General features: G+C 44.0%; 2 protein-coding genes across 4 annotated transcripts in view; both read right to left on the reverse strand.

Moving 5' to 3' along the window:
* LOC117752183 (phosphatidylinositol-binding clathrin assembly protein-like) overlaps window positions 1-358 on the reverse strand; it is a 27,457-nt gene extending 27,099 nt beyond the window's left edge. Inside the window, exon 1 of the mRNA XM_034569378.1 lies at window positions 314-358. Within this exon, the coding sequence (XP_034425269.1) occupies window positions 314-358 (45 nt within the window). The remainder of the gene's footprint in view (window positions 1-313) is intronic.
* Window positions 359-14,740: 14,382 nt separating this feature from the next.
* Window positions 14,741-58,007, reverse strand: LOC117751769 (phosphatidylinositol-binding clathrin assembly protein-like). Of its 3 annotated transcripts, none has more exons than XM_034568675.1 (12): window positions 57,838-58,007; window positions 40,090-40,232; window positions 27,933-28,008; window positions 27,522-27,624; window positions 26,859-26,952; window positions 26,447-26,558; window positions 25,979-26,085; window positions 23,097-23,117; window positions 20,367-20,452; window positions 20,083-20,206; window positions 15,763-15,898; window positions 14,741-14,841 (listed from the first exon to the last, which is right to left on the reverse strand). In XM_034568675.1, exons 1-11 carry the CDS (start codon window positions 57,965-57,967, stop codon window positions 15,833-15,835), a joined length of 1,062 nt encoding a protein of 353 aa, XP_034424566.1. In that variant the 5' UTR covers window positions 57,968-58,007; the 3' UTR covers window positions 14,741-14,841; window positions 15,763-15,832. The 3 variants fall into 3 exon arrangements, with proteins under 3 accessions (XP_034424566.1, XP_034424565.1, XP_034424567.1); XM_034568674.1 differs by lacking the exon at window positions 23,097-23,117 and adding an exon at window positions 24,407-24,448; XM_034568676.1 differs by lacking the exon at window positions 23,097-23,117.
* Between the last annotated feature and the right edge of the window lie 4,493 nt (window positions 58,008-62,500).

Here is a 62,500-nt window from a genome sequence, read left to right on the forward strand (position 1 = left end):
ATTTGCTGAGGACCCATCACTTGTACCCCGCCCATCTGACCCATCTGGGGAGGGACCTGGAGACGGAGGGGAAGAGGAGGAGATCGATGGAGGGAAAGAAAAACAATAAGAACAGAGCAAGTCAAACACAGAGGTTTACTGTATATTCTCCACAAAAAAAGTGATCGTGTGCATTCATTTGATGCTTTTAAACTGAATCTTTTGGACTGTTACTATGACCAAACGATGTTTTCATCAAAAATAAACTGCACATTAATCGATAAGAAGAAGTGAGTTGCAGCCTGTTTGTACTGGGTTTTCTCGGTACACTCACCATTCCATACAGAGGCACTTGCGGTGAGGTCATGGGGAAAGCCATGGGAGCCGGAGCCTGGAGAAAAAAGCAGAAATCTACTTTGAGCAGGTGGAAAAAGCAGCGGTGGACAGAAAACACCCGACTCAGAAGCTTTATGGCTTTTTTCAGTCTGCACATGAAAACCTGTTGCACATTATTACCACAAAATCTCAGAAATAAACTCAGAATTTGAGTGTCGTCATCTCTGACAGACATCTCATCCGTCCCTATTAGAACTGTCTGGCTTGAACGCAATAAATAAACACACCGTCTGTACTGTAAGTGCAAGGAGAATATATTTAACGCTGATAAAGTGTGTGCACAGTAGGAGCACAACAACCCAGCATGCAGCAGAGGTACTTAGTGGAATCCTACTGGGAGCAATCATTACCAGAGCTTTAAGAGGGGTGGCTCAATAGGACGGCGTTTAGCCCTGCCCTCCTCACTTCACAAATCAAATACACTCCAGCTGAACGGGGCCTCAAACTCAGTTTGCTGTCGTCTACAACCCACGTGCGTCTGCGTCCATGCTGCCGACCCCCCGCTCGTCAAACTGTTAATTTATGCGAGGGGAGCGTCTGAGGTTTGTCACCGTTTCATATCAGCAAACGTCTCAGGGGGAAAATCATTTCACAAGATGAGACGTGAAGATGCACAAACCTGAAGTATATACACCAAGTATTAATATAACAGGTGTCGGATGAGTTATCTGAAGCCGGCGGTAATTTCACGGCAGAGTTACAGGCCCGGTGACAACCTCCCTCAAAGTTAACAAATGAGTATCTGCATTTTCTCCCAGTTGGGAATACCTGCAAGCATCTGCACATTACAGGATAAACACCAGTGTGACCCCCCCCCCCCTCCATCACATGTACAGTATTTGCTGCAGTCACAAGTTGAGACTGTTCTGCAGCACGTCAGCTCGCTCACCTGGAAGTCGCAGGTTTGCCACTATTTTTAAAAACTCATTAAAAGCAGCTTGCAGAAACACACGGCTGCCTTCACGGACCTAATCCATCATTGTGAACACGACTTTATAAAACGCTTCAATCACTAAGTACTTCCACTCGGCTGGAGAACGACGTTGCAGGTGAGAAGCACAGAAAACATCAGGTACATACTTTACACTAAACAGTCGTTAGCTGTGTGTTGACATCAGATATCACCTGGATTACAGAGAACAACATGTATAAGAAAGATAAAACTAACTTCTACTTATGCAACGACACCTTAATGAATGTTTTTAGGAACCAGCAGGATTTGTTGGTGGATCTTTACAAAGAGTCTAGTCTGTATTTGAACAAAACTGCTGTAATTATTCTCGTAAGTCGTGGGAAAAAAGGAAATAATTTATATTTTGTCCCTTGGCTGAGAATATTGTGTCATGTACTGTTACAGTTGGATTAAATGGGGTTTGACGTTTTGATCGTTGCTTTGTGTTTTAGATTATTGAAGGATCTTAAGTTTGGTTAATAAGGAGTCGCTGGGATGAACTAGACGGGAACTTTCTTTCTGCCGCACACCTCAGTGGGTCTGTTATATAATCGGTATGGGACTAAACACCATGTGACACGGGCAGCACAGACTACAACCCTAGTCCTTATATTATGAAAATGCATTGTTTCTGTAAAATACGTTTTCTTTACATACATTTTTATCAACCGACCGATAAACCGGTCACTGGGTCGATGAAAGACGTAAAGAAAAGAGTTTTTGTTGAGTCAGTCGACCTATTGAACGGATCTCAGGAGGAAACAATACGTCTGATCAGGTTTCAGCTTTGACTTCCAGCCTCCAGAGAGAACAAGCCTCTGAAATCTGATCATGACCATTGATCAGTGTGAACTCCCACAGCAGCTGCCTCACAGGCGAGAGATGAATCCCACCTGCACCTGAGGATCGAGGCTCCGCTCAACAAACCGTCTGTCTGAGCGTTTTGAGACCCGTCCGTCCGTCTCGCCTGTGGGCATCAGTCCTTTTTATTTTCTAAGAATGACAAGATGATGCCTGGGAGAAAAACGCAGCAGGTGTCGTGACATTTATGCAGCGCTACACCTTCTCTGTCAGTGTTTCAGTCCGTCTGTCTTTGAGCTCAGGCGCTTTAACATTCTTCCTCGTCTGTATCAGTCTTTTTATTCTGCCCTTTCCTTTCTCTCTAGTGTGTTGCCCCTAACTAGCGGTCTATATATCTATAATATTTTATAACATCTTTCATCCTGGTTTTAGAGATTCAGAGCTGAACTTTTGCAACTCCCTGTGCCATCTGCCTCTAAAGGCCACTTTGGTTCTTTTCCATCTGTAAAGTCAGACAAACGACCTGAAACGACCTGCACGTGCAACTGAAGGATAAATAAGTGAAAAGCTTTGCAGGATTTCCAACCGGCACTTTAAGTATCAAGCGAGCGGAGACCGTCACAACCTCACCGTGCTGGTGAGAATCTCAGATATGGATTTTATTTATGCCAGTGATGCACGACAGTCAGATTATGAGCCGCTGTGCTACCTGTGATGTTCTGCTCTGACTTGTTTATTGCGTTGTGGCGAATACAGGCTGGATTCGCCGCTTTTAGACTTTTACATCTGTCAGAGTTAATGGTTTATTTCTTCAGGACAATCATGTCTCCAACAAAATAAACTGTTCAGGGTCAAAGCTGCATTTGTTTTTATATTCTTGTTGAAGTTCACCGCTCACCACAGAAAGCAAAGAGTTTTATTTTATTTTGCTGAGGGAATAACTGACACATTTTTCTGTTTTGCCGAAGTTTCAAAAGTCTGTAAACCAGAAAGATCTTGACCTGTTTAATCTATTAGCACATGCTGATGGGTAACAAAATGCTGACAATGCTCCATATTCCCATAAAAACAGTCGTCACACGACATCAATTTTTCATAAAGCACTTTGAGCATTTCCTGCACGTACTGGAAGCCGTGGACCAATCACAACAGAGTGGTCCAGCTGGCCAATCGGAGCAGTTTATGCTTCTGCGACAAAGCCAACCCAAAAAACTCTTGAGTAAAAACTGCATCAACCCTGTATAAACATTTAATACATAGACTTGCACACAACTGTTCAATATCACAAGTTTTCAGACCTTGTTATTAAATATGTATTTGTTCTTTATTAACTAGTGCAGAACATGATGCCTGAAAAACAGAGGTGACGTCTTTTTGTGAACATTTTCTTCAAGGAATTCAATTAAAAAGACGGAAGGTGACAGGGAGAGATGAAGAGGAAGTTGGCAGGAGGAAGGATAGAAGCACATAATAGAAGGTATTTAGCAGGTCGTTAAGACCGAACAGGGATAAGTACTTACATAACTAGTATAGAACATTCCATTCTGCATCAGGACGCAACAGGGAAAAAGACAAAAGACAGAGAGAGAGAAAGAGAGGAGGAAGAGGAGAGAGCGACAGAGCGAGAGTTAAAGAGAACCCAAGAAGAGCGAGATGATGAAAATGAGTTTGAGATGATGAAAGAGGGAGGCAAAGAACGAGCATGATGAGATGGAGACGGAGAGAAGGAAAGAGGACGACAGAAAGAGTTAGAGAATGAAATAAGGGAGGTCGATGTCAGAAAGACGGGAAACGGGTTTGGAATATAAAAAAGGGAAAGATGAATAAAGAGAAGAGGTATATGAAAGATTTGAGAAAGTCAAACCGAAAAGGTAGAAAGACAACACGTAGGCAGAAAGAGACCAGGAGGAAGCAGACGAATACAATAAGACAGAAAAATAGACGAGGGGTCACAACACGGTCGGGCAGATGTCGAGGGCAGTGAAGCGAAAACAGGACGGAGGAGATGACAACGCAAAACACAAGTCGCGGTGAAACAGGAACACGAGCGAAGACGGGAAGGAAGACGAGTGGATGACAGTGCAAAACATGAGGTGGACGAGCGGGACAGGAAGGAGAGATTAGAGGAGATGACAGACGGGGGGGGGGGGGTGAAGGTGGAAGAAAGGAGCAGACCAATAGGAGAAGGAGAGAGAGGGGAAAAAGAGAAAATGATAGATATTGGAGAAAGAAAGAAAGGAAGAGTTAGTGACAGTTTGTCCTCGTCAGCCAGAAACTGCAGACAGACACACACACACACTGATGCACAGGCAGTTATATACTTGACTTTCATTTATACACACAAGGTACAACAGATACTCTCATGCACACAGATTCATTCAGTGTGTGAGCGCAAGGCAACAGTTTTACATTTTGATTTACAAATCAATGTGTCTGGAGGTTTTTTGTACGAGGGAGTTTCACTTATTATCACTTAACAAAACCAATAAGCAAATATATACAACTTGAATTAAGAAAATAAAAGTTTCTCATGTAAAATACTTTTTTTTTGCATCTTTTATTCTGTAAAATAAAAGTTAATCTGCAAACATATGTGAAAGGCTCATATCAGCTGATTTTTATCAGTCAACCGATAAATGGCTCAGGTTCGTAAACCTGGATGATGATTGGTTCATATAATGGTTTGTCACATTTCTCGTGTTTTGTCTTGTAACGACGCTGCAGCCCAAGATTTTAGATTCAAATTACTAATAGAAGTATATGTATATCTAATATATATATCCTTTCAGTAACATTCTCATAGTCTCCTTACCACGTGTTGTACAGGCATGGGCTGTGGGGCCACGGGCGCAGGGCCCCACTGTGTGGTCGACATGGTCTTGTTCTGCCAGTTGTGCCCCCCCGTCAGCTTCTTCTCTCCGGGATGGCTCCAATGCATCTCTGGCCTGGGAGAGGGAGGAGCAGGGCCACAAAACGAGCGCACCGTCAGGGTCACATTTTCAACCTCAGACACAAATCATGTCCTGGAAGCGTTTAATCGTTATATAAATTTCTCTTCCACGATGTACACGAGTAAAGAAAGAATGAGTTTGCACGTGCTGCAGGAATTTAAACGCCTTAAGCACATACGACCATTTAAACTGTTCAGAGCGAGAGGGTACAGCAGGAAGGCGTATTGGCTTTGCCGCTGTTTAAAGCCTCCCACCTAACAACATAAGATCAACTTAAAAACATCACAACTCAGGACACTCACTTCTTGGCTTGGGTCCCAACGAACTGCAGATCTGAGGAGGGACAGAAACCAGAGGAACTCAGTGATCATCATTTAAAAAGGGAGGTGTAACATTTAGTCTAATCCAGGAGGTGGCTACGGTTAGATTGGATTATTTATTGTTAAACAGGAGAGAATAAAGACATTTTCTGCCACGTGAAAGCAAAATGGCTCTCGGAAAGATTTCATTTAAGTTTTACCACCAAGTAAAAGGTATGTTTCTGGGAACTCACTGCCCACAAGGTTGGCCAGAGAGGAGTCGAGGTCGTTGGCTAGCATCTTTCCTCCATGATGGATGGTCATTTGAGGCGGAGGTGCGGTGTGCGCGTGAATCGTCGGCTTCATCAAGTCTCCGAGAGCATCGAACCCTGCAGGAGAAACATACTCAAACATGTGAATAAGATGGAAAACAGGATACATAGAGGGACACAGACAGGTTAGTGCAGCATAAAGTCCCAGAGGAAGGAAGTGCAGGCATATCCCATTAAATATACATCGATATACAAATAACATTTGATGAAACAGCTCAGAACCAGCAACCAAATCAAAGATGGAAACGAGGAGGCACAGCAGGTGAAGGTTTGGATGTTCACACACGTTTGAATCAAGCAGATGATCAGCATTTTAAGAGTTAGGTAGGCAAAAAAAGGAAAAGCACAAGAATGGATTGACAAAACAATTTTATTTCATGTCATGTAAGATGTAAAGGATTTTTTGAAAACCAACTCAGGTGATGTCATTAGAAGTTTCCTTTAAATTCAGTCAAGCTGCACCACATCACACATCAGTCCCCTAATTATCAGATTTCTTTAAGCAAGATCCACGAATTGGTCTTGACGAAAACATGAAAAACGTCAAAATAGTCCAAATCTCACAATCTTACGTAAAGTGTTTTAATGGGTTCTTTCCTGACCCACACAAGAACCTTCTGACAAGTTCTGTGGAAACTTGCTGACAAACAAACCAACACTGGTTTCCAGAAACCGGTTCCAATTAGCCAGTACATGCCAAACCAACCACAACGCAGACAATACCAAAACCACAGCAAAGCAAAGCAGGTGCATTCATATTCCACATTTCAACACAGAGGCAATTCAAAGCGCTTCACATTAAATATAAAAAGGTATGACTAAATGCAAAAGCGACAAAATAAGCAGTTAAACGATAAACAGTTGCATGAGGGATACTAAATTAAGAGATACACGTGTGAAAGTATCAAAGCAGTGTAAGAAATTAATATTTGATTTAAACATCAAAAAAGTGGCGACAAACATCGCAGCACGTGTCTAGTTCACCTCTGATGAGAACACGTGGTGCAGGTAGCAGCAATGCTAGCTAACAGTTAGCTAGCAGCTAAGTCTAACGAACACCACAACAAAACGGCTCAAGCTGTATTTCTGTATTTCACGTGAAACAAGTATAACGCATAGCGGGGAACCGGGAGCTAGCCCGAGAGGAGCTAACCCGAGAGGAGCTAGCGGTGTACACACCTTGTCGTACAGGATCCTGCGGTAAACCGAGAGGAAGCGACCGCGATGCAGCGACGCGACAAACTAAAGAAACACCTGGTGACGCACGGACAATCACGTGGTCGGAGTGGGCGTGCGCGTCCCACGTGTCGCGACACAGAAATTATCCCCCGACAGAAACTGTGCCCGCATTCACGGGAGCGCGCCTGCACTTAAACGCGTGACGTAACTACGATTTTATCACAGTCAATGAAAAACAACGTTAAATTCATTGTTATGAATGAGGAGTTGATCACATGACTCAGAAATCAAAACAGACGTTTCTCAAATGTGTATATTTCTCATTATAGATCCTGTAACTATAGAGAACAAGATAATTATTTCATGTTTTCCACATCGTTTCTAGGCTATAGAAATATATCTATAACTATAGCAAAAGTTAATGCAGTACATGTACGAACAATACCTCTGATAGTGAATATGGACTACATCTTTATTTCCGAGGAAAAGTTAAAGCTGGATACTCATTGAAAACAAATGTGTATCCAGCTTTAACTTTTCCTCGGAAATAAAGATCTAGAGAGCCGCCTCAACTTTCATCCTGATTCTACCACTTTCTCCAACATGTCCACTTCCACGTTAACCGCTGTAACGAAGCCGAGCTGAACGGTTTTCGTCTGAGAGTATTGCTGAGCTGAGCCTCCTTAACGTGAACCTAGATCTCGCCGCCTGCCTTTCCGTTAATTTAATTCTTCCTGACCTATTTCAGCGTTTTTTCCCCCCCGACACTGACGGAGGTTCCTGTTCAAAGCAGATCCACTTCACCCAGACACGCCTCTTTGTCTCCACGGAAACAAAGCACAGTGTATAATCCCTGACTCAGTAGCTTGCAGCCAGATGATTGATGTGTGTCAATCATCAATTGATGTTAGTTTTGAACTTGTGTGTGTGAGATATTGTTTGTCCATGTCTGGTGTAAATTAGTCATTTCCTGTGTGTGTAAGCACCTTTGTCAACAAGTTCCCATGTCAGCACTCATTCAGCTAATGGCTCAGCTGTGTGTGTTGCTTTTGGCGGCCGATATTGGCAAGTAAAATAAATTTGGCTGATTGAAAAATTCCAATAATTGCTACGATTGATGAATGAAAACGAAATGTAATCGAGGCTTGATATTTTACAGTTTAACAAAGATGCTGATGCCGATGTGTCGCCGAGGAGCTGATATTATCTGCCGATAAATCGGTCGGGCCCTCGTGTGTACGTGGTGGAGTACGGAGTCAACGAGGCAAAAATAAAAGGGGAAATTGACGGTAAAAGTGAAAACGTAACCTTGTGATATGCTTTTATCATTAACAACCGGGTTTGGGTTAGTTTTCTATTCCTGCCGAAAGGAAGCGTAAATAAAGACAGGAGCAAAGCTGGACAGAATTGTAGTTAGAATGAGAAAGATATGAATGAAAGAAGACTACTGTAAATGTACGTGGATCCTGCAGAAACCAGAGGAGGAGGAGGAGGAGGAGAGGGTTGGGGGGGGGAAAGAGAGGCAAAGGAGGGTGGAAAAAAAAGAGGCAGGAATAATATTTAGTTAGGAAGCGGTGTGTTGCTCTGACAGCGGTGCTGACACAAGAGGTTCAGAAAACACTTTTCCTGCTAGCTTAGCAGATGAGAGAGAAAGAGGGGGAAGCTCACACAGACGGAAAGAAGTGGAACGGAGAGGAAGAGGAAAGTTGGAGAGAGAAGAAAGATGAGGGGGGGGGACGAAGAAAGCAGCGGGAGAAAGAAACATAGTTTTGTTCCTCTATCTTTTTAATTCTCTCGACTCTAATTTCTCTCCCCACTGTCGGCATTTCCATTATTGTTGTCACGGAGATAAAACACTTTGGCAATGTGGGTGATTTTTATTTTTTTTTTGTTTCTTCAAGCTCGGTGTCAGTAAAGCCCAGTGAATTAAATTGAACCGAGGGAGCAAGAGAAGAGAGTCTGAGATAAGGGGTGGGGGGAAACAGAGTGAAACAAGCCCTTTCAGTACATCACACACCACGGGGCAGCGGCGGGGGGAGAACGGAGGGTGGGAGTCGGAGGGGGTGGAGGTGATGAAGCGAACGCTGAGCTGGATGCACTGATGTGGGGGGGGATAACGCTGCCCGTGTTAGTTTAGGTGTTTCAGCCACGGATTTGACAGTCGACTGCGTTGAAGATCAAAGTGAAGGAAGCAAATCCACGTCAAGGGTTCAATTCCGACACTGCGGAGGAAATCTGTTACTTGCAACTAGATGTGAGAGAAACTGAGAAAAGGTTGAATGATCTAAAAACCCTTTGCAGACGCCGAGCACGTGACACTGCTGGGTTCATCAGTAAAAGAGACGGAGGTGATCTGTATTGTTGTCTTTGGTTATATTTGGAATGTCAGTCGGCCGAAACGGCAAAAATACAGTGGATAAATTCACCACTTAAATAATATCTTCTTGTTTGAAACACGGTGGGTGGTGGATGTCACGCAGAGCAGCAGCCTTCTCCAATGACTGAATATAAAGACGGATGACACATCTCAATTTTCTCCCACTATCTGATCACGAGTTTGTCTGAGCTGCAAATCATGATGCATCACCACGTTTTTCATGGCATCAAATAAGTGATTAGAACCAAACTCATCAGCAACAGGAACACTTGAACATGCATCAGTGTGATAGGAAACAGCTAAAATGATGGGAAACATCTTCGAGAATAAATCTATTAGACGGGTAATTTGACTTTTTGGACTGTGCCAGTGTTTCTGAGTTTATTGTATGAAAGCAGGACTTTTACAGAGTTTTTCATTCATCGGAAGATTCACTTTTTAAAAATGGAGATGGTGTCATGTTTAGAATAAGAAATGCTCCTCACATATGGTGAACAAATAAAAAGATAAATCCGAGAGAATGGAGACGCATCGATACGAGCAGGGACGCAGAGGGGAGGAAAACTTTAAATGCTCATTAAAAATAATGCAATTATCAAATTCTGAAACCTGATTTTAGAAAAACAAACCAAGAATCCGAGTATTGGATTCTTCTCGGGGAGGATTCAGCGAATAACAAATGCAGCAAACACAACATTTGCTCAAAATCAAATAAACAAATTAAATAAAAACGAATGTGAATGGAAATAGAAGAAAAGAAGAAGAGGCCGCGAAGAAAAACAGGGAGAAAGATAATTGCAGGAACTGTCAAAGTAAACAGAAGACAGATATTAACGATGGGAAATGAGAATACAAAGTAAAGACCGCACAAACACACAAAAAGCTTCAACACTGTGCACAGCCATCCCCAAAAAATATGATCTCCACAACAATGCCTCCTTCTAATACAGTTTAAAGTGGACACAAAATTTCAAATAAAGACGATGCACTTTGCGGAGGAGACGGAGAAAAGAGTCTTGTTTTGTAAATGTAAAGAGGCAGAGAAAAGAGGAGGAGGAGGAGGAGGAGAGCAGATGGAAAGGAGTTGCCTGGGTGATTCTTGCCTTGTGAAGTGTGATGGGGAGACGATGAGGCAAAAACCGAGCGAGAGATGAAATAAATGGAGGGTGGAGGGAGGAGGAGGAGGTGGTGGTGGTGGTGGGTGAGGGACGATGTGAACAACAACAACAAAACAGAATGAGCAGAAGCAGACAGATGGGAAGGAAATGACAGACGACGCAAGAACAGACACAGACGTGGACGCACACACGGTTACAAACACTTAACAAATATACAGACACGTGGACGAGCACACACACACGGATACAGTAGCTACACACATGCAGGGGGTTTGTGTGAGAGGCTGCCAGTGGCCCAGATGGTGTACTGGTGGTTGTAGTGGCAGCTTCAACACAGGCTCTATTAATAGGAAGGAGTTAGTTTGTCTCAAGACAAAGGCAAACTGCACTGGAGCCTCCAGCTGGTTCTGCTGAGCGTCGCAGAACACACTGACGAGGTCCAACAGGAAATCAACAGCTCACGAACGGAACCTGAGGCTTCGACTCCTTAAATATTTACTGGAATACAGAAGACACTGATTTCTATTGGCTGCAGCTCAATGCATTCAACTAATCCAGATGATAATTGACTTAGAATGAAGATCTGGAGAACCGTTCATCTAATTGGCCACACGCTTGGCCTGGAAGTACCTTAATGAATTTGGTGCAATGTGGAAATGCAATACGTTCAATACAAGGAAAAAACAAGGACGCACAACTTCACTGAGGATAAACCAGGTAGGATGAACACAAGGTTTTCTAACTTCACTCTGCACCACAGAGTCCAGCACACGAACAGTAAAGAGTGACAGTTTATTGTAGAAGTGTTTGAGGACGACTCACTGATGACGAGGAGTAATTCTGAAGCGGCTCCGGAGCGTCAACACAGGCCAAAGCAATCAGCTCATTCTAAACAGACCATCCCTGCACTAGTTACACTAACTATAACAACAACGTGATTGTAATACATCAGATTTCATGGTTTAAGGAGGTTTTTCCAGACTTGTGGTTTGTGATCTGGCTGCGTTTGATGATCCTGTCAAACAAATCAGTCTCATCAGGATGAGGGGTAAGACGATGCCAGTTCTCAACGAGGCTCTCCTCTGAAGAATCTAATTCTACAACACCAACTCGTTCCTCCTCTGAAGTCTCACAGCTTCCGCCTGCTCCTCTTCCCTCCTTCATCTCATGATGAAAAGCGTCTGCAGATGACCTCTGCAGGGAGTCGCTCTTATCTGCTGTGCCTTTCTGGTTGTTTTTTTTTTTTTTTGTGGAGCCGTCGATAACTCACCGTGCCTTAAAATCATACACTCTGCCGGAGCTTCTCGGGACCAGAGCGGAGTCGAGAGGCAGCGAGATTGATTGTGTCAGTTGCTGAGAGGTTAAAAGAAAGTGAGCTAATAAGAAGGCCCGGAGCCAAAGTCTCCGACCGGCAACACTTAGAAGCCATCGGTCCAAAGCAGTCGCCATCACAGGCAGGACAGCACAACAAGGCAGGATTAAGCAGTTTGAGCAAAAGGTTTGGCACACATCGTCTGCTCCTATCGGGACTTTACGATGCTGCGTCTTTCACTGGACTCAAAGATTCTGGTTGGTGGTTAAATTATGTAGTTTTCCTATTAGAATAAATGAAAAAAAACCCTGTAGAAATACACACAAAGAGAAATTATCCTGTCGATCTGTTACAGAGCTGGGATCAGTTAACTTTTAATTCAGTCTAGTGAAAACAAAACTCTGACAAAGACTCTTGAAGATTCGTACTTTACTTAAAAAAAGACATTTTATATTCTCATTTAAACTGGGTGGAAAAGTTGATGACATAAATTTCCAATCAGGATTTAGCAAAATCAAGCAAAATCAAATCTGACATAGTCCTAAGGAAGTAGATTAGATTGGATGTTGAGTGTTTAACTTTATATTAATTATTGCTTATATCTAGCTTATCTACTGATAAAAACTAATCCTCGAGATCTGACACCAAGTTCTTCTTTCTTTACTTTAAAATCCAGCTGAAGTGTAAATTAACTGACCCCCGCTGACAGAGCTTGAGTTTTGTCGTCAGAAACTTAATAATAATTCAAGCAACAGGTTAAGTGACGAAGCCACGAACACCCGCCGAGTTTCAGAAACAGCCACAAGTTGCAGGGAACAAGTCAGAGGGTTAGTCAAAATGCTCGAGCCGCCAGCAAAGCCAAAAAGGTTTTAGTTTTCAGTTAAGGATCCGTCTGGACAGTCAGACAGAGCAGGCTTTTTTTTACCGGCTGCAGGTTGTGGGCCGTTGTTACTGGGTTCAGCTTTATTCCCAAACACGGCATCGAAATCTACGGTCATGGTCGGTGCAGTCTGCTGCAGAGGCTGGCTCTCCAGTCCTGAGGGATGCAGTTAAATATGACACATTAAAACCCTGGTTGTGCTTTGGAAGCTGCAGAATGGTCTTTATCGGGGGGGGGGGCCTTAAAGGGACAGGAGCTAAGACCAAGTGTTTCAGACAGAGGCTGAAAAGAGGAGCTGCAGCGATGGACAGCAATGGACATGAAGACCTTCTCAAGTAATAACACCAATTATTAACTATATAAGCATTTTCAACTGGAATACAAAAGAAAATATTTAACATCAAACTGTGATTTGTCTTTACAGGGACCAAAATAACAGCTTTGAAGTGGCAACGATTCCACCACCTCCTGCTAAACTAATCCTGTTAGATGAGGAACATGAACCTTACAGTCTCCAGCACACTGCCATTGTTGCTGCTTAGTAATTTGGGCGTCTGCGTGAAGGCAGCCGGGAGCGTCAGGAGAGTTAAGTCTGCGAACGAGGAAATCCACCGATGCACCTTTTGTTTTTTTTCGTCTTCATCCGCATCCCTGTCGGGGGATTAGGGTGCGGAGCCTCAGAGGGAGGCTGCCTTTGTGCGATGCACGAAACAAGAGCACACGACACGGTGCACCGCATCGGATATTAATAAACATGATGTCGGCGTTACAGCGACGCTTTCAGGGAACACAACGGGAATAAAGCCATTTCGACAACTGACAGACTAAACTAAACATGGGAGGCAGAAAATAGAATCGCAATAAATGTGGTGTCTGAGAAATAACCCTTTTCTCCCAGGACATACCCAACTAGCACATTGTCTTTTGTCTACATGTATATTGCTTTTAAATTCATAATCGATAATAAAAACCTACCTGCTAAAACACATTATCACTAAATTGGATGATTTAGGCAGTTAAACATTTCCAACACCAACTTATATGTTAAAATAAATTGGCAATGATTCCTAAGATGATATCGAACCCTTGTGACAATAAAATGTAACTGAGGTTTGATATTTTACAGTTTAACCAAAACCTTTATTATAAGTAAGTAAAAAAAGAAAGAAAACACAAATACAACTACAAAATATAAATGTAAATGAACTTTACTGTTTTTTTTTATTCTGTAAAATAAAAGCTTTCATAGCAGCAAACATAAAACTAGATACCGATGTTTATGACAGGCTCATATTTGATTTAATTCTCCACCACGAATTTATGTTTTTCCCCCCCCCCGAGATTCATTCCAACAGTTAATTTAAACAAGTGTGTCCTCTGCTGCCGCCTGACAGAGACGTCACCGGCGTCTGGTTTATTTACGGCCTCGGACGTTTACAGAGCAAAGTGTCCTTTGTGTTCTTTCTGACAGAAGCTCGGGGGATATTTATCTCAGCTCCCGTGTCAGAGCCGCTGATAGAGTTAAGGGATGATATCTCAGCTAAGACTCTGAAGTCTGGACCGAAACTCTTTATCAATGGCTTCAGTTTAATCCTCGGTCATAAAGCCTGTAATACTCTGCACCAACTGCTCCTCCGGACTCGTCTCTCCGCTCCCGTTTCATTTTGAGGAAAACTGATTCCGAGCTGAAATGTCGCAAATCAAGGTGTTTGAATCTTAGATGAAGTTTCCACACACTGTTTTACTGCTCAGGGCAAAGACTGTAAATAACGACGGAGCTAAAATATATATATATTTTTCATTTTATTGTATATTTTGGAGCCAGAGTCAGCGCAGGAAGCGATCGTGAAGTGGAGCCACGGCATCAAAGCCTGCGCTCGACAATCGTGGAGTCAGTCTCAGCTGTCAATCATGACGTTTCACCGCATTCTTACGTCATCAAGTAACTAATCAAACCAAACATACCACAGATGGATGGTGAGACGGGTACATGAGTGGCCAGTGGGAATATTTCAGAAAGAAATTCATTTATGTGTGTGTGCAGGCCTGTGTTTGTCTTATTTGCATGTCCGGGTCCCTGCTGGTGCCTTCATATATATGTAAATACAAGTGCGTGTGTGTGTCTGTGCGTGTGTGTGTCTGGTGTGTTGTGTAGGTAACGTACCTCCCCAGGCACTGTTGGCGGTGGAGATGGAAGGATTGCTATGCACAGCGGGGATGAAGGCCGGCTGAAGATCAAACAGGTCACTGTTCAGATTGGGCACGCTGACGAGTGAAGGAGGGATGATGAGAAAAGGGGGGGGGGGGGGGGGGGGGGGGGGAGGATGAGAGGGGAAGAAAGAGGAGAAGTGATTGAGAGTGAAACAAATCAACAGGTGAACAGGTCAGGACAAGAGAAAAGGAAGATAAGATAGACAAATGAGACAGAGCATAAATATTTAATCAATTCGCATAAATAGCTAAAGCCACAAGTAAGAACTGTTCATTTGTCACAGATAAAGATTAATTTCTCTCTCTCTGAAGGGCTGTAAACATTGGGACGAGAGCAGTAAAACAGGTAGGAGCAGTAAATTACAGAGCGTGTTGGAGTGTGAGCACGTGAGGGTAAAATCTGTTCAGATTATCAATGAATGGACTAGTTTCACTGTAACTCTGCTGGTCTGGGATGTGAGGACGACGGCACTGGGTTCTTCTGACTGGAGTGAATATCACGAAGCTTTCAAACTCCTGGTAGTGAAGGAGTTCTTCACCCATCATCTCAGAAATCCATAAAGTAGTTTATCAACCCTAAGTATTTTCTGGGTGTTTTTTTATTTGGTTGTTTGGCAACGTTGTGATTATTTCTGACTTCTAACACTCGAGAAAGTCTTGTGCATTGAATCATAAATTATGAAAGAACCAAAATATTCCGCTCTCAAATAATTTGTCCTCTTCTGCTGCTGCAATGACCTATTTTTTTTCCTGTCTGTCTGTCCCTCTTTGCACGTGTGTTAATTATTCACTAACTCAAAAATTAAAAGGACTTATTATAATTAATGGAGAGTGCAGACGTTCTTCTGTATATTTGTCACTGTGACTTGTTTGGTCAAACTAGTGTGCATGCGTGTGTGTGTGTGTGTGTGTGTGTGTGTGTGTGTTGTGTGTGTGTGGTGTGTGTGTGTGTGTGTGTGTGTGTTGTGTGTGTACCTGTTGGCGGACAGCGTGGAGGTGAACAACTCTGGGGTTTGTGTGATGTGGTGGTTGTTGTTGGCCATGCCTATCGAATGGCTGCTGGGGGAGGCAGAGGGCGGGTCTGCATGTTCATCTCCTTCAGGCGCTGGTCCTGAGGACATACACACACAAAACACACACACGTATACACATAAATACACAAAGAAAAAAAAGCACAGTGGGATCAGGACAATGGTTAAACAGTAATTTCCCCTTAGAGTTTTGTTTACAGTAAACCTTTGGCCTATTTAACAGCAGCTATCCTGTGAAGTCTTGAGTGGAGAATAGAATTTGAATAAAAATAGACTCAAGGTCCAGAAATTGAAGCCAAAGCGGACGTGTGAAACTGTATTCTCTCAAATGACCAGTAGAGGGCGACGCCACTAATTGAAAAAGGTTTCATAGAAGTCTATTAGAAAATGACTCTACTCCTAAATAGATTTATAATGTCAGTAAAACATTTTGCGGGTGAGATTAAGGTCTCAATCTGTAGTTTCAAGTCTTCGTCCAATTTAGAGTCAAGCATCGTACACATTGGGGCGTGGCTACCGTTTGATTGACAGCTAGTAATGTCCAGGTCGCAGCTGTAGGGGTGTGTCTTCATCAGTGAAAAGACAAAGGAGAAGTTTAAATGCGTTTGCTTCACTTTGGCAAAAGTTTCTGGCTTTCAGAGCTGAAGTCAGGCCGACATCCAAGTGAATTTCAAAACTCATTTGCTTGGTTTGTGCTGCCAAGGTTTCTTTTTAGTGCTGGATTCCTCGTGCACAATATAATGACGGACAATTAGCTTCAAGTGCTTTAAAACAGACCAGTTCTACTGGTTTTCAGTGAGAAATACAACCTAACACAACATTGTCTGAATTTCTTTGCCGTCACGTGTCTGAAACAGGATTTGACTGAGCTGCAGCCGGCTCTCAGCAGAACTCAGCCCTGATCTCTCCAGAGACAGAAACACAGACGTCAGCAGAGTCCGGCAGCAAAACACAAAAAGTGAAATGAAGCTGAAACTAAGGTTCGGAAGGTTTGTTTTTTGGTTTTCCATCGATTCAAAGTGATAAAAAAATAAAGACGTATGAAGCTGTGAGTGTTGTCTCCTTCATTCAGCAGCTACTGTGGAACCATGTATGAAAACAGATAAATCAATAAGATGCTTTACAGTTTCAAGTCTCAGAATGCTGCAGTTTTCTCCTAAGCAGTAGGTGTCGCTGCTGAGAAAAATACAACAAGACTGGCCGCTGAGCTGTTTCCCCAGATTTCCTGCAGAATGCGTCGTCTTTAACAACAACCTCTGGAATGTCAGCATCTGTATACACAATATTTCAGCTTTATTCTTGCACAGCAGGAGGAAGTAGAGACGTGTCGTCCATCTTTATCTACCATCTACAGTCAAGACGTATGAAGCTGTGAGTGTTGTGACTGAATCTTTTATTTCATTTCGACTGTGGCAAAAACACTGCTGATGTTTGCACGACCACAGACGAATCAAATCCTGCTTCACAGCGTTAAGTCTCTCAGGTCTGAAACACAACTGCACAACACAATGTAGAAATCCCCCAAATTATATCACCGCTGCTCCGAGACTCTGGGACTTTGAAGGTTTTTTCCACACACACACACGTTTGAAAATCTCCCTTCCTGCTCCAGACTTTTCATTTCATGCATGAATTTGAACGTTTCGCTTCAGGGTCAGTTTGAAGCTGGTAACAGCAGAGAAATCTGACTCTCGACATCCTTCTGACGCTCTGGGGTTTAAAACATCCCCGTGTGACAAGGTTTAATCATATATAAAATGACGAATCTAAATAAAACATGCGCAGTGTAGGGAATCCATAGTGTTTTCTACATGCAGTGAACATACTCAACCCACCAGGGCTGTTGGAGTTTTCCCATAAGTGACTACATTATATTTTATTGCTTTGTTGATTGATTTTGTCATCCTCGCTGCTCTATTGCTTATTTGTGGTGCTTATATCCCATCTGCCTATATTTCCCGCTGGATCTTATTACCTCTGCTGCTGCAAAGACCTAATTTCCCTGCAGGGATCGATACACTTGAGTCCCATCATGTACAGGGAAATAACACCTTTTTCTTTTTTTTTTAAAAACACACAGAAAGCAATTTACAGTACAACAAAAGAAAAGGTGTTAGGCAGGGACTGGCCAGGGAGTGGAAACGCTGCCACTCACAGAGATGTATTTTTATTTATTTACACGCGGCCGCCCAGATGTTTAATTCAGTTCAAATCCCAAACTTTAAGGTATGGAAATGATCTTATTCCCTTTACAGCCTCTTGAAATCTTTAAAGGAATTTTGGCAGATTAATAAACAGGATCTCCTGCTGAACGAGCCTCAGCCGAGCCGAGCCTTCATTTGTATTCTGACAGTGTAGCCAGGAACAAATGGGAACTGCTGTTATTGTTTGGGCTGAGGCCCCAGCTGGACAGTAGCTGACTGTGTAAGTGTCTTTCCATGAGTGTGTACGTGTGTGTTGAGTCCGTACGGACACCAGGGCACACGGACAGCTGGACGTGAGTATTTGGACGACCCCTGCTAACCCCGGCTCCCTCGCTGTGTTTCTTACCCTGTTATGTTCTCGCTCTCACTTTATCTCCCCTCTCCTCTCTCGCTAAACCCAAAGGTAATCAGTGGACCTCGGCAGAAACAGGGCAACCAAGGGCACGGCTAAAATCCAATCAGCCGTGCACACACAAACAAACACACCAAGACACACTGGCAGCACATACTGCGCCTAATCTGCCAGGATATACACACGCCTCACACACACAGATCGACAAGGCTCGCAGATACTGGCAACGTGACTCCACACATACTGGATCTCGTCTGCCAGGATGCAAGCATGATCAAAATGCACACGCACGCACATGCACGCACGCCGAGCCGACGTGTAGCCCGTTTTGTAGCTTCACTGCTCTTACTCAATTACAGTTCGCTGCGAGGCAGGACTCCCAAGGCTGGAGGAGGAAATGTCAACACATTTTACACTCGACTTTTCGACTGCTCAGCACTGAGGCTCTCGGCCTTTATCCTCAACAGGAGTTCAGCAAACTGCAAAGTTGCAGGGCGATCCGTCAGCCTGATTCATACGACAGCAGCAGTAGTGCGGTTATAGACGCACTGTGTGTATATTATATATATTACTTTTAATAACTGCTGGTGCCGTTTGTCGGGGCTCAAGTGTGATGTAGTCGCTTCAGACTTGCAGTTTACTCTCTGTGTGCGAGCACAGACGCAGCGTGGTTTTAAATCCAGCGGCTGCAGCAGCTCGCATCACTTTCAGACGATTCCTGTGATGTGGCGCTTTAGTTCAGGAGATCAAATTCCTCTACGGATCCTCAAAGTTCTGCTTCTGCACTTCCTGTTTGCAGCAGTAAATTATTCACATTATAGTCTTGACATTGTCACACTGTCCCTCAGCTTACGGAAGACGATTAAACTAGGGTCAGAATTAAACTATACGATCATAAAACATCAGAATCTGTTTTATTGACCTGATGTAACCAGGGAATTTGACCTTGGTTCTCAGCAGCATAAAGATATGTACAGATGCTGTTCTGTAGAAATATGAAATAATAAATTGGTTCAACCCCTAACCCATAAAAATAGAGTAAATACCCAAGAATTTCCTTATTTAATATTTAATGAGCCATAAAAATAGAAATTATGGAATCATTTTCCAATCAAATATTAATCTCTCAATAAGTAGTTTAAATTAAAAGAGGGTTTTGAGAAAATAACATAAAAAAGTCAGTAAGTAAATTATTATTGAATTCATAAATAAGTAATGGAATATAAAAATCTGTTTAAAAATGCAGCTTAAAAGAGGAATAAATAAACATTTTAATCAGGCGTTAGAAAGGGGCAGTTTCCTTTTCCCTGCTGCTTTTCCTATGAGACATTTGATTTGTTTAGACAGCTACAGACAAACAGGAAGTATGGAGGCTTTTGTTTCTGTTGATTTTTACATTTGAAGAATCGTCACCATTTACTTTAATTGTATTCGATTTGGCTGCAACGCTGTTTAAACTCCAAAAGTGTTTTATGGACTCAAACACTTCACCCACCAGAGGTGAGTAGGTAATGAGTGAACTATCCCTTTAATACCAGGTAATCTAATCCCATATAAACCCAGTAGCGTCCAGTTAAGACTGTGGCAGCAGAGAGACTTTCCCCAGTGAGTGGAAGGAGAAGGTGGCAGAACTATGGCAGCTGGTCTTTCTGCTTCTGCAGTGCTGAGCCTAATGTCTAATTTGCTTTACAAGTAGAAAGTCTGTTACCTTTAGAGCATGCAGTCTGGCCTGCTCCTCCTCCAAGGCCTGCTGCTTCTCCTTCTCGTCCATGCGGCTGAAGGACATGCCGGTGGAGGAGAGGGAGGAGACGGCGCTGGACAAGGTGGACGCTCTGCAACGGAGAAAACAGAGCATGAGCACATTGATGATAAGCTTTTAGATTTCTTAGTTTTTCCACACAGCTGATTTTTGGAATCTACTTTTTATAAATGCTTCTCTGGTGTCATATATTTAAAGAGAACTGGCTAACGGCAGGTAATCGAGATGTCTACCTGGTGTCTGCGTTCAGCTCCTTGGTCTTCTTGCCCTCCAGAGAGGCCAGGTGCTGCTCTAAAGCCTCCAGGAGGCTGCTGGGGGCCTGAGGGAGAACAATGACAATGAATGAGAAAACTATTCAGTAAACAGCTCAACTTCTTTGAAAAATCACTCACTTTCTGCACCTCTCATATGCACAAAAAACCCACCCACACATACAGTAACACACACACACACACACAAAGCACCCAGGAGTTAGTTGGTCTCACAGGAAGGTAGCAGAGTGCATCGGGTTCCAGGAATAGCCATGTCAACATGCAGCAAACACTAACAGCGTTAGCAGGAGACTCAACGGAGAGAGAGAACAAAGGAGGAGGTTGAAAGACAAAGAGCGAGGGAAAAGGTGGAGTGCGGAGGAGAGGTCGCACCGGTGTCTTCTCCTGAGAAGTCTCATGAGCAGGAGGCGATCATTTCTCATTCATCTTCCCCCTTGTTGTGTTTTCCCTCTTTGTCTCACTCACACTGCAGCTGAACAACAAGTGTCAGGATGAAATTTGGTTCGTCTTTCCCATGTGGAGAAGCAGCAGGAGATTGTCCAGGAAAATGTGGGGAACATTTAGACAAAGGGAGGCGTCTGAGTAGAGCAGCAGGACATGACACATTCGTTTAGCTGCGGAAAGCTCAGTGTTGTTGTTTACAGCACAACGACACTGCTATCGGCTCTTAGCGGAGATATTTGTATTTTCCAGTTTCACGTCCATCACGTGTTAGAAACGTCTTTAACACGCCCACTAGCTCGCTGAGAATTTTACTCAAATATTATATATCAGAGGCGAGCAGCGAATGGTCACATTTAAGAAGCAGGATCCTGAAAATATCTTTTTTTTTGGCTTGATAAATCCCTTAAATCAGGTGAAAGACTCGAATAAGCAGAAATGTCAAATATGATTCTATGATTCCAGATTGTCAGTTGTAAGGATTTGCAGATTTTCTCTGTTTTATATCTACGTAAATGACTAAAGTTGTTTTAAATGTGGCTTTAAAGGCTTTACGATATAATGACAAACAGTTTCTACAATGAAATTCCAGTTTCCTGTTTGTCACGTGTTAGGGTCCACGCCCACCCTAACACGCCCACTCGCTGTGAACTTTCCGAACATTTCCTTGCTGAATTCTCTCATGGGCTCAATCGAACATTTTACAAGGGGGCTGGCAGGAAAAGATACGGAAAATATCTGCAGCAACTAAATCTGTTCATGTTTATTCAGCTTTGGGGAAAGAGATTATTCTCTAAACTTTTTACCTTTTCTTAATTACTGGACGAGAAAATAAACGAGCGACTCCAAGAGTCTCTGAAATGAGCTTTGTTGTGAGATGACATAAGGAAGCAGCATTAAAATGTCAGCTCTAACGTTCTGGAGCACAAGTAAGAGAGACGGTTACTCTGGGATTCGTTGCTACGCTACTACAGCAGAAAACACAATCCAGCGTCAAATTCAAGATCAGCTCCGATTGTTCACGTTGCACAACACAAGGTCTTCAGCGCTCGTTAGGAGCCTCATTAATGCAGCGAAACCGAGGGAGAGAAGAGGGCAAGAAGTGAGGCCGACAGCTGCATTGTCAAGTGTAAGATCCGTGGTTCTCTCGCACTCATCTGCAGCTTAACACGGAGGAGGGAGAGAAACCGCTCCTCAGCCGAGGAGAGAGAGAGAGAGAGAGGGGAGAGGAAATTCTTCCACTGTGAAAATATGACAACGTCACGTCTGTCTCTCCATCCACAAGAATGTAACGTCAGTAGGGCTGCACACACACACACACACACACACACACACACACACACACACACACACACACACACACACACACACACACACACACACACACACACACACACACGGGAGTGTTTTGGCTTCAGAGCCCTCTGTGGCTGGCTAGACGGTGGGTTCTTGCCAAACTGTTGCCTGGTTGTTAAAGAAACAGACTCGCTGAGGAGAAAGAGACACTATTTAACTGTCAGTGGGTTTTTTTCAAAAGGTGGAGAATAAAGACCTTGTGTAAGTCCGGTCAATATTAGCTCTGACGCACAAACACACACACTTTGCAGGGGTGTCCGTGTTGTGGGCGAACATCTCATCTGAAGATATTTAGCTCTCACCGCCCTCTAATCCCCCCCCCCCCCCTTTTATGCTAACTCGTGTTTCCTTTTTATTAAACAGTAATCGCACTGCATTGCTCAGGGTTAGTCGCTATTAAAGCACCTCCACCATGCATGTTGAAGCAATGATGTCGTGCACGGCAAATGTGGAATAATCAACATCCAAGGAGGGGATGGAATTTAAATGAGAGTCCAGACCCAGTGCAGAGGTTTTTACATGCAGATGAAGACAGAGGGGCAGAGGGGCGAAGCCTCATTTTCTATTCATGAGGTTTCATGCCCTTTTGCTTGTTGTGTCAGAGCTCTCTGTGTGTGTCTGTGTGCGTGTGTGTGTGCGCACAACCCGGGGCCAACACATACATATTCTACTGAGTCAACATCATGTCGCTCCACTCTGACAAGAAATGAAAAACAGAAAAGGCATGCCTCTGAGTGCGTCAGGTAGAAGTGTGTATGGCTACACACACACGTACGTGACCACAAGGATGTTCATGCAGGGGGGGTTGGGGTTGGGGTTTGGGGGTTGGGGGGGGTTGGGGGGGGTAAGCAGGCTGCAGGGGGTAAGCAGTACAGTACGCAACCCACCACCTACAATGTATGATCCTTTAGTTTTCTGCGACAGAGGAGGGAGAAGAAAAGAAAACGTCTATTTAGCGACTGTGAGTGAACGGAGACGAGTTCGACAAGCACACGGTCACAATTCACACGCCGTTAATGACCACGGTCGAGTTCCACCAGGGGGCGGAGAAGCTCCACAGCTGCCAAATCCACAACGTTACTACCTGTGGTCTAGTAAACTCCAGGGTTACACATACCCTAACCCTTGCCAACACACACACACACACACACATATATATATATATATATAAGGAAATTGTAAGAACCTTTGTCAGTACAATGCTAACAAAACTAAGCAGTACCAGTGGAAACCATAGGGGGCAATGTAGCCAGTAATTCAAGCAAGACAAAGAAATTTAAACAAAGTTAGGAAGGTGAGAATTCAGGAGTTTATAAGATAGAGCGTTTACAGCGTAGCCACCGCCTCTTTCTTCAGACGCACATTATCACTTTCACCATGTTTGTTGTCAGAAACCCTCGATTCTGCGCCGCCCTCCATTGGACGTTTTTGCTTAACTATCGGATTCAAACCATCCCACGGACGATAAAACAAACAAACCTACAAATGAGAGTTCACGGTGTCAGGTTGAATTCTAAACGGCTCTTTGTGTGGATTCACAAACAGAGCAGTTTAACTTTTCGGCCCCGATGTGCATCTTCACGTGTTCCAGGCTAAACAGGGGAGTCTGTCGTCTCCCTTTCTTCTTCCCATTAACCATTAGGAGGCTACAAAGGAAAACAGGCTTCAAGCGATTCCTCTGAATTCACAACTAGGTAAAAAGGGAAACTTTATCCTTGATGATACAAAAGAAACAACACAGAAATTATGCCGTTTATTCCCTTGTAGCGTTGCCGTCTTGTCTTCAAGCCCCTTTGTTGTTGCAATTATAATTTTTTCTAGATTCAAGGTCTAAACTAATTATTCGCAGTTGCTCAAGGCTTCGAAACCCACGTGCGTGATGGCGCACTGTTTAAAAAGCAGGGCCGACCGAACACAGCTCCGCCTGTTGTTCAACCCATAATGAGCAGGTAGAAGTGAAATGAGAAGAAGAAAGAGAAAATCAATCCAACCAGAAGAGAGGTGCCTAGATTTGAACAGTTAGATCAGGCTGGACGAGAGTAAGGGGTGGGGGGGGGGGAGAGAGGGTGGGTGATAAGATGGATGAAAGCATCGAGGGAGCAATGATACCACGCATGTTGTGTTAATAAGGGAGAGAGATAGAAAAAGATGAGTGGGGATCAGAAAGAGAGGAAGAGGAAGTGGAAGGTGAGATGTACACTGACCTGTGAGAGATCTGGGATGTCACCCTGATCTATTCCAACTTGCTGTCATCAAAAAACAAAAATCAACAAAACAAATAAAAAAAGGGGAGAAAGGAAGGTGGGAGATCATGGAGAGGAAAAAACAAATATGAGAAACACAAAACAAAAAACAGGGGAATCGTTACTTCATGCAGTGGCAGCGTCAAACAGAAACGACAACAGAAATAAACAAGAAAACGTTTCTTTGACATCTGGATTGGCCGATGAGCCGACCAATCCTCGTGGTGAATGGCGATGATGACTGTTCAGTGAGATGTGTCTGACCAATGAGGGAGAGCGGGTGTGGCGACTAATGACGGATGATGTGACAACATTGAAAACATTCATAGTTAAAAGGACAGCTACGGCAAAACCATCTGCAGATCCACAGATAACATGTTTCTAGACACAGATTAAGAAGAACACGTCCTTAGACTTACGTTTGGCGAGTTTACCTAAAGCTTTATTCAGTGAAAATAAAGAAATAATGGATTAAGAGACTTTTAGTTTACCAGGAAATGGTTGAATGTATCAAAGGAGACGTATTCTGCTCATATTCAAGTTGATCATTTTTAGTTTGTGTTATTACTAAAGCGTTTACACACAGAGGTGTTTTTTAACTTTGCAACTTTTCCATTAACAAAGAAAACGATATAACACAGTAGAGGAAAGGAAAAAAAAGCATTATATGTCTCCTTTAAAACTTTTTGGGGGATTTCTAATTATTAGTAAGTCGTCATGTATGATATAAAAAACATAAGTTACACCTTATTCATGTTATCGTGAGAACCCTGGTGAATCCAAGCCAAAGTCAGAGCTTTACAAGAGCCTGGATTTGTCTTTTATTTTTATTAAACACTATTGTTTTAAAAACTCTAATTATAAAAAGACAAAGCATCTTGATTGGGGCCGTCTATTTGAACATTCAGTTTCCTCTGCGGAAAAAAGGAAATCAACTACCTCACGGTTTCAAATCTGCTGAAACAAAAAGGAGAGAGGGAGGGAGGAGGGCACAGGAGGAGAGGAAGGAAAGAGGGATGATCTGTGGGCACTGGGAGAGGGAGAGCCGCACGAGTATCCATCTTTGTCGGGGGGAGAGGGAAGAGCGAGGAAGAAGAAAGGGATTAGATGGAGGAGTGTGGGGAGCAGGAGGAGAGGGAGCTAACGGAGCGTCTAACCATGTCCTCCATCTTTTTATATATATATAGGTGTGTGTATACATGTGTGTGTGTGTGTGTGTCTGTGTGTGTGCAGCATGTGTGGCATTGAGGGTAAGTCGGGTTCTCCTGACTACACACAGCTATAGAGCCAAAACACACTCTTTAAAGTTGTGTTTTTGTGTGTGTCTGTGTTCATGTATATGTGTTAATTGCGTGTCAATAAATCTGTGTCAGTAAATGAGACCAGGAAAATAAACAGCAGATGCTTTTCCAGAAGATTTTTTTTGTTAAGAAACCCTAGTAAATCTTACTCCAGATGTGAATGTGCACATTGCCGTACTTTCGAGTGTGTGTGTGTCTGTGTGTGTGTGTGTGTGTCTGTGCGTGTGTGTACCTCGGCCACTTTGAGGAACTCTGACAGCTTCGTCATCCTGTAAAGAAATTTCTTGTAGATCTCCAGAGCATCTTTACACTGGTTCTTCTTCATGTCGAAGTATTTTTCTACAGACACAGAAAGCAGAGATTAGGATTCAAAATCAAAGAGCAATGTTGTATTTTGTGTAACTTTGTGACTTGTCTGTATTGTATTCGCCATCTTTTTTAGAATAAAGTGGAAGGAGGTAAGTTGGGAGGGAAGGAAGGAAGGAAGGAAGGAAGGAAGGAAGGAAGGAAGGACCTATCAGTGTATAGTTAAGTAGAAACCAACAGAAGCATTTAACAGCTTCATGACAGCTTGTCAAAACTTACTGTAATTTATGTTTTGCACTGCCATGGCAACCAGGCTGTGATTATAAACTGTATGTTAGTGTGTGTGTGTGTGTGTGTGTGTGTGTGTGTGTGTGTGTGTGTGGGAGCGTGTTACCCAACAGGTTGATGACCCCCTCATTGTAAGCAGCAAACAGCCTTATGGAGTCTTTGAAGAGCAGCATGAAGGCCGAGTTGATCACTCCGTTGGTCAGCTCGTTGGGGTTGGCCTGGGGAGAGGAGGTGCAGGGAGGGGGGTGGGGGGGGGGGGTAGAAAGGAGAAGAAAAATCTCCATCACACTGTTCCAAAGACTAAAACACACATACACACACACAGACAAACACACACAAAATCCGTCTCCATAACACCCGTCTTACGCTCCATTGACAAAGGTTTCAAACTTTGCAATCTGTTGTTTTAATTTACATTTTGATAGGGAAGTGAATCAACTACGACTGTAACAACAAGCATGCATAATGACACACACACACACATCACACAAACACACACACACACACACAAACAGTACCTGGAAATCCAGCAGAGCATCTAGCTGGTTCTGGATGATGGGCAGCGTCTTGATCAGCTTCTCTGTGGTCATGGTGCGCATCACTCCGTCAATCCTGACACGACAGGAAACAAAACACACACACATGCTAATCCGGCAGGAACCTTGTTTGGCAGAAACTCGTATGTAAATTGTGATGTGAATTAAGAAATGCACGACGAAAAGGGAAACGAATAAATTAAGAGAAACTATGGGAAGTAGAAAGAAAAGCGGCGTTTTGCATAAGAACACTTGCACAGAAATGCTAAATCTTTGCTGCTTGAAGTGAAGTTTTTCTCGAAAGGATTCAATGTCACTCCACAACAGCTGATACTTCTCACATTGAAATGATCTTCACAACACAACCTCCAGCTCTCTGCATGCTAAGCTAAGCTAATCAGTTGCTAGCTGCAGCAGGAGACTCTGGCTTCAGGAGGAAGTAGAGATGTGGCATCCATCATTATTTACTGTCAGCTCACTCAAACTTTTACTTTTCACGCTCTGCAATATTTACGACGTTTGAGTCGGTTTACAACAGCCTGGAGATAAAACAGAGAAATGTTTCTGTCTCTTCTTTCAAAGTCGTGGGCTAAAGGACGCCCCCTGGTGTGAGGGTGGCGTAATGTGTTTTGCGGCCTCCCTTACCCCCTCTTCATCTTGGTGAAGTCCACAGCCACCAGTCTGTAGGACATGGCCTTCTCGTTCAGGTAACGGCTGTATCGTCTGATGAAGGTCGACATGTCATAGCCTGAGAGAGAAGGAAGGTTTTATATGAGACATGGATTCCTACCATTTGTCTGTTTGTTTTTAATATACTTTACTGTTTATCTGCACTGAGTCAGGTGCTGTTGAATCAAGTTATCAAGCTTTGAAAACAACCTTTTTAATACGTCCCCTTGATTGTCAGGAGCATTCTGGGTTTCTGAATACATTTTCTTTGAGGCAAATACTGCCTGTTTTGTTTTGTTTTTCAAAACCAAATTAAAACCAAATAGAAATGCTGGAAATTACCTTCACTGCCTTTCAGAGAGTGAAATGTGTGTGTGTGTGCCGTACCTTGCAGAGCGCCCTTATCCAGGAAGTTGTTCAGGTTAAACAGAGTGTTTCTTGAGGCCAAGTATTGGATGAAACGCTGTGAAGAGACAGACGAAGAAACAAAAGTTAATGAGTCAATTAAATATAAAAAGCTCAACATTCATAAAACACATTCAAATAAAATCTCAGTTTGCTCCCCTGGTGTATTTGGTATCAAACTACCCAGCCTGAAATTTCTGTGGAGTTAGTATTTAAGTTATTTTAATCCTCCATGGATTTATTATATTTTCGGTTTTATTAAGAACTTGAAACTCGTCTGAAACTGTGGGGTTGCTGGTTGAAAGCCCGGCTTTTGTCCCAGAATCCTCCAGGTCTCGTTATCAGCAGCCAGCAACAACAGAAACCCCAGTGGAGATGATACCTGGTGCAGATGTGAGCAGATGTTTGCAGGCTCAGCTGAGGGATGAGCTCCAGAGTCAACAGCCGAGTTAACAGTTCTGTAAAGCTGCATTTAGCAGTGAGACAGATAACAGGCCGGCAGACTGTCGGGCCGTAATATAAACAAAGACCGTATTGTTCTAACCCCAATTTTAAAAGATAAGTGAGAAGATAAAATGGAGAAGTAAGTAAAAACCCAACGCTCACCGTCTGACAGATGGTTATAGCTTATGCTCATTAACGTGCAGCTAATAAGGACTGATGTGATTCATCACTGACATAAAGTTAGGTCTCAATTAAAATGCAGCACACGGCAGCGACTGCAGTGACTCAAACATTTTAATCCCCCCGAGACGTTGAGCGGCAGCGGGATGATTGAACAGTTACTTTATGTTCCCGAGTCTGTTCCTGACTTTTGTTTCACTTTGCCTTCCTGCAGCGAGGTCAGAGGTCAACTCCGGCGACCTGAAGAGTTGCTCAGTTCAGGTTCTAGCTCTTAAACAACAGCAGGCAGGCGGGGGGAGGGGGGGGGTTTAACCCATGTCTCAGGACTGCTACCCCTGCTGCTCTCGATGGTTTAACCTCTGCTTGCGTCACCCCAGGCAGTCTGGGTCGTCTGGGTTTAAAAATTAACTGTTCTCCTGCTGGTTTTTTTTCACAGTCACTTATTCGGACTCGTTCTGAGTCACTCCACAGAACTGGTGAGGGAGGACGACAGCAGGAGGGAGCCGCCAGAGCTAAATGAATTAACCTTTGGGAAGACTGGCAGCACGATACTATAAATTATTATGTAATGACCCCTTTAAACGTTCATGAGATCAAAACCAACACTAAAACTTTGTGTCTGGCTTGCGATGAAAAATGCAATCAATACAATTTACAGACTTTTTTGAACGTTTATATTTAAACCTTCTCGGATTCAGTGTGAAATAACATTACTCTCCAGTGCAGCTCTGATTTCTGAAGGGGTATTTCAGAATGTCCCGGATATTTTCCTGTTCTTGGGGAACCTGTCACGGGAAAGTTAAACTTCACCTAAACCCTGTGTCCACGTCTTTTCTTTCACCTTCCCTGACACGTGCTCAGTACAACCTGTTGTCTACTGTCGGCCACTGAGCGTCTCCTATAGGGGTTTTTTCCTCTTATAGAGGTTTTTGTTTTTTGGCCTTGTTTGAGAGCACTCCAGTATTAATATATTAATGATGCCGACAGCTTTACTTATTCACTTTCTCAAGCCCAGAATTTCCTGGCTGGAGCTGCAGATTCAGGATGTATTCAGGCCTCTGGGAGGGCCCCGGTCCCCGAGCAGGTGCCGGTAGCTTGTCCGTTTCTCTAAGTGTCTTCATCTGTCGAGCAGAGACGGACACTCAAATCTGAGTCGGCAAACAGCGTTATGGACGAGCACGGCAATAAGGCGCAGCTGAATGAGCCGGTGTGTGTGTGCAAAATAAAAGAGAACAAGCTGTGATCGTCTCAGCAGAGTTTATGGGATCGGTGTAATAAGAACTTCAAAGGCCTCGGACTGGGTTGTGAGACTAATGTAGAAAAAAAGAAAAACGTTCAACTCTACATGCACCTGGAAAACACGTCTACAGGGGAGTGGAGCTGCGTCCCCCGGGACGGTTGTGTCTTCACCCACGTCCACTGGTTTGTGTGTTGGTCAGGAGACAAAAACTAAGAACGCATGTCAATGGAACTTGGAAGGACGAGACTTTATACACTAAAAACTATTTACTTCATAATACATCAAGATATTTGTGTTTTCCTGATGCAGAGTAGTATTTTTTAAGTACACATTAGTGGTTTCTATGTACTCACAGATCACTGAATAGGCTGCAAACCATTAAAGCCATTGAGTGAAACTATTAGGGAGGGTACAGACACGACAGGAACTCTAAACTGATGAGACTTGACACTTCACCTGGACTCGGTCTCTGAGGACCGGACCCTGAACTTTTTGTTTTGTCCCTCGCGAGCGCCTGTGCCATTTCGTCTTCCTCACATCGCTGAACAACAGCGCGCTGTGGGAATAGTCTTGGCCACCATCCATGGTTATGGGAACTCAGGCCTCAGGCTTCCCAAAAGCATCTTAACGTTAAGGCTGTCTCTGTCCAGCTGACTTAAAATGATCTGAGATTTGCCAGTTTGCCAATTCCCGATCTGGCAGAGACCCAAGCCACACTGGCTGGTTTGAGCATCTATGAATGTGCGTCTGTGAGCACAAATATGCTTGCGGGCATGTGTGTTGGATTCAGCTGCACTGACACGTTTCCAAGAGCTCTGGGACTGTTTAAAAAAGGCAAAAAGAATTTGATTTTGTTCTTGCCCCTTTTCCTTGTGTATGTTTAAGCAGTGGAGAAAGAATTAAAGTGTTCACGCCGTCACATGCAGGGATTTCAGCTTCCATCTGTGGACAGGAAATGAGTTGCTAAAAAAGTTGAATATGGGTGGCTACGATATCATTTTTTCAAGTCATAGTTGGAATTGCAAGTTTTATGTTGGAATGAAGGTTGGGTGCACTGAGGATAGAGGTGGAAATTAAGCCTCCAGGGGGTAAATATATGTAGGATGGTAACTTTAACTCATAAAACACAATAATCTGGTGAAAATAAATATCCCATGAGCAGCTATAAGTGTTACTTAGCTATGAATGGAGTTAGCACTAGTGTTAGCTGCCTTTCGCTGTCAGGTACTCATCCGTAAAATGTGTGTGTTCACAAGAGCATGACAATGATGAGGTTAGATGTGAAGCTGTTTGGATACTTCTCGTCTATGGGTTTAAGTTTTAAGGTGGGAAAGCCATTATGCTTTTGGAATTGATAATTGGGGTGATGACTTCCGCCGTGTCAACATGAACCCAGGTAAAGAAAGACAAGATGGTAACGGATGTACAGGGGAAAGAAGGGAGAGACGGCAAAAGACAAAAAAAAAAAATGAAAAGCACAAACTTCATAAGCTCTCTCTGCCTCTTCCTCATCAAAAGTCCATCAGACGAAAGCCTGAGCTTCTCCCACAGCCTCAAATACAAAGGCGGAGGCACAGAGAACCCACACAAAACGCATGGATATAGTTGAAAAGGAGGAAATCTATAAAGGGGCAGAAACACTCGGCGCAGAGAGACAGAGACGCAGAGACAGAGAGGGAGACTCAGAAACCCGCTGAGCCCGAGATTATTCAGCGAAGACGTTCCAAGAAAAAGACGCTATTCTGAGAGGAAGGTTTTTGACAAAAAGGTGTAAGAATAGAGACGAGTGAAAAGGAGGAGCGATTGAGGAGACGTGGAGAGGTGGAGGGGGACGAGACGGAGACGAGGGTCGGCTCGGCTTGTCAAATAATTCATGCTAGCATATTGAAGAACAACCCCATGTATTATTGATACATTTAGATCCTGGCGACTCCCTCTACCTCTGTCAACCTCAACAGGGAGACATAGCTATGGAGCATCCGGCCTTCACCCATCCTCTACCTCCTTCCACGTCTTTCTCTCCAAAGTGCACAAGTTGGTGGTTTCCATAGCAACCAAACACCACAGCCTGAGGTGATTTGGTTGTTTTTTTCACAACCGTGTTGTCAAGCCATGTCGAGGATAAGCCGAGGCTGGAAAGCTGCAGTTTCAACTGTAGCTGGATTAGGATCTAATCGATTGTTTGAAATGATTAATTGATGTATGAAATGTAAATTATATTGCGACTGGTTTTTATGCTGTCTTCTTTGTCCTTCACACAGGAAAAGACAGGTTTTAGAGGACCAGATCTATGTGGTCAGTCCTATCCACATACTTTTGGTCTGGGGCTATTTTAATGGTCCATGCTGGCATGGCTCTTTGCTTCCCGTTATGGTTGAATGGCCCTGAATTCAAAAGCAGAAGAACAACACCCATGATAAATTCAGTTTACTGATGAGCCATAGACCGAATATATATATAAATCACCCAATAGCTAAAACCATGAAGGCAGAAATATTCTACAAATCTACAAAGCCTGAGAAGCAGAAGCACGTGATCTGTCCACAGAAAGCAGTTCTCGCTGACACCACATCTTTTCCTCCCTTTGGCTGAAAAGAACATCCACAGCCCGGCCTGGTTGGTAAACATGACCTCACGTTGCATTATATCTGGGAAACTGAGCCAGTTACCGCTCAGCTCCCTTTGGACCTGCCGACGTGTACACAGAGCCACTGAACAACAACCTCCACCGACAGGAATTATTGATCCTGCTTGTGAAATTCTCTGTTAGCTTTCAAACAGCTGCAAGAAATGTGGAATCTGTGTTCTTGCTCAAGGACACTTCAGCACGGAGCAGGATCTGTTTGCAGGGGAATAAATAGGGGTCAATTGGGTTTAGTTATCTTCAAACGGGGGTTCACAGAGAATTATTTTTTTTTCTTGGCTGCAGTGCTTGACTTCACTTTCCCTCGAACGCACACACACAAGCACAGAACCGACAGAACCGACTGCAAACCGAGCTCCGCCGAGAAGGTGATGACTCACACGAGAAGAATGAGTCGTGATCGGGCTGAGTTGAATGGAAGCAGCTCTTATGCAAGCAGAGAAACGCACAGAAGGAAGCTGACGCGTGGAGAGATACAGACACACAGATCGCCTGGCCTAATTTCTGCCTGGGATTCTCCTTCCTTGTTCCCTTCCTCCTCCTCCTCCTCCTCTTCCTCCTCTTCCTCCTCCACCAGATGTAGTGTTTCTTCTCCTTTTACGCAACCAGACGTTCAGCCCTTAAAATCAATCCGTGTGTGAAAGAAACAAAACTTGGTGGATTTCATATCTACATTTAAACGCCTGCAAGTTTACTGTACATCCAGCTCTAAGTGTGTGTGTGTGTGTGTGTGTGTGTGTGTGTGTGTGTGTGTCTCTACAAGGTGACAAGGCTAATAGCGTGTGGGCTCCTGCTCTCAGGGGAGCAGTTGTATCTTGCTGGTGGATGAGTGTGGCTGTGAGGTCAATGATCTAGACAAGCAACATGAGTCATCAATTGAGACACACACACACACACACACAGAGAGTAGGTAGTAGGTATTAGTACAGTTTTCTCCCTGTAATGTGATGCTCATCATATTTACTCGCACACAACTGACGGAAACGACACGTGAACAGAAGTCGGGTTTTACAGATGCATCGTCATCCAGCAGCGAATGAATCAGACCCAGTTGTGGGTAAACTGGTTGAGCGTCTAAGCAACAGTTTGCAGAATGAAGTTTTTTTTGACCTTTCTATCAAAGTATTTTAAAAAGGAGTTACTGAGTATGAATTACTTTGGGGCGTTTGGAGCTCTGAAATTAAAGGTCACAATCATTTCCTGCACACAGTCGGTGTTGGGTTACTGGTCACTGGAGCGTCTCCAAACCTCGAATGTGAGGAGATCCGCAGTGTTAGAAAACATCTGGTTCTATGGAAATGTCTGATAAACATACAGGAGCCAAAAAGTGTTCTTCTGTTTTTGGTTGTTCACAAAAAAGCTCTTATTAGACAGTGATCTGAAAACAGTCCAAGTAACAACCCTTTATGTTATTTGTTAATAAAAAAAAAGTATGTATTCATAAAGTTAAACATCCAGAGGGGGAGTTGTCTTCACTTTAAAAATCACTTTTAAAACAGATCACATGCAGTGAATCAGCTAATTGTAATGATTTCAGTTGTGTGGAGGAGTGGCAGCAGCAGAGGTAATTACAGTTGTACTAATTAAACAGGCCACTCGAGGAGAGCGAGCAGTAAAAACGACTTCTCACAGGCAGGGTAACCTTTTAGAATAATAAGGAGCCGACACGGGGCGAGATGCTTCATAACAATAATAGATAAAGAAATACATCAAATGTTTATTCAGTATGATGCCCTGCATGGTCAAGGACATTAAAAGCTGTCCTCCTCCAAATATGCAGCAAAGTACGAGGACACACAGCATGAAGCAGATTTAACCCCATTTTGATTCATATTTGTTCTACTTCATTAGTTGTGAAATTCACCTGGCTATAACTAAGCCACGCCCCCTCTCAGTTTCTGTTGCTATGGCACATTTAATACTCAAAATGCAAATGTTTCGAAACTATTTGTGACTGATTTGAGACGGAAGTAGACAAAAGCCGCTTCTCATTTCTCGCCACTAACTGTATTTTGTTAGTTATCTGCTCCTTGCCCTTTTTAACATTCATTCCTCACACTTCTGTGCTCTTGGACTTTCTCATATTATAAAGCCAAAAACCACAACAACATCCTGAGTATTGTTTTGACTACAGTGCCACTCACAGCCCATCGACGTGTGGAGAAAACCGACGCTTGACAGAAACTGCCGCACCTACTTATGGCTGCTTAACTATGACTGAACAATGGCTGTTGTGGGCAGAGGTTTGATAACAAATCTCAGTAATGGGTCGGCAGATACTTCAAATCAATAACTCAGGATTGAAGACCAACAGACGTAAGAGAGGCAGACGCAGACATCCCTGACTGGGAGAATCTCAGAGAAACAATTTCCTATTGTCTCAGGTCTTTTGAGGGACCTTAAAAATGATGTTTAGCCTCAATAGGGACCCGGCTATGGTTCCCATGAAGCCTACTGGTCCTGACAAGGTCAGCGAGAAACACACACTGTTCATACAGTATCTGCTTCTACACTAATCATCTTTATGTTTGCCACAGCAGCAGCTGATAGGAAGCACATGTGTGGTGACTGTGTGTGTGTGTGTGTGTGTGTGTGTGTGTGTGTGTGTGTGTGTGTGTGTGTGTGTGTGTGTGTGTGTGTGTGTGTGTGTGTGTGTGTGTGTGTGTGTGTGTGTGTGTGTGCATCCAAGCTTGTCAGATAATCACAAGTGACCCCTATTAGAGTCAGGGTGACCTCTCACACACGCACAACATCCTCCCTGTGACACACTGCTCGAGTCAGCACTTTTAGACAATCTGTCTTTTAGCATTTTTCCTCTTCCTCCTTTTCTCTCCTCCTCTATCGCTCACCCTATCCTTGCTTGAATCTCTGCGTCCGTCCGTGTCCTCGCTCTCCCCAAGGAGGCGAGGCGGCGTTCGCCACGAGAGTGCTTCGGTGACATCACCGAGACAAATGGGCCGTTTGCTATCTGGGACACTGGTGTGGCAGCGAGATGGGCTGGGGGGGGGGGGTGCGACGACTCAAACCGCAACTCCACACTGGCCTAAAAGCACACAAACGGTGTCGTCTCACACACCCACACACAAACCTTACCCTCCCTGTATCTCTCGCTATCTCTTGCACACAGAAAAAAGAAAAGCGGCGTGTCCTGCTACCATCAGCACTTTCACCGGTGTCCTCGCCAGACCATCCCTGTCTCCTCTCATGTCCTTAATGACTCTCACACAGACTTCTCTCGTCCTGCCCCCCCCCCCCCTCTCCTCCACTTATCCCCATCATCTTTCTCTCACTCAGTCCGGTTCCTATTCAGCCCGAGTCTCGGCTCTCTATTATGATCCCTGACGCACGGAGGTGAAATCAATCAGACTGTAATTTTCTCCCGCTGACACAACTACCTTGTCCCGAAGACGACAGTGTGATGGGCAGTAGTTTGAGCACTTGATGTCCTTGGAAACAAACTGCCAGAGAGGGTTTCACAGGGCTGTGTTATACTGTACATGTGGTCTGGCAAATCTTTGGGCCGCGACATTCCTCAAAGTCACAGTAAGATGAGGAAAAACTGAAAACTGAGGGCTACTGAGAAGACTGTTCATCTGGGAACACAGTTAAACGTGACCAGTGAGGGCTGCAGGGGTTTGATTATCTGCTCTGGTGGAAATCGCAATTTATACGGCATTTATTTATAGTTAGAAAAACTGGAAACCTTTTTAAAACATTAAAAAAACTGATATCAGCTGTAAAAATCTTAAAGTACAGTAGTGAACTAAACAAGAAATACTGTTTGGCCAAAGAATTCCCGTAGACATTATTGTTCAAATACTTGTTACACGTGAACGACGCATGTATTGAACTTCCAGATTTGAATGTGTGTTTGCTTGTTGGTTGGTTTGTTTATTTGTCAGCAGGATTACACAAAAACGATTGAACACACAACTTAATGGAAGAATAGAAAACGGTTCACAGATTCATCCATTTTCCATGGGATTATTCGTGGTGCTCCATCAGTGCTTGTTAGAAACTAAAAGCAATGTATTCACACGACAATATCTTATTACGTTAAGTAAATTTGGGGATAAATCAGTCTTTGAGAGTAGATTGAAAGAAACGCTGGGAGAGAAAAGAAGCCGAGTGTCCAGCTTCCATTTGAACAAGTCCTTTTAACCTTCCAAAAATCAATTTTACAATAACTTTGACTTCTATGTGACCCCATTTCTGCCGCTCACTTGAACACTCGTGTCTTGCACCGTCATCCCCTACATCTGTTTCTCTCGAGTCCTCACTTCTTCTCTCTCTTTGTACAGCCTCGTTCAGGTAGAGGCTGGGCAAAGCATCCCAAACGCTCCTGGGAGAGAGACCCAGCGGCCTCCCTACACCGGAGGGGGGGGGACGAGCGCTGTGGCTGGGAGTGAGGAGGTAGAGAACGGCTCTCGCGGCCATTGTTTGGGGTTTCCTGCTGGATTGTTTTTGGTACATATTGGGCCTATCACACAAAGACTTGGAAGCAGGGGCACATGCTGACTAATGATAACAACCGAGACAATGGCTACACGAGGAGCCAGGACGAAGCACTTATCACACCCCAGGCTGGAGAGACATTCAGGCTGCGTCCACACCACCAAGCTTCAGATTTAAAAATGAGTCACCGTTGCCACATTTGCGTCTCCCGTCCACGTTTAAACTGCCATTTTTGGAAATTACGCTCGTTTTGTCTTTGTCTAGCCAGGGAGAAATTTGGAAACTATGGCACAGTCACCGATATTCGCTTCCTGATTCTCATCAGTCACGACTCGAGGTACGTATAAACAAGTACGCGACTCTCGGCAGACATGGAATGCGGACAGTGCGGTCAACCCTGTCAGTCCATTCAATTTCACTAATGCTGTTCCTCGTTCGTAGTATTTTCTGCAATCTGCTTCCTGTTGACACCTGCGTCTCGTATGTAAATGGTTTTAGTTTTAAAACAATGTCTTCAGCCGTTAATTAAACCTAAACCTTTGTTAGTCTGTGACATTCAGACCCTTCGTGTATGAGAACAACCTGCAGAGACTGAAGCGAACTCTTTAAGTGGCTTTGTACCGGAACAAGTGAAATCATGATCAGAGGTATTGACTGACTCCTGATCGCTCAGCGTCACTGGGGACTGAGCCAGGATTGCTTCTTGGCAGGGAGGAAAAAACCTGGGGCTGAAGAACTGAAGGAGTATCAATACTGGCCCGTCAACCATTCTCTCTCCCACTCACACAAAATGCAATATTACTCTAATCACAACCTCAAGCCCTTCAACAAATACAGCGGCTGAGGCAAGACAAAAAAAAAAAAGATTCTCACATTCGATTTGAAAGCGAGGGCTGAATTTATTACCACGAGCAGCAGAATGAAGTGGGCTGCATTTAAAGTTACTGTATTTTGCTGACATCCAGACCTACTTACAATAAATGCAACAGTGGACGAAATTTTTATACGTTACATATATATTACAGTCTGCGGATTTACATTCAGCTGTTTACTACAGACTCGCAGGAGACACCGAGCTGGGAGAGTCAAACTATTATTCGTTATTATAATATTTTCCATATCTTACTACAGGTGAATTGAACCAACAGCACTCAGGACACATATTCCGTTTCCTGTTGAGCTCTTCAGGGTTGAGCTGTGCTCTGAGGCAGCGAGATCTGAGAGGGCAACGTCTCATCGCATCAGAAGTGGGTGACACTGATGGAATATGACACACAGCAGCTTTCTGATTCAACTATGTAAACGCTAAAAGCAATTTCCCTTCAAAAGTCCCATCGGTCACTACAGCTCGTGTCAAGGAGGTGATGAACACGCAGCTCCTCTGATTTAACTGGATGAAAATGTTCTTTACTACCAGAGCATTCATTAGACAGAGCACAGGGCCATCTTCAGTGAGCCAGCCAAGCTGGAACCGCTCGGCGTGTTGATCTGAAAAGGAATGTACAGTCTATTGACCCCAATTCTGTGGGTCTGCGGTTTCTAATTTTACGGCCAGATTTCTCTCCGCTCTGACTATAATGGATGGGGCGGCCGTGGGGGAGTGGGGACACCTGGCCACCGAGCCCCAGTCAGCACCACTGTTCGGACAGGCCTGATGAATGCAGGCCGATGAGCGCACACAGTTGTTCTACTACATCCGGGAGCCTCGGAAACGCAGCGTTTTGTACCAGGTCTTTTTACACACTCTACGTATTCTTTGTAGCTTTAAATCAAAATTAAAACACTGAATGTTAAATGTCCATTGCACTTGAATTATTAGCAGTGGTATTAAAATATAAACCCCAGGATTATTAACATGATTATGCTAAAACTACTCGAACTAGGAGGTGAAGCTGTGGCAAAGGAATAAGGATAAACGGGGGATTCAAGGACTTTTCTTCCACTTCCTTTAACACGGTGAGCTGAGGGCGTCAGCGGAGGTGTTTGAGCAGTTGGTAAATCCATCAGGTCGTACATAAAAACAAGATAATCTCACCCGCTTCCTCTCGTCTGAGGAAGTTTAGACTAATGCAATAAACTCTGACCCAACAAGAAGGAAGTGTTGTGTAATATAGACACAAGTGATCCACACTTCAAGGGAAGTAGTGCTTCCCCATTTCAAAAGGAAATGAAAAGGAATGTGGCTCAGGGTGTGTCGGCTTTTGGGTGTGTTTGATTATAGTGTGTACGTACAAGAAGATACAGTCGTTTAGTATTTTAGTATTAGTGCATCATTTACAGTGGAGATAGTTTCAGTGGCTTTTTGCAAAGAGAATATATTAACATTTTGGGAAATACACTAAATCACTTCTTCTTAGCAGGAGTTACATGAGAGGAGATCTTGTTCGGGTTTCAGAAACTTAGCACGAAGACTGAAACGAGAAGTAAAACACCAGCTACTGGACTTGAGCTTCATATCTTTGTACAGATGTGAAAGTGGAATTAATCTTCTTACTCAACTCTCTGCAAGAAGCAAATAAGCATGATTTCCAATATGTCAAACTATTCCTGTAAATTACCTTATCACTCTCTGAATTGATCTGAGCTCTCATTTTTCAAAGCGTCCACTGAACTGTTGCATATGAATTGAGACGTTTTGCAGACAAGAGGTTCTATCAGACCTCTTCATGAAAAACAGCCGGACGTGTGGCAAAGCTCACAATTAATAAAATCCAAAAAGTTCTCCCAAACACAGCAGGGAGAGTTTGAATTTCAATTATTGTCTTTGAACGGCTGCAAATCCACGGAGGGGCCGTGTTATTCTTCTGGATTTTAACCATGTTTTTATGAAGTTCATTTGTTTGATCATTCATTTGCTTCCGTCCTTGTCCCCCGTCTTACTTGCTTCCAGCTCGTTCTGAGCTAATTAAATTTTTTCTGCGCTGCAAAGCTCCTTTGATTATTCTCTCCACGTGTCCAGTGTGTACGTCGTGCGAGGCTGAACACGAACACTTTACCGTGAACCCTTCTGCTGATGATTTAAAAATCCAAATGTGTAAGTATCATAGTATTCATGTATGTATTTGGGAGACCGAGTAATAAAGTAACTTAATGATGCAGTCTTCATTCACTGCCCTGGAGGGTTTGTGTCTGAGTGTGTGTCTGTCTGTGTGTGTTTGTGTGTGGCAGCCTCCTACCTCGTTGCCGTACATCATGAGGTGGTGGGTGGTGATAAGGGCTTTGAAGACTACCACCCAGCTGGAGTTGGCTGTGCGCTCAAAGAGCGTGTCCGCCAGCTGGGGAATGTTCACGTTCATCTCATTGGTGCAGTGGATCAGATCTGAAAAACAAAGAGAAGCGATGAGGAAAACTTTTTACAAAGTTTGACAAGCCTGATCGACAACAACAGTTAATAGCTTTTCACACAGAAGAATGCAGACACACCGGTTTACCAACAGACCAACACACACACACACACACACCTCGGCTGAATGTTTGAAAGGAGACGCGATGGTGTTTCAGTGTTTCTTTCCTCTAGTGTGTTATATATACGTGGAAGTTCTGCAAAGTTAAAAAGGCCAAAGTCGGAGGTAAAACTTCCAAATAGCCTAAACCCAGAGAATTCATTGAGCATAAACATGAATCATGTTTAGTTATTCTCAGAAAACAACACTGAATCTGATGAATAGTGAATTGTATTTAGCGAATAAATAAAATTCACTTTATTAGGCACACCTGTATATCTAATGCAATACAACAGCTAGGTACGTTAACAGGTTTATTAGATACTATGACACAAAGACGGGACTACATGTACATACAGTCTAAACATCTTCACAACAAAGACACTTGGAAATAGAATAATGAGTAAAAACCCTAGAAAATGCTGATGTCTTGCATTCACCCCCCAAAAGAAAATCTATTTCAGAGACTAGAGGCTTTTTTTATACGAATAAAACACTAGATCTTATTGAGCAATCAATGTAAAAGCATTACCCAGAAACCCTCTTTAATTCACTACAAGTGGACTTAATGCTGGCGCTGCCTGATGCGATCGGACCAGATACCGACACCTTTCCCCGCCTCGCTGTTCCCTCCACTTTGGTTGAGATAGATTTGAATGGATTCTTGTTCGGCTCCTGCAGCTCATTGTGAAGATTCAGCGTCTTCACTCACAACATGCAACACACACACAGTGATCCTCTCGAGCACAATCAATACACACACAGCTAAATTGATCATTCACACCAGATATCAGGCTTTTTCTCTTATTTTGTTGTATTTCTCTAGAGTCCTCCATCTCTTTCAATCCTTCTTTTACTTCCACCCCTGCTCTCTCTCTCTCTCCATCCAGCTCATCTCCCCGTTCTTTGTTCTTCGCCACAGGACGTTACGAGTTGCCGGCTCTCACACCTGGTAACTACGGAAACAGCTTCTCATTAGACTTCTGGAGGACTGTAGCGGGGAGAGCCCCGTTGGGAGACTTCATCATCACAATCAGGTGCGCACGCCTGCACGAGCGCATGCTGGTGCACACGCTCATTCAATAAAGCGCCGCCATCGCTCCTTCCTTCACTCACTTAACGCATTATCCCCACCAAGCACTTGCGGACACACACAAACAGCAGACTTCCCCTACAACATTATTCTCTTTTCATCAACTTCCATTGCATGTGGACAGTCTGAACTTCACCTGACCTTAACCCAAACCCATTCAGATTGCATATGAACCCATTAAGTTGTTTTGTGTTTCTCTTTTTTTAATTCCACATCCTAACGCCCGCCCTGTCCACTTACCTCAACCACAGGGGTCAAATACAAATCTGTGCCTACGCAACACCAGCCAGTGTTTAAATGCATCATCCCTTAACCACGTACCCAAAAAGAGGAAACAGAAAATGTGCACACACAGCCACACACACAGAGACGAGGCTTTAGGCCATTTCATCAACACAAATGACTGTGGAGTAATGTACAGTGCATTACAGCACAATACATCCATTCAGTCGTGTGAATGACCGTCCACCAGAACAACGTTTAGCGGGCTAACCCTCTGAATTGCAGTTTTGCGACACGGCGAGCGGCAGCAGCGTAAATCACACACTCTCATGTCTGTTGGGAAATGCTGGAGCCGTATGAAGGCATCAGCACGTTGGACGAGTGCCTGCTCCGACTGCTAACCTCGCCTCTCTCTCTCTGCAACTCGTTTCCCTCCCACTGCATCGTTGCATGATATTATTAACACTGATTAGAAACAATTAATGTCGCTGAACTGGAAACGAGCATTAAGGAGCGACTGATGGCTTCTGTTAATGAATCAGTTGCCTCGCTGGCGTTCTATTTTCAATCTTACCACTCCGTCTCTTTCATTTCTGTCTGCCTTCGTTTTAACCAGCCTCATGTTTTTTCATTAGGTCTGGAGGGGTGTGTACAGAGAGCTGAGAGACGGCCTGATCAGGTCTGCAGGGAGGCGCTGGCATGAGTGTGCATGTATGTGTGGGAGCGATAATGTAAAGGGGTACATGTGCTGACTGAATCAGGCAGAGTGTAAAGCATTAGATGCCACCGATCGCAGACCAGGGGGAGAGAAGGGGAAGGCGACGCAATTGAGTGAAACATGTGGCACAGTACAAAAAGGAGGGTGAGGGAAAAGATAGAGAGAAATGGGAGTAAAAGAGAGAGAATGATGATAAATGAGAGCGAGAAGAAAGGAAAAGCAGATAGAAAAAAGACGAGTGGTTAAGAATAGAGGGGAGAGGAGTAAGAGATAGAAAAACCAAAAGAGATAATGAGATATGAGAGACATGAGTGTCTCTTCATCCAGACAATTTGCAGGGACACAGGGACACACACACCCCCCCCTTCCTGGAGTCGCCTTCAGCAGAAACAGGTCTGAGGATGAGGGTTAGTTCTTCTTCTACACACCCTGAGCAATTACTTTGGCCACAGATGGAAAAATACATACGTTCCAGTCTAACGGTTCTGACCAACACCTCATTGTGCATTAGAGAGATACTTTATTATCTTATTTACCTCGACTGTGGAAGGTAATAGTTATTTTTAAAGGCAGGATTTCCTGATATTTACCAGAGGGGCTGTAGGTGAGAAGGCAAATGTACGACACAGGCGCTGTAAACGGATTTAACATCAACGTGTAGGAAAGTGACAGGAACCTCAGCCAATGAGGTTATGTTTTCACCCCTGAACTCAAAGCAAAAGCAAACCTGGCATTTTGAAAAGGCCACTTCAGACTCTTTACTCTTTGTTCACAAAATGGGCCAAATAATTGAGAAAATTGAATTAAACTAGTCGTGGAAACCCTTGAGCATTTGGCATTTCAGAATGAGCTGATGAGTTTGTTTTTTTTTTAAAGAAAACTCCAGCCAAATATCGAACAATCCAGGGAGCAGAATCCATAGATCTGAGATACTTCCCTTCTCCCGCTGCCACTGGACCCAAACAAAGACATATCAAATGGGTCTGATTGTTTGGTCAGAATGAAATATAACACAGGGCTTCTCCTCTCTATTACATCTCCTCATCAAACTCCAGTAGGTTGTTGCTGCCTTGCACAAGAAATCATCAGTGTGACTAACAGAAACACACACATGTGTGAATGTGATCTCATTCCCAACAGTGGCCGTCTCTGTTCCCGTCTAATCTGAGGACCATTGTTACTGCTCGTGTGTTGACCTCTGCGGCCTTTGATTGGACGACAATAGACCAGGGACTTCCTGGTACCGAGAGACCAGTGTGAGCGCTGGAGAAACCAGACCCAGTAGGCGAGGAGGGAGTGTGATGCTGGGCGAGCATGCAGGGACACAATTCAGGAGACCCAGACGGCAATTTATCAATTTTCTTTAACACGATGGCTGTTTCTGTGAGTTGGTTTTGTCAGCTGTGCCAGAAAGTAAGCACCTGCAAACCTGAGCGTGAGTTACTGCCTCTGTGTGTGTGCCTGTGTGTGTGATTGTGTGTCTGTGTGTGAGAGGGAGAAAGCAGGAGGTAAGATCACGCTGAGGAAGGAAAGGAGGGAGGTGGAGAAAGAGATGACATCTGGCCCAGCTGGTTACCTTCTATCTGCGCTCCCCTCTTGTTTCTTCACCCACCTATTTTCCCCCACATATTCACCTGCTCCCAGACAGACACACAAACACACAAACACTGATTCTCGATCCACTTTAATCTCCTTCTTCATCTCCTGTGATCTGCAGACAAACTTGCTTCCTGTCCCTGACTCCATTTCCCTCTCCCTGGTGCAGGTTTATATTCTGCATCACAACAGGTTCACAACTTGGTCGTCAGTATGAACCTCTTCCTTCTCTCCATCGCCTTCATTCAACCACACAGGATTAACGGATGAAAAATCCCTTTGAACCACATTAAACCATGAAGTCATTGTTTATTAAATGCACCAAGGATTTTTACCATTAATATGACAACCGATTGTTTAAGTGACACCATAAAGACTGGTGTTGTTGTGGCTTTTAAAGTTGGCATCAGCCGAGATTGACTCAGTTGAGAGGATTTCACATCAAGAGCCGACACCAGGATTTGTAAAGTGGGATCTAGATAATTCAACAAGCCTTCTGGTGGGACGGGGGGGTGGATTAATGCTAAATAACAGACTCGCGATCAGCTCCTCAATCCTCACTTAGCGTCTTTTAAACCGTCGGTCAGACACAAAGGGACATCGGCGCCCGACAGTCCAGGCTCTTCTCTGCAGGGACCATGAAGGGGCAGGTCAGTTTATCATAGTTGAAATTCCAAGGCCTGTGAAGAAATCTCAAAAATCCAAACACTCTGAAGGGACGCATGATGTAATCTCTGAACTTGTGACCTTCCTGCAAAAGGATGCTTTGATACCACTCACTGATAAGGACGCCAAAGAAGCTACAACACTGATTTTCTTCATTTTTGTTTCTCAGCTGCTTTCTCATATATACACAATCATAATGAATATTTGTATGACTTGGTGATATATCCGAGAAAATGGCAGTTTTAGAGAATGATTTACGATTTAGGTCGATTCCTCTCAAACTTTGTTGGGTTTGAAGATTTTGGACAAAATGATGCTGCCTGTGAAAGACTAGTTAGCGAGAGCAGACGATTTAATCCCTGGAAAAATGTCTTTAAAGCCAAAATCACTTCATTAACCTCGTCGTCGACCGACTTCAGCTTCAAAACATGAGGACTTGATTTCCTTCGCCACAAATGAGTTTATATATTTCTTTCCAAGCAGGGTTTTGAACTGCAGCTCAAATTAAACAAGCAATAACCTTGGACTCTAAAACAATTACAATGAGCAGTTTTGCTTAGTCATCGAGAAAAACTATTTGTAGATTAGTGAATAGGGAAAATAACTGCTCACATGAGTAACAATAGTCTTTTGTACTAGTGGAATGTGTACATGTATTGCAACCATTACTTTCATAAATATTTGTCCAATAACAGCACTTCCCAGACCTTGAAAACCCCTCAAACATTCCCAAACTCTTACTAATCCGAAATGGTGACTGACCAACTGATACCCAAATACACAATGATTCACTATTCACACTGAAAATGTGTCTGCGTCTCGCCACATCACTGAACAATGTTGGTCATCCGGTTGAACGACGATGTGTCTAAGAACTCGGCCAACCTGAAGTTCCAGGTCTATCGAGGTTTGATGCCACTGCTAACTGAACAAGAGACGCCAGCCACAGAGTTAACTGACCTTCATTCACAATCTGCACAGGTGCCGAGCATTAAGGGGATGCACACAATAACAGACACCACACAGATGAAAAGCCAGACACAGAAGGCACCGGGGGGGGTGTGGGGGGGGTGTGTGGCCCCAATCTGTTAAAGATTAACGCTCTGCAGTATCAGCACCTTGTCTGGCATGTATTACTAATCTCGTTCTCTGCTCTGTCTGTCATTCTGTTGGGGGACTGCAGAATTGGTTCGCCCTGAAAAGAGGATTCCCGGTTCACCCCTCCCTCTTTCTTTCTCCCCCCCCCTGTCTGAAATTAAAAGAGAAAAACTCCAGCAGAACCTTCCTGAGAATGTGCGACGGGAGCAGAGGACTGTGAAGGTGCCAGTCTTGTTTTGTAGTGCGGACACGTGGGGGGGGGGGGGGGGAAGACAAGGCTTTTTATACATGATGAAGAGCACCTTCACAGACATTGTGTCGCACTCAGTTCTTTCCATGACGGCTCACTTTACTGCCAATATAGCCAATCCCATAATAGAGGTGATGTCATTGATTTGCATGTATGTTTAGATAGTCAGATGACTGCCCAAAAATAAAATGGTCATTTGACTGTAGCGCAGCAACGTAGCATTTATAACCTACACACAGATCACCATTTGAGTCTCGAGCCGTTTTCCTTATCACAAAATAGGACAAAAGTAAATTGAAAATGATTATAATGTGTTTTCTACAATGTTAAAAGACAAAATATACAATCAGGGAACAAAGGAGGTGACAAATCATCACCATAGGGAAGAAAATGTGATGCTTTCCTGTTGTATTGTTCCAATCCTCCACTTTAATGGAGTCGACAATGTTTTCAAAATGGCAATTGGGTTTTTATTTTTATCCACTTATATCCACAAGCCGTGTTGCCGTGTCTGAGATGCGAGATGACTTCCAGAACATATGAAGTGATTTGACAGCGAGCGCTAAGTACGGCAGCAGAGGAACTTGGTAACCAGGCTGCATTCACCAGCCTCGACGAAATCAGGGTTTGATTCTTGTAGCTGACGCGTCAGTTGTCTGATAACAGAAACTAAAAGAATATGTCGAAGTGGAGGAACAGGTTTTTCCCATTTCAGTGCGGAGAACTGTTCAGTTGTATAGAAGGGATTTTTACATTATATATATATATTAATATGCTGTTACCTGCCTATAGTGTGATCCACTTTGTAGGACGAGAGAGGGATCAGACGTTTCAACACAGAATGATGTTCATTTAGTAAATCATGGTCCCATTCAGAGTCAAACAGACCATAAAGCTTGGTGGGCATCGGGGCGCGAGATAACTAGAGATGAGTCGATTTATATAACAAATAATCTGCATGTTTGTATATTTGCTCAAATCTGCTGAAAACCAATCAAACTGAGACCATGATGAAACCAAATGAATAATTGATTAAAACAGTTAAAGAATCGTTAGTTGTGCTTAAGTACACTGTGATTAACATCTGAACAGTCTATAGTCTATACCTAGAATTCAGACGGGATCTGTAGTTAACATTTGAAATGAATAAAAGAAAGATCCAGAGCAGTAAGGTAGACTTCACAGGGAAACAGAAAATGAGTTCACTAGTAGCAGATCAGTGCTGGGTATCTGCCAAATCTGAGTTCTGGCATCGGAGTCCGTGCACAAGTTAGATCAGTGCAGGAGTGAGGTGGCAGACAGGGAGGAGGGATGGTGGGAGGAATGAGATGATGAGCCTGGAAGAAAGAGCGGGGGAGAAACTGAAAATTAAAGAAGAGAGGGAGGGAAGCGGGAGAAGACGTAAAAAAAGACAGCGTCACTAAAAGATGATCTATTAATAGACCAGCTCTGGTTCTTGAGCTTTAATTCTTCCCTCGAGGTTTTTAAGTAAGAGTGGTGTCGCCTCTCTTTTGTGGCCCCGTCTCTTTTAGTCACACAGAGGGAAAGACGGAGAGACAGTGGGAAATGGAGACGGAGACAAACGGCACTGTTTTCACGGGGGGATTCGGGAAATCTTGTCAAGTGAATAGGATTCGAGTCCCTTGCATGCACGTCTCGGCGAGTGTGTCACTGCGCCAACGTCTGGAGGGAACGTCTACCGATCTCTGTCAGAGGAAAAGAGTGACACCGACGGAGAGAGTGGCAGACACACACACACACACACACAGACACACACACACAGACACACACACAGACACACACACAGACACACACACAGACACACAGACACACACACACAGACAGGTAGAGAAAACAAGCAGTTGAATCAACCAAAACCTCTTGAGAGAACACGGCTAAAAATAAGCCGACATCAGAAACAGAAGCACTGAATGTTCCCAAACACACACACAAAACCTGTTTAAAACCCTGTACTCTCATGACCTAATACACCAACTGTGTGAGTACGTAGTCTTCCCTCTTATAGTTGGATAGTTTGTTATAGTTGTGCAGGAAAAGTCACCGCGAGGTTTCCCTTGAGGAGGAAACGTAACCCCCCGACCAAATCAGCGAAGTTTCCCCCGGATAAATGAAAGTGGAATAATTCAAACAGTCTAAATTCTTAGTGTGCAGATGATTGCACTTCCAGATCTGTGACAGCACATGATGAATAATAAATAAAAGTCCTACAAGCACACTCTCGTTTTAGCCCACTTGCAGGAATTTACGGCATAAATTAGCAAAAAGCTAGCTGGAGGCTTGTTTTATCATTATTGTCAATGCACAGAGACAAACTGGATGCATGTTTAAAAGGAGACGTGTGATCTTTTTCAGTGTTTCCTCCCTTTAGTGTGTTGTATAGCTTTTTTCTCTGTGGGTTCATCACAACTAATGACACTTTTTACATTACACACAGTCATTTGGTCCATTTCTAATATTAAAATATTGATTAGCGCAGCTGTAATATCCAGTTTCCTGATGACACGTTGCAGAAGCACTTCTGACCAGGAGCAGAATGTTGAATTGTCGTCGGCTCGTCAATGACGACTTCTAAGGAACATTTATAATACAGATGTTCTCTATATGAACTAATAACCTCTGTAAAAGTGCAAAGTCGCCTCATTCTTTCTGAACGTTAAGTGACGAGGTGCACGACTGAAGGATCTAAATCTGTGGTTAACTCGATTATTTTTATAATAATTAACGAGCACAAGATGGGGGGGGGGGGGGGGGTAAATGCACGAGTGGACTTATGCAAAAGGAAAATAATTAGGTTGGGACTTTCTAGAACTAACATGACTAATGTAATGTAAGCGCGCCAGCAAATGTTGAAAGCCAACCAAGTCTTTAAGTAATGTGAGAAATATTTTATAGATGCTGAATTATGTATTACACCCTTAATAAAAAGCTGAGTATTACTGCAGATTGAAATGTGCAGTGGTTATTTCTGCACTCGATTATTACTCTGGGTTTGCAGTGGACATTTCTTATTACTTGCACCAAGGAGGTTATGTTTTCGCCCCTGTAGGTTTGTATGTTTGTTTGGTATTTAGCAGGATTACGCAAAAACTAACCGACAGATTACGACACAACTTGGTGGAAGGATGTGACACGTGTCAGGAAAGAGTCCAGCGAATTTTGTCATGGATCCAGACAAAGGAAAGGGTGCAGGGAATTTTCTTTCACTTTCAGTATTAACTTAGAACCATTCAACAGTCTTTTACCTGCATCAACATGGGGAAACAAAAACTGCTGCTTCTACTCGACTTATTGCAGGAGCTCTTGACCCCTGAATAGTTTTACAATGCTCCATCAACTGTGAATGTGCCCTGACATTATTCTCTTTCTTTGTTGGTTGGTTGGTTGGTTTGATCGTCAGCAAGAATAAAAAATCATTGGCGTGGATCCCGGTGGATACAGTCATTTTTTATTGTTTTCTCTAACATTGCGAGACAGGGCGGTTTGTTTGTTTTTCAGGGGCCCGATATCTACGAGCTATGTGCCGTTTCTTGGGGATTCAAATAAAAATCCACATCCAGTGGATTTGAGATCGTGTGGATTCAGTAGAAAATCCACAGTTTATATGCGTCTTCAATAGTTTTAAGTCCGAACGAACTTGACGGATTTGGGGCAGAAATTAAAAGAATCTGTTGAGCGTTGCTGCAGGTATGAGCTCGACTGAGTGTCGTTCTTTTTCACTATCTAGCACGTTTGTAACTTACAGGGACTGAAGCTCTCTCTGGAGAGGCTAACACAACAATGCATTTCTTCCTCCCTCTCCCCCCCGGGCTTCACTTGAAAACATACATATCCAGACAGTCAGCAGTGAGGCTTTCTCCTGCCTGGGAGTCTGAGCTGGGTCTATCTCCGCTCTGCAGCCAGGGAGGGGCTGCCTCGCTCTGTTTAGATAGCAGTACACACACCTACAATCACTAAAGTCACAGTTGCTAACCAGCTCCACCCTGCAGCCGCTCTATCAGGGCTGGAATCAATGCAACACAAATATCAGGAAATAAGCCCGGGAGTATTTGTATCCTTAAATACCCTTAAAACACATTGAACCTTTTCATTTCCCCGACTGCTTGTGCTTGTGGTATTCAGTCGATGGCGATTAATCACTCAATGAGTGCATGCTGTCCAATGAGAGGACAGACGAGTAGAGGATAGAAAGGCACAACGTGACAGAACTCAAACTAGGGGGAAGAATAAAAGATTCAAAGGCAAATTCAAAGTTGAAAATAAAATTAAAGACAAATAAAGTATAAGGAAACTGAATCTTTAGTAGTTATCTTTAAAGTTAGTTAAAAAGAGGATAAAACTGAAGCTGTGCCATTTGACCAAAACCACATATCGTGATGGAGGTCGTTCCGTATCCTGATAATGAAACATTCCATCACTCGTTACTCCTACCTTTGCTCGAGCGTGTAAATTGGGACCATGTCTTTGCAGATGTAAGTTGTAACAGCAGCTGTTGTTTGCTTCCATCTTCAGGATGCTTTGCCATATGTTGTGCCGCGGGGCGAAAGCCTTTTGTGTAACGTCTGAGTCTGGGGTTTGTTTTTTCGACTGCACTTTAGTGGTTCTCGTCTGGCGACTCCGTCCATACGGTTTGACAAGATTCTTACAGAGGTTGTAAAAGAGGTTAATGGTGTTTTGTGTCTGTTGCGGCAGAATTCACGCTGCATCTCATTGTGTGTTGGCTGGTTTGACTGACATTTGAAAGACAGAGCGACATCCTGGAGAGTTTTCATTTTGCATTGACACCTCTTCGCTCTCTTATTGACAAACTAAACTCTCAAATCTAAGTCTGCGCCACAACTGAGCTCTTTGTGAAGACCAGGAAACCATAAAGCAACCATGTTATAGCCAAATGTCCAATTACATTTGAACAGAGCCCAATCAGTATATTAGTTGGCTGACAGTTTGTGAGCATTTCACAGACATGTCAGTATCTGTATCAGCATCAATCCATTATAGGCTCTACTTTTCAATCCATGAAATGTATGCACAGTGTGTTTCAGAACTGTTTCCCACACAGTTCTTTCTAAATTGCTGTAAACCTACTCGCATACAAGTCTTTGAATTTTAAATATTTTGATACGGAATGTGCACAAAACGGAGCGTGAGGGAGAAAAAAATGTGCAACTGTCCAAATACTTCGGTCTGAACTGAACGTTCAAATCACAGATGGTGACCGGCTTGAAAGTGAAAGAAAAAAGAAAGAAGTGGAAAAGAAACTACCAATGCACCAGCAGTTATTTTAAAATGGGTTATCTCATGGGTGATTCTTACAACTTCAATGTGACTTGTGCATGAATCCACTTCTGTTAAAATCCTATTCATTATGGTAAAAGGGAAATGTTTGTGTAGCAATCCCAGAAATACCAGATCTACACACACCCATACACACATACCACTTAAGTGCATTCCAGCAAACACACCCACATGTAACACACAAATAAAAATGTATGTACACATGTGGCACGGATCTGAACTCCCTACTCAACAACCTACAGTATACTACCCCCCCCGTAGCCCACACAGAGCACCACATTAATTTGTTTTGTATAACCTAGTTTTAAGGGTTTAGCTAAAACTGGTGCAACACAATATTATGTCAGAGGACGTGAGCCACAAGCAGCTTAGCGAGCCGGTAAAAACAATATGCATGTTGTATGAAAATACAACAACTTTGGCTGCTTACTGTAAAAAAGAAAGAAAAGGACCAATTTGGTCGTCAGCATCAATCAAACCAATGTCCACAAAGTCCACAAACATGTGCATAAATGTCCTTGTCCACGTCTTTATCTTAAAATAGATCTTAGCTGTGTTTAATCTGCGCTACCTGCACTTTTAAGAGTCCTCATGCAATGCACACGGACAATGCATCTGGTTACCGCCAGCAGAGCAAACATAAAAAAGGTCAAAAGCATGTCACATGTTTCCTGGCAACAAAATGCTTCAATGTATTTACTCACCAGCACAGAGGCCACTCAACGAGCACTGCTGCCATTAGAGACACAACAAGAATGTATGATTGGGATTCTTTAGTGAACCCAACAGGGAATATCTATTTTTACCTTTCCAGTGTTGTTCAAAAGCACTGAGGAGGTTACTGTACAGAGTACAGGCCTGGTGAAATAAGGTCAGGATGCACTTGAAACTAACAATACCACAAGTTTTCCAACTATGTCTGAAAGTGTTGTATTTTTCCAAATGGCCACGCTCAAAGATGGGCTAAAGGCTTATTACAGGGCAGGGTAAGACAGAACAATTGTTCAAATGTGGATAACAATGCACGTTGTTCCCCAGTGCTTTCAAAGACCGTTATGGTGTTGTGCTCATGTGTGAGGGTTATTGTTGGATCGCAAGTTTGAGAAAGTTACAAAAGATTGTGAGATGCAATCCTCCCGTCAACTGCAATGTCGAAACAGGAGTTGGAAAAGGAGGTTTTCACTTCATTTGAAGAATCATTTCTAAATTTGGCATCACACTGTCGACACATGAGTCATCATCCTGCTCTGAAATCCCATTGAGGAAGTTTTTTAAAATATCATTTAATAACATAACAATCCCCAAACTTTCAATTCTGCTATATGAACCATTACACGGCAGATGAGAACTAAAACCTTTGGTGTTCAGACAACTAAAAACTATGCAGCTTAAAATCAATTAAATTTCAATTATATTTTGAATTTTGTGTCATTTTTTATAGAATATAGCACCAAACCATTTTGAATTCAATTTCTTCTTTCACTGGCTTCTTCTCAGCAGCAATTCCACCAAAGGCTCATGGGTATTAGAGCATTAAAACCCATCCACTGACACATTAACATGATTTCACAGAAACTGAATCTAAATTAACATAAATCTGTAGGGTGGTTACATTATCTAGAAAAGCCGTGTGTTTCTGTGTGTAGTAACACACTGAGACAACTAAAATAGATATAAAGAATGGGGGGGAAACACAAAAGAACCCATGACTGTTACACTCAGATTCCTGTTTGAATCATACTTCAGAGTGAAAGGCCTTCTTGTGGGTTTCTTCCTGAATCACTCTGTCGTGCTTGATTTCCCCTCAACTCTCGTCTTCCCCCCTTCCTCTAATTCGCTGCTTTGAAGACGATGAAGAACACATTTCGGACGAAGGGGACACATGGTTTGTAGGAGACGTGAAGAGAGGCCATTGAGAGTGCATCAAGCCTGAGGAGCGACAGGGATCGAACTCACTCATCCGCCGCTTGCATGGGTTCAGTCACACCTCCGTTAATGTGACTCCGATGGCTCTCACGTGACAACCAGGCGGCGCCCAGGAGATGTCAAGGTGTGAATTCCTCACAAAAGGTTAAGTGCCGGAGGAACCAGTCATTCAGTTGAGCAGCTAAATGGAAACTCGTAATCATTCCATGTTCCATTAGGTGGATTGTCATAAACAGTCATCAGTGTTTCATTCACTACCTCTAAGAAACACACAGTTCAAGCGCATGAACAAAGGCTGTGAAAGCTCCACCATTACAGCCCCTGCAGTTGATTCCACCATCCAACTCGTAGACTCAAGCCCATTTAACACAAAACAGTTGGCTGGTTTATCGCCATGACAACGGGTTGAGGGGCAAACTGGACTCGAGTGTAAATGTCACAACGTCCCACCGATTACCCACAGTGAGGTGGTTCGCCATTGTCTAATTTGTACTGCTTCAGTTTTCATAATGAACCCAAAGAATGTGTCCGGCTCTCGTGAACAACAGCACTCAGTGGAGCGCAAGGATAAAAACTTAATCTGCGCCAAAAATGCGTCACCGTACTGCAGCTGAGAAACACCAAACCACATCCTTATCCCGTGTAGCGGGACCGGGTCATCTAATCAATCCCCCCCAACCCCCAAGGCGACTACTGCCACAGATGGAATGTAATTCTGTGGTAAACACATCACTTAGCTAAAGGATGGATTAAACACACAATATCTCTTACTTTGACAAACTGTGAGCAGGTGGGCGAGCAGACACAGACGTCCGAGCAGCGTTTGACCCCCCCCCATTGATTTTTATGACGATAATCTCCATAAATAGAAGAGCTATTCACCACTGATGGTCCGAGGCCTCGTCATGTTTGCAGAGAGGCCAAATCATGACACTAAATGGTTTTGAAATGGCACTTATTTTCACCAGTGGTGCATGAATGTCACGGCTGCTTGAGCTCACAGCCGCCCCCTGAACCCGTGCACGTTCGATGCTGGCAACGCTGAAAGACTTCCGCCAGGGTTAGTCGGTTATTGGGTCTCGATGCAAATACGCCAGTGAGATCATTCACAGGCTGCTGTCAGACAGCCACAGCTGCTTGCAGTGAATTTGTGCCAAGGGGCGAAAAGAAAACGACGGTGGTTGTATTCGTTTGTGTGAGTGTGTCAATGGATATGTACAAAAAAGAAAACAGAAACCACATATTTTAACCCGCTTAACTGGAGACTGGCACATGTTGGAAAGGACGCCAAGACCTCAGAAGTGCATCAAAAGCAGTTCTCCTCATCAATAATAAACGTATTGAATGGTCGAGGTTTTTAGCTTCATAGTTAAGATTCCAGGTGTTCCTAGGTTTCTTCCTGAATAAATGGCAGGCAAGCAATTCCTTGGATTATAGACTTCCAAGCTGAATCACATGCTAGCTGGCTGGATGGCAGGCGGAACTGCACCTTCCCAGGCCTCTGTTCAGGCCTGTAGCATCTTGCTTCCAGATGAATCGCGACTGTGCCAACATCCAGTGGAATTGGACCACAGTTTGGCCGTGGTTTCTAAATTCATCTCAAAACGTGTCAGCAGTAACAACTTCTGGTTAAATTTGACTTCTCCTCATCCTTGTTGATGCTCAACATGTTTACACTCAGACAAACTGTTGCAGACTACTGCAGTTGTGAGGTAACGCACAGTGGATGCAGATTTCAACACCGTGTAAGAATTACAGCATTTGGTGTAGGAACATTTATTTTTCTACCATGGCCGCAGAAAAATTCTGGATTCTGATTGGCTGGAAGGTGTCGATTAACTTTAAGTAGTACTAAATTAAATTAACGCTTCGATAATGCTCTAATAATCACTTAAACCTTCAATGATAGCAGCTTCTCACACAAGAAGATTTGCCGCTTTTCTCTTAACTGATAACTGAGTACCTTTGGGGTTTGAACTTAAAAATACTGTCAACAAGAAACAAAAATGATATAAAGTAAGAGCAGGGATTTCTTTTTAGGACAAAAAGGGAAACCGTTACTGACGGTAAGCTTTAGCTCTGCGTTGTCTTCAGAGCAAGTATTAACGTAATGACTGATAAGAGAAGATGGGCGACTACGTCAACGTCGAACTAGCTTACCTGGCTTTGTTCATTACTTTATGATAATTGGCTAGTTGACTGAGCCTCCCTGGCTTGCGACCAACAACCTAACAACCCTGACAATCCTGGAATTTACCTTCATGGAAAAACCATCAAACGGACAAACAGCATGACAATCAGGCCTTCATGCAGTGCACCACTCACTGACCGCTCCACCTACGACACTGAGGTCCTTGCTCTCACTAAAGAAATCAATATCCCACAATGATTAAGCTCAACGTGGCGTATTGGCTGTAAAGGTCCGGCCAAGTTCACAGAGGAGCGGAGACAATACAGGACTTTTGTTGAACGTCAGCAGCTGAGTCTTGTGAGCGAGTGAGGAGGAGGAGGAGTTGACGGATGCGAGGCAGCTGAGCCGAACCATCGATCAAACATCTGCCTCTCGTGCCGACAAAGCCGGTTCCCAGAATCAAAGCCTCAGCACATTTAGTCCCAGTCATGCCTCGCACAAGCACAAGCATTATGCATATGGCCCGACGTGACTCGTTCCTGCTTTTACTTAATATATTCATTCATTCACTCGTTATTTCTGCCAGTTTCGACATGACTCAGTGTAACTTCATTGTCACTTCAACTCTTCGTTACGACATTAAACTGTGAAAAGACTAGAAGAATATTGGGTGTATGTGCTTTTCTTGCTGACTACATTCTGCTCTCCACCTGCAAGTTCCGTGTGAGAAATGTCCCCACCCAAAAAAAAATAAAGGCCACCAAAGCTGCCTCGTGAGAAAATATGATGCCTGTGCAATTGTTCTCACACACCATCTGTGAGATGTTAGTGCACACCTCCGTCTTTTTGTCTCTCGCTGGAAACGAGGTGAGCACAAACTGTCCTTCCTGGACTGAGGGCCTGATGAAAGACCTGCTCGCTGTCGCTTTTGTTACTTGTTTTGTCATCTCGGTCTGCGCCTTGATGTCCGTACGACAAGAACCTGCTATTTAGGGGTTTTCTAACAGAGCCAGATCCCCCCCCGGTAGCACAAAATGGTTTAAATGGAAGATGAAGTAATCGTCAAGTGAACGGCTGATGGTAACAGCCTCCATGAGCGAGAAAAGTTTGTCCTGCTAGAAACAGTGGAGAAATGATAAGTTACTTAAGTCGGCCTCAAAACAATCTTGAAAAAGTCATTTATCAGGCAAAACCTTGAGGATTTACTGGTTTTCTTATCATTAAAAATGTTCTATCTTTAGGTGTCAAATGTCAAATGTTTTGTTTGCAGTTCCTGAAATGTGAGGATGTTAAGCTTATCTTCAAATGAACCATTTAAAGACGTCACCTTGGGTCTGGAACATTGTGACGAGCATTTATCGGTTTTAAGAGATTGTTATGGATAAAAACCTGAGAATATCATATTAAACAGTCCCCTAAATATGCCTGACTTTAAAAAAAAAAAATCAAGATTCATAAATTATAAATTCCAGGATCCACCCCCGACCTTTGAACAGGCTTTTCAGTAGTTCAGCGTAATCCTGCTGAAAACCAGCAAATCAAGTAAAACAACCAACCAACCAAACAGGATGAGTTATTACAGCCCAATTTGAAACTGTTCAGATAGTTTCAAATCCAACCAAAGTACATCAATCAAAAATAGACAGGTTAATCAATAATGGGGGGGAAAAACAGTAGTTGAAGCTTTAATTGAACGGTAAAATCTGATGGTCAATCAACTTCAGGGAGTTTATTCTGTCACTTATCATCGAATCTGACATTTGGGGATGAAAATCAAAGAGAGAATTTAAAACATGTTGAGAAGAATTGCCTCACTAGAGCTAATATGACTAATGTGCCAGTTACTGTCTCATTTCCTTATTAATACAAGTGAACAGGCAGGATGGGGTAACAGGTGGCCCACGGCCAGGTGGTGAAAGTGTGTAAATCACCCGACAACCAAAACCTTAACTCTAACCTAACCACAATTCACATCTTACCACTAAACTTAACCAGGAGCTGATAGATCAAGTTTGTCCTCATTAGGACGAGGCTTTGGTCCTAATGAGGTCCTGACAGGTCCCTCTAAACGACTACACACACAGATAAACACACACACTGTTATCTGTCTCTAGTTGTGAAGACACTACATGAATTACCACATTCCACCTCCTTACCCAAACCTTAACCTTTAACTACCCTCATCAGGACTTTGCATTGACTTCCAACCATTGTGGACATCTTAGCCAAAACCCTTAAACCCAACCTTAGCAACAACTCATCTCTAAACCTCACCTGATCACATCTGACCACAAACCAGAACCAGAACCTCAAACATGTAACTGTCCCTCATGAGGACCAGGCTGTGGTCTCCACGAGGTCCTGACAGGTCACTGTTTGTGCTGGAAAGTGTCCTAAAGAGGCGACAAGCTGCACACAGACAGACACACACACAGACAGACACACACAGGGGTGGAGGGGGTACTCACAGTCGAGGTGCTTCTTCTTGGGTCCGCTGACTTCGTGCGTGGTGGCTTTGCACACCGCCTTGCTGATGGCCGACCCGGTCATGCTGTGCTGCGCTGCAGCGATCCGGTCCGTGATAGACTGGCCTGACATCTCTTATTATTCCTCCCTCTCTTCTTCTTCTTCTTCTTCTTCTTCTTCTTCTTCTTCTTCCTCCTCTCCTCCTCCTCTTCTTCGCTTCAATCCGCACGACAACGACCCGATCCACGGATCAACAACTCGCCGTGACGTCCCTGTCAAGTCGGAGGTGAAGCAGGCGAGTTCTTCTTCTTCTTCTTCTTTCCAGCCGAGCAGTGATGTCGCAAGCGAGACAGAAAGGGGACACGGATGTTTGGCGACGGAGGAAAAGTCCACAATCAATTCTGCCGGAGGATCTAAAGTAAACACCACGACACCGAGGACAGCGGGTGTGTGTTAGCTGACGCTGCAGCACGGGAACCAGGAGCGAGTCCCGCTGTGGACTTTGTAAACACTGCGGAGGACTTTCTGGAACCGAATAAACATCGCTAACCGGCGGGCTGTGACCTGGACGACGGGGCTCTGCAGGGGGGGGAAGTCAATAGTACGAAGAAGTGACGCGAATCCGTGGGAAATCAAAGCTCCGACGGCAGCAACAATGTCCCCCGGGTCCAGACGCTCGAGTTCCTCCCTCCACGTCAACTTGTTAGCCTGCGCCGCGGCTAGCTAGCACTGGCGGCGGGGCAAAGTGGGAGCTAAACCGCCCCACGGGTGGGAAAAGTCACCGAGAACCGAGCAGGACATCCCCTGGAGCTCACGCGGCGAGAGGGTGGGACTGACAGCCCCGGGGAAGGCGCGGGTTCCCCCCCGGAGGAGAGGACACGGGAGGGGCGGCGGGTGTTAGCTGAGAAGCTAGCCGAGGGGGGGGGGGAGCTAACCAGCCGGGGAGCGGGGCGAGAGGCTGAGGTCTGGCGGAGGAGCAGAGCCGGCGACCGCGGTAAGTTACAACCCACAGCCCCCTCCTCAGCTCGGGGCGTTGCTCTCACGGTCCTCGGGCTCGCCTGGGTGCTGTCCTCCGGCTGCTGGCTCCACTTCGGCGGCTCGCTGCTCGTGGATTCCTCGGTGTTCTCTCCGCGGACGGTCCCGGTGCGGTGCCGCTGAGTGGACGGTGTCACTGCCGAGGCTCCACCGGACAAAATGGCAGCGTGAAAAATCAGCTGATCTCACAACCCTGCTGCGTTCAGGGGCCTCCGGTGAGCTCGGATTCTAGGACACCGAAGTGCAGTCACATGACGCGCGTTCAGGGTCCGTTTTTTTTTCCAGACGTGGAAAAAGTTCTGAATTTCTTTGTTTCAAGTAAAAAAGCGAAATAAACTCTGTTAAAGTTTTTAATTTAGGCTAATTTCTCCATTGTGGGATTAATAAAGGATTATCTTATGATATATATCTAGTTTAACTTTAGTTTAGCTTTTAAATCAATCTTATCTTATCTTATCTTATCTTATCTTATTTTATCTGATCTTATCTTATCTTATTTTATCTGATCTTATTATGTCTTATCTAAATTAAGTTTGATTTAGTTTCACACTTTGAATCCAACACAGTGCACGCCTACAAATTGTAGTCACGATTGTTTTAATTTTTTTTATGATATTGCATTGACGAAATTGTTCATGTTATATTTGGTCCAATTACACAATAACTGATATTCAAACCAATCATTAATTTCAGCCCAGACCTAAGACACGAAACCTTTATCAGAGTAATATGTCATATTGTTTTATATGAGCTTGTACAAGCTGAATTTAATGACACGGCTCATAAAAGTGTACAATCTAAAGTAGGCAAACTGTAAAACAATATCAAATGACAGCAGAAGATTGATAAAACATATGAATATAACGTCACAGCTCATCTCTTGAACTGTTGTTATTCTTCCCACTTCTCAGGGCTGTTCCTAGATGGTGTTGATATTTCCCACAGGCTGTGAACGCCTCTGCAGTGCACGGGCTGGGCGCTGTGTGCGCGTGAAGCCTTTAAGGTGTCACGGTTTGAATTGTCGCGGATTCCATGAAACAAACATGTCAAATTTCACACGACCGCGCATCATACGTGTGTTTCTGCCGCAGTGCAACAACTGACCCGCTCGGATCGCTGCCCTGCTCCAACGATACAGCACTCTTTTATTTTGAAATCCCGGTTTAAGGTCGTATCAGATTATTCCTCAGACACCGTGTCCTTGTTTGACTCCAGACTATATGGAACACGGTGTGCTGGCGAGAAGCAGTGGGCTGCACGCTGGAGGGAATCAAACGTGTGGCGGCTGTCTGTGTCTCACATGTCTGGTTGTATGTAGAGATGCAGGGCTGCAGGTTTCACATGCTTCACACAGCTACATGTATGTGATGAGATGCAGGGCTGCAGGTTTCACATGCTTCACACAGCTGCATGTATGTGATGAGATGCAGGGCTGCAGCTCTCACATGCTTCACACAGCTGCATGTATGTGATGAGATGCAGGGCTGCAGGTTTCACATGCTTCACACAGCTGCATGTATGTAGAGATGCAGGGCTGCAGCTCTCACATGCTTCACACAGCTGCATGTATGTAGAGATGCAGGGCTGCAGCTCTCACATGCTTCACACAGCTACATGTATGTAGAGATGCAGGGCTGCAGCTCTCACATGCTTCACACAGCTACATGTATGTGATGAGATGCAGGGCTGCAGGTTTCACATGCTTCACACAGCTGCATGTATGTGATGAGATGCAGGGCTGCAGGTTTCACATGCTTCACACAGCTGCATGTATGTAATGAGATGCAGGGCTGCAGCTCTCACATGCTTCACACAGCTGCATGTATGTAGAGATGCAGGGCTGCAGCTCTCACATGCTTCACACAGCTACATGTATGTAGAGATGCAGGGCTGCAGCTCTCACATGCTTCACACAGCTGCATGTATGTGATGAGATGCAGGGCTGCAGGTTTCACATGCTTCACACAGTTTCATGTATGTGATGAGATGCAGGGCTGCAGCTCTCACATGCTTCACACAGCTACATGTATGTGATGAGATGCAGGGCTGCAGGTTTCACAAGGAATACACACACACAGACAGACTCACACACACATGCAGCAGACACAAACACAAACACACTCATGCAGCAGACATACACGCTGTGTCTGTGTCTGTGCGTGCGTGTGTGTGTGTGTGTGTGTGTGTGTGCTTGTCTGCTACAACCCAGACCACCTCTTCTTTTCTTGACCTCTAATGACCTCTCCTCTTCCAGCCAGAGACCAGACTCTCCAAGATGCGGATGATCGATACCATGAACTGTCTAGAGTGGGTGATGAGGAGTGCACGTTTACACACACACACACACACACACACACACAGACTTTGTCAGCACTTGGAAGCTGAAACTGTGTGTGTGTGTGTGTGTGAGTGTGTTCTTGTGATCCACCTATACGTAACTGTCAGCCTCACTGAGCTCATCTGGTTTCTTTCTTCTCTCGCCTCTGCCAAACCCAATGAAATGTGTGAGTGTGTGCGCGTGTGTGTGGAAAAAATGTACACGCTGCAGAAAAAAGGAAGTGAGACATGCAGCCACAGTCGATGGAAGTGGTTAGCGCTGCACAGACCACCAAAGACGGCCTGGTTTTATTTGATATGCTCTCTATTTCCCAGCACAAGATGCACGAAGGAGAAGAAAAACACAAACCCTCTTTCACAAGCTGCAGCTGCTGCAACCCTGGACCAAATCAACAGTTTCCTAAAATATGATTTGTTGTTTTTGGTTCATGCAGCAATTACTGTTTTTATCCCACTTTCATCCGGAGTCTCGTGAGATTTAATTAAAAGTACAAACATTTCTTTAAGGAAACATGTGCAGCTGAGCTCTGCACATAACGAATTGATGCACGGCAGCACAGAGACTGGCAGGCAGACAGTCACAGTGATGCCTACAGGGGAGGCTGAGTCTCCACCTGACTTGCATGTAATTGAAAGGATGCGCAGAGGCCCCCGGAGCAGAAGGAGGTGAAGCCGGGGTGAACATGCAAAGCGTGGAATCACACCTACACTCTGCTCTTTATGAGGCGTCTGTGCCAAGTGCTGATTTTCAACACGCCGCCCTCACATGCCCCAGCTCACATCTCATCCCTGACTCGGAGTGCGGTGTTGCCATCTGCAGGCGGAAGGGCAGAACTCCCTATTTCCATGGCAACTCCTCGCGTGGATGCGGGGAGCCCCTGTAGCCCTTGGCAACGAGGGCGCTCTCAGGACAGGATTGGTGCCCCTATCAGGGGCTGTCAATCACGGGGTGAGCAGCCACTTTGCCCAAGGCCAATATGGTGGGAGAGATAGGAATAAATCCATTACCAGGCAATCGACAAGGACGGAGTCAGAGATAAACACTCGTAGAGACAAAGGCAAAGGACCCAGAGGTGCACTCAGTTCATCCAGAGTGTGTCACCATGGTTACGATCGATGGAGAAGCATCAGGCGAGGTGATGCAGACCTTGGGTGTCTTGACCTTTATGGTACAGTTACAAACACCAGAAAGTTTCCTCCAGAGTCGAGGAAACTTTACTTGTTAGTTTAACTTTAGTCGTAACTTATTGTCCCCTTGTATCTTTGGTCGTATTTGTCTCCCTGGTGCTCGGC

This window comes from Hippoglossus hippoglossus, chromosome 18 (assembly GCF_009819705.1).
Source record: "Hippoglossus hippoglossus isolate fHipHip1 chromosome 18, fHipHip1.pri, whole genome shotgun sequence".
NCBI lineage: Eukaryota > Metazoa > Chordata > Actinopteri > Pleuronectiformes > Pleuronectidae > Hippoglossus > Hippoglossus hippoglossus.

What these genes read in the sequence shown, in the direction of transcription:
- LOC117751769 (XM_034568674.1), bottom strand. Translation starts at nt 57,967, where the DNA reads ATGTCAGGCCAGTCTATCACGGACCGGATCGCTGCAGCGCAGCACAGC. An exon ending in GGGGGTCATCAACCTGTTGG is followed by an intron (nt 26,086 to 26,446) that starts GTAACACGCTCC and finishes CTGTGTCTGTAG; the next exon opens with AAAAATACTTCGACATGAAG. An exon ending in GAGCTGAACGCAGACACCAG is followed by an intron (nt 20,207 to 20,366) that starts GTAGACATCTCG and finishes TCTCCGTTGCAG; the next exon opens with AGCGTCCACCTTGTCCAGCG.